This window comes from Anoplophora glabripennis, unplaced genomic scaffold (genome assembly GCF_000390285.2).
Source record: "Anoplophora glabripennis isolate ALB-LARVAE unplaced genomic scaffold, Agla_2.0 scaffold204, whole genome shotgun sequence".
In the NCBI taxonomy this organism is placed as follows: domain Eukaryota; kingdom Metazoa; phylum Arthropoda; class Insecta; order Coleoptera; family Cerambycidae; genus Anoplophora; species Anoplophora glabripennis.
Window position 1 is genome coordinate 3835 of NW_019416349.1, and position 72089 is coordinate 75923.

Below are 72089 nucleotides of genomic sequence, written 5' to 3' on the forward strand. Positions count from 1 at the left end.
CCGATCTCAATAAAATTTGGTACAAATAATGTACGATAGTAGGCTTTGTATTCCCTAAAATATAAGCTCTAAAGGTTTAACCAGTGGTGTACAACTGGACAGGGGTCACCCCCTTTTTATAAAAAAAAACCTACGCCACTGTATTTTTACAAGTTATTGTAACGGATTTATATTCTAATGTACTAAATACGTAAAAAAGGTAACCTGAATTTTTTCCCTAATGTTCACCATTTTCAAGTTATTCATACAAATACAATCCCCTTGTGGCAGACACTTTAAACTTTAAATCATATTACAAAAATATTTATGTTTATGCTTAAAAGTAAGTGTAATTTGTAAGCACATCAACAAAATTCTGTGCACATTAACAAAATTCTGTCCACATCACTTGTGAGGTAGTGTTCCTGGTGTGTTTTAGTTTTCCCTGGAGGCATTATCTTTACAAATAAGAACAATTTAAATTAAAATAATAATAAAAATACATTTACCAAGCAACAACAACTAAACAAGAAACAAAATTAACGTTACGTATTTACAGCAATTGTTTAAAATGCGAACCACCCACATCAATACATTTCTGACATCTTCTATTAATGGAACTAATTGAAGCTAATATCATGTGGTGGTTTTCTTTTAATTCATTATACCCGTCGTCTATTCGCTGCAGTAGTTGTGGTCTAGTATCTATTGGAGTAGAGTAAACTTTTCAGGTAGGTCACCCCAAACATAGAAGTCCAGGGAGTTTAGATCTGGCGATCTGGCTGGCCAAGACACTGGACCCTCTGCACCATTATGGTTGACATTGGCATTTGGTCTTCTACCTATCCATCATCTCATATAATTTTCATTAAGCCATTCTTGTATTATTCTCCTAAAATGCGCAGGAGCACCATCCATTTGTATCCAGCTATTTTGTCGTATATTTAATGGAACATCCTCTAATAATTCAAATAGATGGTTTTCTAGAAAGTTTAGAAATGACTCCGAATTTCATGAGGATTTTCTTGTGACCAAATATCCAGATTGTGAAAATTCACTACCCCTCGCCTTGTGAACGTAGCCTCATCGGTCCAAAGTATTTCTAGTAAGAATTCAAACAACCACTGATAAAAATTCAGGCGTCTCTCTGCATCTCCCGGAAGTAAATTTTGCACAGGTTGTAAATGGTACGGATTTCTGCCATCCTTACGTAGAACTTTTCAAATTTTCAATTTACTCACCCCAAGTTGCCGAGACGTTCTTCGTGTACTTAGCCGAGGATCGTCGTCAAATACTTTTAAAATTTCATTTCTGTGCCTTTCATTCCTTTGTCGTGATTTTCCAAATATTGTTTTAATCCAAAAAGATGAAAGCGATGAGTGTAAAGAATTTTGTTGATGTGCTTACAAATTGCACTTACTTTTAAGCATAAACATAAATATTCTTGTAATATTATGGTTTGAAGTGTCTGCCACAAGGGGTTTGTATTTGTATGAATAACTTGAGAACGGTGAATCTTAGGGAAAAATTTCAAGTTACCTTTTTTACGTATTTAGTGCATTAGAATATAAATCCGTTACAATAACTAGTAAAAAATACAGTGGCGTAGATTTTTTTTATAAAAAAAGGGGGTGACCCTGTTCAGTTGTACACCACTGGTTGAATCTATAGAGCTCATATTTCAGGGAATACAAGGCCTACTATCATACATTAACTGTACTAAATTTTATTGAAATCGGTCGATGGATTCCGGAGATATAAACAAAAAATATATTTTTTTTAACAACTTCAACACCCTGTATCTCTAAAACGAGGCCGTTCCAGACCTATGTTTATAAGGCAAACACCTACTATTTTAAAAAAATCTATCTGCCCTCGAAGTTTGCTGCATAAAATTCGGACCACCCTGTATAAATTCAACTTGCCGAAACAAAAGCCGCGAAATGGTCATTTATTTTTCTGGCCTAAATAATTTTGTCATTTATAACAGTAAGTTAACAAAAGTAATTGAAAAATGTTGAATGAAAAAAATAAAATAAACAGTGTACCTGAACATAAATATTCCTTACTTTTTGAAAAATATATTATATAAATTTATTGTAAATGCACGGTTTCAATCATTCAATGTGCATTTCAACGCCAATGCAGTCAATTTAAATTTCTAGTCAAACTTAATTTTGTGTGAGATACCATGTTTTTTCTTAAAGATCTGAGCTAGAATGTTTTCCAAGCTAAATTTGAGATAAATTGTTTTCATAGTAACGCGGCGATATGTAGTATATTTTAATTTAATTTGATATATTTTTATGTTATGACACGAAAAATATGTTTTTGATAATTCTTTTAAAAATTGTAATGCCTCTGCCTTTGTCCTTGAGGCCTTTGCAGGGAGAGAAGTGGTGGGACAGGGGAGTCAATCTGCTATTACTTAAAATGTCAACTTTCATATATTTGAACTGTAGTTTTCTCAAGTGGATACAGTAAAACAAATCTTTTAAAACTAGTTAGACAAGGAGAGAACCTCGCATTCGTGGGAGAAATTTTCCCACTCGATTTTTTTGCATATTCAGATTCGTGAGATGTTCCTTAACACGAATCAAGATGATGCCGGCCGGAAATCTGGTGCCCATTTGTTTAAACAAACTTTTTTTAAACAAATTGTAAACATTGGTTTCTTCACTCTGGAAAATTTTTTTTTAGGTTTTTTCGCACTATGCCTCTAAAATTGATAGTTTTAAAGTTATAAACAATTTAAGTTGCTAAAAATGCGAAAATGACGATTTTTAACGGCCGATTTTCGGGTTAAAAATTGTTATTTTTGATGTTGCCACGTACCTAAATTAAAGTTTAAACATCCCCCTATAAGATGCTGAAGAGTTTTTGGCACTCGCATTATTCTAAAGCCTTGTTTTTTAAATTGTTAATAAAGCGCTATGAGCCGCGCGCGCGCCTCTCTCATAAGCGGATTCGCTATTTCGTCTAGCGGCTTCAGCTTATGTTCTTTGAATTTAAGTACTAAGTACATTCTAAGTACTATTACTACTCATTAAATAATATAAAAATTGATTATTTAAATTTCATAATTCATAATAATTTCATTTAATTAATTCAAAGTTGTACGAATAGAGTGCAGAAAAAAAATAAAAGGGCAATATGTAGTATCAAATACGTTTGATTTTATTAAAGAACATTTATTTAATACTGCATATTATTATTATCACACATTTATTCAATCGTAAGAATTCTCATACTGTTTTATGTTACAACCACATAAAGGTACACAAGTGACATAGTTTTTCCTACAAGAACAAGCTGTAGTCTTACAGTTTTTTCTATACATTTACATTGTTTTACTAAGTCTTTGGGTAATGGATCTTTGGTAATAAATTTAGATAATAATTCACCTGTTTCATTTTGATAACCAAAAGCTGTGAAATCCAAATATTGATATTGAGGAAAAATGGAACTTGTCCATATGTACGTTTGTAAAGAAGCTTATAGCACATTATTCACAATTAAAAAACAAGGCTTTAAAATAATGAAAGGTCCAAAAACTCTTCAGCATCTTGTAGGGGGATGTTTAAACTTTAATTTAGGCACCTGGCAACATCAAAAATAACAATTTTTAACCCGGAAATCGGCTGTTGAAAATCGTCATTTTCGCATTTTTAGCAACTTAAATTGTTTATAACTTTAAAACTATCAATTTTAGAGGCATAGTGCATAGGGACTTTTTTATTTATAATATGCCAAAAAACCTAAAAAAAAAATTTCGGTGTGAAAAAACCAATTTTTACAATTTGTTTAAAAAAAGTTTCTTTAAACAAATAGGCACCAGATTTCCGGCCGGCATCATCTTGATTCATGTTAAGGAACATCTCACGAATCTGAATATGCAAAAAAATTGAGTCGCAAAATTTCTCCCACGAATGCGAGGTTTTCACCTTGTCTAAGTTTTAAAACAGAAAAAGGAAAAAACAAATTCAAAATTAAAAAATCATTAAAATTTAAATAAAAAAATATGCATTTTATATACAGGATCTGCTAATACAAGTGTTAGTGATGGCCCTGCAAGTCCAACAACAAATCAGGAAAGTGTATTTGAACATGAACAAGATAATGTGGAGTCGTTGAGAAGTCTTCTGTTAGAGGTAATATTTGAGAATTGACTATATTATTTTTGTGGGCTTGCATATATGTGTTGTGTAATTAGGCACTTTGATCCCTTGATGTTTTTAATTTATCATTTCTACAGTCTCTGATGGAATGTCTGAAGTTAAAATATTTTTTTCACTTTTGTATTATCTGCTCCAAACTTTGACAGTGATTAAAATTTGTATTCATAGAAAACATTTTTCTCCCTGGAGTTTTTTATATCTAAAAAATTTAGAACAAACCAAATTGAATGAAATTTTATTTTACCTAGATATTTTAAAAGTTGAGCCTGCCCCGAGAATTTAAAACAAATAACATTTTAATTAAATACATTGAAATGGAAAAATAAAAATCACTTTTTGTAAAATACCTCTGAAGTTGCAGGTGGATGAAATTTGATCTCATAATTTATCTAGCGATATTCACTGAATATGAATTCCGAATGTAAGTAGTGGAGATATCAGCAGTCACTACTAAAAACCCCAGAAATTTTATGCTGCTAATATTTGCTAAAATTCGATCACTGCTTGTTAATTCCTAGTGGTGTTTTCAAGAAAAAAGATTTCTTTCATTTTATTCACAAAACAGATCATTTTCAATTATTACTTTTTTTGTCTTAGTCAACTAGTGGCAGAGATACTGTAACAAAGGATCCAATAATTTTGATATTGCTGAATAAATATAGCCTGGTTTTAATAATGGGTTATTTTAATATTTATGTGTTGCTCACTAAAAATGATTAGCATTAGAATTTACTTATTCATTTGTTAAGTTCTTGTAATATAAGAATGATAATCAGCCTACAAGCGTAACAAAATTCTTAGATATTCGTCGGCTTTATTGTTATACCATATTGTTGCATCAAAAACTGGAAAATAATAAAAATGTTATTGGTCATTGCCAGGTAAACCACATACAAATAGTATGCTGTGAAAATATCCAAGGCATTGGCAACTCGCCAGGTGATACAAGTGACGCACTGCTTCACCTAAAATTTCCGTTTGGTTGTGCAATTTAAAATTATTTTTAATTTTATATAAATTTTATAACTTAGGTATAATTCTATTGTTAATAAATGAGAGGGACGCGCTCGCGGCTCATAGCGCTTTATTGACAATTAAAAAATAAGGCTTTAGAATAATACGAGTCCCAAAAACTCTTCAGTATCTTGTAGGGGAATATTTAAACTTTAATTTAGGTACATCAACATCAAAAATAACAATTTTTAATCCGAAAATCGGCTGTTGAAAATCGTCATTTTCACATTTTTAGCAACTTAAATTGTTTATAACTTTAAAACTATAAATTTTAGAGGCATAGTGCATAGGAACTTTTTTGTTTATAATGTGCCAAAAAACCTAAAAAAAAAAATTTTCCGGGAACGAAAAAACCAATTTTTACAATTTGTTTAAAAAAAGTTTGTTTAAACAAATGGGCACCAGATTTCCAGCGGGCATCATCTTGATTCATGTTAAGGAACATCTCACGAATCTGAATATGCAAAAAAATCGAGTCGGAAAATTTCTCCCACGAATGCGAGGTTTTTGCCTTGTCTAATTGGAAATGTATTGTGTTTGTTTGTTTTATACACAGAAATAAACAGCATAGTTGAGCAGTGAACGCCTTCTAAAAAAATATTGCCTTTTTTGAGCGTGAACATCAACCTCGTACCATACAACGTATAGTATATGCAAGTGACGTGCATCGAAATCATTTTGTATATTGTTTCACTTCGTATAGTTGTTTACAGCAGTTGTCATGGCAACGAGGCAGTCAACATGTTAGTAAACTGCGGCATGAGGGAACGAGTGACGGGGAAATTGAAGCATCATCGCCACAGACTTCTAATATATACTTAGAAGTCTGTGAGCATCGCCATCACCCATCGCCTGCCTTTAAACAGTTTATACGATATGTCGCCCAGTGCACGAATATTCCAATAAAGATGTTATTTTATAAAAAAAATTCCAAACAGGATGATTTTTTCAGGGTTGCTTGGGAACTGCCTCCTGAATATCCAACAAAGATCACACTTGAACTCCTGGTACAACTTGCGCTATGAGCGTGGTTTCCTAAACATTTTTTTAAAGCGAAATGACTAATAAAAGTTGTAGAGGATCAAATTTGGAACATCTTTTCCTTATACAATTTTTTTGTATATCTAATCCTTAACGAGTTACTGCACATTATGTGACAAAAATTGGGCAGGACGCAGGGGTGGTCTTGTAAACATGTTGTATGTTGAATACTTGAAAACTGTGATCGAATGCAAATCGTGATTCGCCGTTATTCTCAAAAACATTGCGTTTTACGAGAAAAATATCAGGAGACAAAAAAGTTCCTAAATTCAATGGCTTTCTAGGGAACTAATAATTTTTAAGAAATTCAAATATGCGACCAAATTTTTTTTGGTTCCAAATAGCTCCGTTTAGGGGCCGCTTTCAAGGGGAAAGAGGGGGCTACTTGGCAAAAATAAAAAATACGGGCCCTAAATTTGTTTTAAAAATCTACGAACAAATTTTGTTGCATTAATTTTGGAGCACCCTTATACAGGGTGTCTCATAATTAGCTGCCAACCCTGAACAGGCCGATTCTATGATCAAAACTAAGTAAAAAAGTTCATATGAACATGGGTCCGGAAATGCTTCCTAAGGGCACAGGGACCCATTGAAGAGGGAGGAATGGAAATCATTTTTTTGCAATATCTCTCAATCGCGTTGTGATAAATGAATGAAATTTGGTATACACAGCTAAATTTTGATGAGCAATTTGATGGACTAATCCATTTATTTCCACAAGGTCCATTGGGGTGGGTACGGGGGGGCCCTTGGTACTTTGCGTGTGTAACTTTTTCATCTTTGACTTTTTAACAAATTGGACAGCAAATTCCGTTTTCCCGAACTGTTTTACGTTAAAAAGGTACTCTTGTTTCAAATCGTTATCTTTAACGGTTTCTGAGAAAATCGCTCTTGAATTAATCCCACTTTGGTCAATTTCATAGTAATTTAAACAAAAAATAATAATAATAATTTAATACGTAATCAGTAATACACATTATTGATGTAGAACAATTATGATATGATGATTTGTTTATGGCTTTTGCGATGGTAATGCTGCGCGGCAGAACGCGAGTACGGCAGAAGGTTTCCAAACAGAAGGCTGACATCAAGGAGGACATTCCTCACTGTATTCCGCAATTTAGCTGCAACCGTCACTTTTCGAAGGGATCATAAGATGGAAACTTAATTTTGATAACAGACAACAAGCTATTTTAAAAACTGTTCAAAAAACCCTCCACCTTCTCTGATACAAAGTCTTGCCCTACGTGTAACACTTCTCGAAGCTATTAAGATGCTAAAACGGTTTTGACGAATTTCATTGGCTGCATCATTGATACGCTGCAGCAATTCCTCACGGGTATCGACTTCGGTGGCGTAAACTTTTTGATTTAGATATCCCCAGAAAAAGAAGTCCAGCGGGGTTAGGTCGGGAGAACGCGGCGGCCAAGCTACCGGTCCGTGCCTCCCTATCCACCGTCCAGCGAAATTTTCGTTTAGGAAATTTAGAACATTGCGACCACTATGTGCCGGGGCTCCATCGTGTTGAAAAAACATGTTACGTCGTAAATTTAGAGGCAGATCATCGAGAATTTGGGGAAGATTTTCTTGAAGTAAGTTTAAATAAAGATTTGAATTGAGACGTTGTGGAATTTCAATAGGTCCAATCAGAGTGTCGTGAATTATTCCCGCCCATAAATTTATGGAAAACCGTTGCTGGAAGTTTGTTCTCCGAACAACATGTGGGTTCTCTTCTTCCCAATAATGAGAATTATGAAAATTTAATTTTCCATTTCGGGTAAAAGTAGCTTCGTCACACCACAAAATTTTGGAAGCTTGCTCGTTGTCCAGCGACAAAATCCAGCGACAAAATTGCATACGTGGCGCAAAATCTTCTGGTATCAAGCCATGTACACGTCGATAGTGATAGGCATGTAGACCTTGTCGCTTTAATATTCTTCCAACCTGAAATGTTAGTAGCACATCTAATCAATTCTGTTAAGGAAATCTTTAAGATATGTAGTACCGTTGGCCGAGGAACATTTATTTGCCTTGAAATGTTCCGTATGCTAGTCGTAGGATCTTGTTCAATAGCGTCAAGGACCTCCGCTTCCCTATTAATCCTGGGACGTCCTTGACCCGGTGCCTTTCGAAAAGTGGCGGTTGCAGCTAAGTTGCGGAATACCGTAGGGAATGTCCTCCTTGATGGCAGCCTTCGGTTTGGAAACCTTCTCCCGTACTCGCGTTCTGCCGCTGCAGCATTACCATCGCAAAAGCCATAAATAAATATCATATCAACTAACTCTTGTCCCGTAAACTCTTCCATTTTTTTCGCTTAGAACTATTAAATTGGCAATCGGGTTGACAATACTTTGACATAAGAATACCTTGATAATTTTGTTTAAATTACTATGAAATTGACCAAAGTGGGATTAATTCAAGAGCGATTTTCTCAGAAACCGTTAAAGATAACGATTTGAAACAAGAGTACCTTTTTAACGTAAAACAGTTCGGGAAAACGGAATTTGCTGTCCAATTTGTTAAAAAGTCAAAGATGAAAAAGTTACACACGCAAAGTACCAAGGGCCCCCCCGTACCCACCCCAATGGACCTTATGGAAATAAACGGATTAGTCCATCAAATTGCTCATCAAACTTTAACTGTGTATACCATATTTCATTCATTTATCACAACGCGATTGAGAGATTGCAAAAAAATGATTTCCATTCTTCCCTCTTCAATGGGTCCCTGTGCCCTTAGGAAGCATTTCCGGACCCATGATCATATGAACTTTTTTACTTAGAATCATAGAATCGGCCTGTTCAGGGTTGGCAGCTAATTATGAGACTCCCTGTATACAGTAGGTGCTCGCTAATCGGACATGTCTTAGACCATTAAGTTCGATTACTGGAAGTGTCCGACTATTGGAAGTAATCCAAAATATCAGAGTCTTGCATTTAAAAACACATTATTTTATTAGGCTATAGAGTTTAATATAAAGTAAAGTACGTTTATTGAAAATAATATGTATTATTTATATGTACTGTTCTCACAATGCAATGAACTTGCTTTTGTTGGATTACCGAGTGGTCACCCATCAAAACCGTCCGACTATAGAGCTGACCATTCCCACACGAAAAGCGTTCAAAATGTCCGATTACTGGAAATGTCAGACTATTGAACGTCTGATTAGCGAGCGCCTACTGTATATTTTTTTGTGAATTAAATAGTTTTAAAGTTATTTTAACTGTAAGTTGATGACTTTAAATTTAAAAAATAACTCAAACATGGTTCATTTTTCGAATAGAATGGAGGACTACTTTTTTTCTTAGAAATGGCATTGTCAATTAAATTCACTTATTGAATTTCCAAAATTTCCATTGATATTGAAATTGTTACTTAATGACACCGTCCCTCAGTGTCTTTGCCACCAATCGATGTATTTGTAAACCAATTCAATACATTTTTAACTTTAATTACATAAATTATTTGCCAGTTTCATGTATTTACATCAAACTCTTCAGAGATATTTAAGTAGATGTGGATTTTTTCTTAAACTTTAGTTAGCACCCTGTTTATCGGAAATTAGTGGATTTAGATTCTATTCACTTGCTTAGGATTTTTGGTCTGTTTGTGACATAGACTTAAAAATACTTTTTAAAGTCGTTCTTTTGCGAGTTTTAGGAAAAAAAATGAAAAAAATTGGTTTTGAGTATGTCCTTGGAAATAAGGAGAACAGGAATAAGAAGATAATAAATAAACATTAGTTTAACAATTTTTTAAATCCTCATGTCATACAAAAATAGTGTTTAAAAGATATTGTATGTAGTTAATTATCTTTGTGAAAATGAAGTTTAACCTAAGAAAAACTAGTAATACTGTAGAGTCCCTGGATGCAAATCCAAAGGCATTTAAAAAAAGTTGATTTATAAATCAATTACTAATATCAGATTGGCATTTAAGACTTCTTTTATATTTCCTGCTGTAATAAACTAAATAAAAAAAGGAAGGTAGGTAATTCAAATTTATTTCCCGGTTTTAAAATACTACATCTTAAGCCACAGTTTTAAGAATTCTGCTGGCGTTCATTGCTGGTGGAAAATGTTAGCACTATTTCTCTGATTATTGAAGCAATGGACATTTTTATGTGTTATTTTGATGACATTGTAAGTTAGTGTTTTCTGCCGGCAATTAATCCTAGCATAATGTCTTAAAAACTGCAGCTTTAGAGTGTGTTTTTGCACTACTCACAAATAGCACTAACTCAATTTTATATTTTTATTTTTATCACAAATAAGCTATAACAAACATAAAAATAAGTTAAGTAAAATCTGTCAATAACTTGATAATAACCAATAAAGTAAATAATGAATTCAAAAAAATTGTGGAGTTATGCTTTATTTTCTGAAAACGGTGGGAAGTCAGCGTCCAAATTCTTTACCTGAATTACCGTTAATGTTATCCAATTAAAACAAGAATACTTCCTTGTTCCTTGGAATATTTTTTAATGATTTTTGTTCTGCTTAATTTATAAAAACCAAGTATACAAATTTCCTAATCAATAAGAGCCCTTTAGGTCTTCACAATTTTGTTGATTTCATAGATGTAGTTTGATATTAATAGCTAGTGTATTAAATCATCTGGAGTTGTATTATTATTATTAATACTAATAGAATTAAATGTTAAATTGAACTAATTTCTGAAACACTGAATAATGACTGGTACTTCGAAGTATCATTCTGATGTATGATGATACATAAATAAAATACCAGATTCTTCTGTAAATTGTAATTGTATTTCAAATTTGAATCTCTGTAGTTTTTTTTATTTAAAAACATTAAGAATATAAGTTCAGAAAATAACTGAACTTTATTATTTTTTTGCAACTTTATTATTCATTTTATACATTATTGGCCCTTGTCTCCTTCAAAGTACTCCCCTCCCCTATTCACACATTTTTCTCAGGGGTGTTTCGATTTCGCAAAGCAGTGGTGGATAGCTTCATTTGAAATTTGCTTTGTTGTGATTTCAATACGGGTTTTAATTTCGGAAATAGGGAAAACTTACAAGGAGTTAGGTCTGGCGACTAAGGAGGGTGAACAAGGACTGTAATCTGATTTTTGGCATAAAACTGATCAATTGACAAAGCTGACTGTGCGGGCGCATTGTCATTGTGCAAGAACCATAAGTTGTCTCTCCACAACTCTGGTCTGTTTTTGCCATATTTTTTACGTACTTGTAAATGTTGTAACTTCCCGTGATAGTACAAACGGTTCATGTTTTACCAAGAATTCAAAATGCACAATTCCATTAAACAGAACAGTGAGCATCACTTTGATATTCCATCGAGACTGATGTGTTTTCTTGGGGCACACTATCGGTCAAACAACATTTTTTTATGTCAAAATCAAATATCTCGAAGAAGAATTAACGCATCGTTTTATATATATTTTTTTAAAATAAAGCTTATTTGATGCAGATTTAGGGAAAATTATTGCGAATGTCATGATCCCCTATTTTTGGGGTGGAAATGAAGGGTGAATGGGTGAAAAAAAGTGAAAATTAATTTTCTTCGTTTAAAAATCTTATATCTTCGATAAATACAGTGAAATTAAGACACATTTTGGTGGAATCAATGCTCAATTGAAACAAGTTAAGGAAAAATTAATGAAAATATTTTCATCCCTATTTTATTATTATAAAATTATTTATGAATAATTATATTTGATTTCAAAAGTTTAAGAGCCTTTAATAAAGTTATGTTATACTGTCCAACATATCATTCAAAAGTTCTTTTTTTTTGCAAACGAAAAAACCTTCGTATATTTCTAGTACTTTTCCATTTTTTAACCCTCAACCATAATTTGTACTCTTAAGGAGGACGTGATGAAAAACCTCCAGAAAGTAAGAGAGGATTAAAAACAGTGATCATATTTATATTCATCTAACCCCTTCCAATGACAAATTTTTGATTTTTGCCAAGTGATGAAAATCTCTCCACCCCTTATTCCTACCCTTAAAGCACGGGCTAATAAAAAGCTACACTTAAAATTTGACGACGAAAAAATAAACTTTTACATATCTAGGGACCACAAAAATCCCTAACAAATATCTTCTTTGACTTTTTACATTCCACCCCTAACCTAAAATGCCATTTCCCTTAAGTAAGGGATAATGAAAAATCACCCTGAAAATTTACAGATAAGAATCTACCATGTTATTTAAGATCAGTGAATTGAAAGACTCTGGTAATATTTCAGATGAATTTTATTATTCAATCTCCCACCCCTCAGTTCCTTCCCCTAAATCAGGGGATGATAAAAACAGCTCCTGAAAAGGGGTTTTTTGTTTTAGTGATGCTTTTAGTCGTGTTCAGCGACAACAAAAACCTTTTATGCATATTTTCTTTAATTTTCATTTTTCCACACCTCACCCCTCACTTCCACCCCTAAAATAGAGATGAAAATATTTCATTAATTTTTCCGTAACTTGTTTCAATTGAGCATTGATTCCACCAAAATGTGTCTTAATTTCACTGTATCGGATATAACATTTTTTGAAGAAAATCGATTTTCACTTTTTTCACCTCGCGCGCCATTATTCCATGGCTAGAAATTGGCCTCAATGATTTGGGATCGAGGGGGATTGTCCCTCTTTATCCTGCCTCATCTCGTGTAGGCCTGGACAGCCTTCGTAGGTGGGCCCCATCCGTCGTCTACCCCGACCGCAAATGCGGCCGGTGTAGGCGCTTTGTGGGACCTCCTTTTGTCCTGGCTGGGCCCCGCCGGCTAGGGCNTGCCTCATCTCGTGTAGGCCTGGACAGCCTTCGTAGGTGGGCCCCATCCGTCGTCTACCCCGACCGCAAATGCGGCCGGTGTAGGCGCTTTGTGGGACCTCCTTTTGTCCTGGCTGGGCCCCGCCGGCTAGGGCCCTTTCTTCTGGCGCTCTTCTTGCTTCGCCGGCTTGTCTGTGTAAACTCCGAGGATGGTTTCATGTTTATGTGTGGCATGGTTGGGTAGGGTAGTGCGGCTATGCAGCCTGGGATGCGCTTTGCTAAGGTGGCCCTTAGGCTAGCGCAGGAGGGGAAGGGTAAGGAGGGTATGGGGGGGTACTTTTTTCACCTATTCACCCTTCATTTCCACCCTCAAAATAGGGGAAGATGACATTCACAATAATTTTGCCTAAATCTGCATCAAATAAGCTTTAATTAAAAAAAGAAAATGTAATACGATTCGTTAATTCTTCTTCGAGATATTTGATTTTGACATAAAAAAATGCCGTTTGACTGATAGGGGGCATAGAGGTCCTTTGCTAATCCATTATGATGATTAAACTTTTGTCTCAATGTCGTAGCCATAAACTCAACTTTCGTCTCCCGTTATGATCCTTTGAATGAATGTTTCATTGTCACTGGATTTTCAAGGAGTTGCTGATGTACTGCAACTCGATGCATGTTCAATTTTTCAGTCAAAATTTCATGACATGACTGAATTGAGTTACTAACTTCTTCTGCAATTACTCAACGAATTTGCACACATCAGTTATTTGACTTTCTGAACGTGGGAGTCATCAATTGAAGTTGAAGGCCTGCTTGGTTAAGGATGAATCTTCGATTGACTGAAGACCACTTCTAAACCCTGAAAATCATTTGTAACATTGCGTACGACTCAAAGCATCATATCTTCGTAAGCATGAAAGTTTTCCTCAGTTTTTGTAAAATTTTACAGAACGCACCTCGTATTGATACTCCAATAATTACTGTTCCAATAATTTTTTGTGTCAAAGCAATTTGTTTCAAATTTTTTAAATGTGATTAATTAAGACAACTATAGAATACAAAAAAGTTGACAAGAGAAAACATTATGATGAAATAAGAAATGAGGTTGTACATAAGAATTTGAGGAGTATGTTTTTCAATTCTATAAATGGAATTATTTTGTTTGTCAAACAGTAATTTTTCTACACAAATATTAACTTATCAGATGTATTTAAGGAGGTTTGATACCGAAAAAAAAATGGTAAAAAACTTTTCAAAGCAATTGAAATCTGTTAATAAACATGCAAACTGCCTTGTGTAAAAATATCAGATCGATTGAATTTTTTGAAAAATATTAAAAATTATGCTCTTTTACACAGGCTCTTAAGGGAGTTGGGAAAAAACTTTAATCAAACGTGAATATTACTCTTAAAAATGGTTAGGATTGGGAAAATAAAATTGTAATTAAAGAATTAAATATTACTAAACATTTTAAAATAATAAAAATATGCCCTTCATCTTCTTCATCTTCATCTTCATCTAGTGGTTGGTCCTTTAAAAGTCCCATAGCACTGCGGCCTAATTAGGCCTATTGTGCGTCCCACTACTAGTCCTATTCAGCAAGTAGATTTGTCCTTTTTACAAAGTCCAAAAGCTTCCTTGCTGACACTTCTCTCAGTTCCTTGGGTTCCAAATAGGGTCTCCCAAGGAGCGCCATTCTGCTACGTGCAAATCCCGGGCACTCGCCCAGGATATGCAGAGAAGTTTCATCCGCCGATTCACATCCTCGGCAGACCGGACTGTCTACAAGCTTTAGCTTATGTAGATGTTTCCTAAAGTGACAGTGTCCCGTTATGAGTCCTGTCACTCTCCTGAGCCGGATTCTATTCAAGCTCAGTAGCTCATTCGCTCTTCCCTTCGAAGGATACTCCATAAGCTCCTTAGAATGGCTATGTCCTGGCCTTGAAGTCCAGTATTTCCTATGTTCTGTCTCTGTCCATTTGCCCAGAGCCCGCCTGACCACACTGGGAGATGTGCCACAGAAGGGCTCCGGGCCAATGAACACTGTCTCGGATCCCTTCCTAGCAAGTTCATCCGCTTTCTCATTTCCACAAATGCCTTTGTGCCCTGGCACCCAACACAGTCTGACTGTATTGTTGGTGGCCAGTTCAGTCAGCATTTGTAAACAGTCCCACACCAGTTTTGAACTTACCTTGTGTGCGGCTAAAGCTTTAATTGCAGCTTGACTATCAGAGAATATATATATGAGTTTACGTCTATAACCTCTACGTACATTCTCTGCCAGACACGCCATTATCGCGAAGATTTCTGCTTGGAATACAGTAGGGAACTCCCCCAGACTGTAGCTTGCACTCCATCTGGGTCTGAGTCCATATATTCCTGCACCCGTCCCTCTGGTCATTTTGGAGCCATCTGTAAACCATACTAGGCTCCACCTTTCCAGGGTATTAAACCTTTCCTCCCACTCGCTTTGATCCTCTATTCGAGTCTCAAATGGCTTGTGGAAGTGAAACTTTGGAACCATCTTGTCGGATACCATCCCAAGAATTGGTTCCGACATAGATGTATCTTTGATCCTGGAGTGGGAACCACCCCTCCAGTCATTATTATTCCTGAGTCGATATGCTGCTAGCCGCGCTTCTCTCTCCACCACTATATGCAGCGGTGGCAGATTTAGCATGACTTCTAGTGCAGCTGTCGGGGTCGATGCCATCGCCCCCGTTATACCTAAACAGGCCAATCTCTGAATTCTATTCAGTTTTTCCTTCGCTGTGGTCTGTTGTGTTTTCTGCCACCATACCACAGCGCCGTAAAGAATCCTGGGTCTTACTATCGACGTATACAACCAGTGTGACATCTTTGGTTTCAGTCCCCAGGTTTTCCCAATAAGGCGGCGGCATACACACAGTGTCTGCTTCGCCTTACTCACCACTTTTTCCAAGTGCGCATTCCAGGTAAGCTTATTATCCAGTATCACTCCTAGATATTTTACTTCCCTGGAAAATGTAATGCCCCTCTCCCCTATTATAGGTTCAGAGAGTCCAGTTAAATTTCTTCTCCTAGTGAAGGGTACTACGACCGTTTTGTCAGGGTTTACTGACAGTGCCTGCCCCTTACACCAGTCATCTATCCATTTCAAAGCCTCTTTCATGAGTTCTGAAACGATAATATTATGTTTCCCGACTATGAGAACGACCAAGTCATCCGCATAGCCTTGTGTATAAAACCCCTTTCGATTAAGGCCCTCCAGTGCGCCGTCCACCACTAATCCCCATAACAAGGGAGACAGTACGCCTCCCTGGGGGCAGCCCCGGCCTACCTTACACCTGGATGTCTCTCCCGAAAGGGTAGCTGTTACTGTCCGGTTTCTCAACATGGTATCTATCCAACGACACAAAGTGTCTTCAAGGCCCCTGTTGCGAACTGCCGAATTAATAGATTCGAAAGGTGTATTGTCAAATGCCCCTTCAATATCTAAAAAAGCTGCCAAAGCTAGATCTTTGTCGTCCATTGCCCTCTCTATCCTAGAGACTAGGCTATGAAGGGCTGTGTCGACTGATCTGCCTGCCTGATAGGCGTATTGGTACCTGTGCAGAGGATTTGCCCTCAATACCCCGTCCCTTATATGCCTGTCAACTATTCTCTCCAACGTTTTCAGGAGGAAAGATGTTAAACTTATCGGGCGATATGCCTTTGCCTGGGCATACGATGGACGCCCTGGTTTAGGAATAAACGCCACGTTCGTCGATCTCCATGCCAGCGGTATATAACCAAGTGCAATGCTGGCTCTGAAGACGTGAATTAAGACCGGAGCTAGACAGTCCACCCCCTGCTGTAGCAGTACAGGTAGGATTCCATCGGCTCCTGGTGATTTAAATGGGTCAAAAGAACTTATTGCCCATCTTATTCGTGACTGACTCACCACCGTCTTGGCAACCTCCCAGTTCTGTCGAGACCCGGTCGTTACCCTCTGCTGGTGATTCCAGTCATATTCATCTCCATGATTTAATAACCTGGAGCCTGGAAAGTGAGTATTTAGAAGTAATTCCAATGTCTCCCTTCCAGTTTTGGTATATTCCCCACTCGGTGCTTTGAGAGACCCGAGTTTCGTATGTCCGTTCTTAGAGAGAAGTCTCTGGAGTTTAGCACACTGTGGGACACTATCAATATCCTCACAGAACTTCCTCCATGAGTCTCTCTTCGCTTTTCTAATTTCTTTATTATACTCAGTGAGGGTTGCTCTATAAGTCTCCCACTCTCCTGTCCGCTTTGCTCTATTAAATAGTTTTCTTGTCTGTCCCCTCAACTGCGTGAGTTCCTTGCTCCACCAGGGTACGGTGTGCTTATCGGACCTCACTTTGATAGGACAGCTGTATTCATATGATCTTGTGACGGCGTTTTGGAGTTCCTCCACGGCCCTCTCAAGATCATATGTGTTCCTTAGTTTTGTACAGATTTCCCTAGTCCTGGCCTGTAACTCCGTTCTATAGGAGTCCCAGTCAGTTCTTTTTGGGTCTCTGTAGGTTCTTACTTGCGGATTATAATCCGTTATAATTTCAAAGTGGATATGTCTATGATCCGACATTGACGGCTCATTCGACACATGCCACCTCGCAATATTATTACATATCGGTCCCGATCCCACTGTTATATCGATGACTTCACTTCTATTTTTTATAACAAAGGTGGGCTCGTTCCCGACATTCAAAATCTCTAGATTATAACTAAAAAGAAAATCTAGTAAAGACTCACCTCGATCGTTGACATCGCTGCTTCCCCACACCGTATGGTGTGAGTTAGCATCACATCCCACGATGAGTTGTTTCTTCTCCTTCTCGCACCAGGCCACCAGGTCCCTCAGTTCCCTGGTTGGAGGAGATTCTTTCTTATCGTAAGGGAGGTACGCTGAGCAAACTACCAGTTGTCTCTGCGTTCCCTCCGATACATAAGTCACTTCGGCCGCCACCAGGTCATCCGTGCAGAACCCTGGAAGAGGAAAAATATTAATACTACTCTTGTAATAAATACAAGCTCTAGGTCTAGTTTGGTGGCCACAATACAGTAAGCCACCATTACTTACCTGCAATCCTCTGATCCGGGATCCATGTACCCAAGGCTCCTGGATCAAAGCTAAATCCGCATTTGCGCGCGCCACACTGGCACAGAGAGCAGCAGATGCCGCTCTACTGTGCTGAATGTTCGCTTGTATTACCTGGAATTTGACCAGATAATACAGATTTTGGTCCCTCCTGATCTTCATCAGAAGGTCCCAAATCTACCCTGCCCTTCTCCAGGTTCCTAAAAAGGACCCTGGTGAAGTTCAGAAATGGTCTGAAGCCCTCCTTCTGAAGTACCTTCACACTCATCTCATCTACTGAGAGGACTAGGGTCTGGCCCTTCTCCTCAACCTTGCGGTTGATTAGCCTCCAGGCCCCCGTCCTCAATTCCCCGTTCTGGTTTTCCAGACGGCGCATGATGGTTTCCGGTTCATCAGGATGACCCGGAATCCACACGATGAACTTAGTGAACTTAGGTAGGTCCCTAGGCTCAACAGCGCTGAGTCTAGCCCCCTCCCAAGGCACCAAGCTCGCCGTGGTCGTCTTCAGCCATTGCAGGCTCTCCTCGTTGAAGGCGGTGATCGCTAGCGTTCCCCCCCTTCGACGACACTCCAGGAAGCGCGGTCGTGTACCCTCGCCCGCGATCCCATCAATGGCCCCCAGAAGCGCCGACTGGACAAGTCCCATCTGGTCCTCATCCATTCGGACCTCCGGGTATCCATGGGGGACCACCACTGCTTGGATCCCCGACAGCGCCTCCCCGTAAGTCTTGCCACGCTGTCCCGTGGCCTTAGGCCTCTTGGAAACAGGCCGGTCGGAAATCGGCTCACTACCGTCCGACCGTCCACGTTTCTTCCCGAGTCCACTTGGCCCCGGTTCAGCAGCCTGCGGAGTTAGAGTGGTACTTGAGCCAGGTTCCGTCACCGGCCCCTGTCCTTTTCCCGCCTCTGCCTTCCGCAGTTTTTTAAGTTTGCGCTTTTGCGCACCAGACAATTTCTTCCTACCTTCCAGGTTCAGTCTGTCGACTCCCCTAGAGATAGTAGTCACTGGTGTTTGCTTCCCAGTGGCTGTTTTATTTTCCGCCTGGTCAGCAATTACTGCTTCCCCGGCGGATGTTGACGGCCCCCTTTCGGGTTCCCGTTTTTTTGATTTATGGTCCATAAAGGTCCCACGAGTCTGGAGGAAATAAAAGTCACCGCCAGGTAGTGCCCCATGCCTGACGGAAGGCTAAATACGATGGGGTGCGCCAGGTTCCCCAAAGAGATCGTTTGCGATGCGACATTTTTACCTACCCCCGCACCATTCAGCCCTCGGCACGATGCGTTTCCACCTTGGCTTGGGTAGCTGAGCTGTTTCTTAGTTTTCACTACTCTCCCTCGACCTTTCCGGCTTGGGTGACCCTGCCAGGAGTATAAAACTCCCGCCGGTTTAGCTCTTGGGTTCACTGTAGCTACTTAAGCCCCTCCACCAGCGACAAGGTCATACAGCCCCCAGGAGGGGAATATGCCCTTACAATGTAATTATTGAGATAATGGAATGAATAGATAATGTTTTAACTACAAAATTATTCCAATCGAAAACATATGTAGTAATAATTAGTTGTTTAGGATTTATCAATGAATTGAATAATATTCCCAAAGGAAAGAAAATTAACGCGGAAAATGAATGTTGAATAATCGACAGGCAAAACTCACATGGAAGCGATTCTTGGAGCGACGTGCCGGCCGGCTTCTTCCCAGATATTGCACAATAATGCACCAGAATTAACTTTCTTCACAACACTTGAAGGAAAAATTAAGTTTTTAGAGCGTAGTTTCGCAAGATGTCTAGTACCGAAAAGCACCCATCTCCTGTTTCATTTTCAAAAAAAAGAGTGATATTTTGCCACACAAAAACGCGCAATGATAAGGAATAACTACAAAATAAAATATGTGTACATTTCTTCCTATTCCATAGGCAACCCATAATATTTAAAATAAAGTAAAATTAACTTAAATTCTAAACATTAGTATTAAATAAACTTTTTGTGATCTAATAGCAACTTGAAACAAAAATCATAGATAGGCCCGTGATATATAATAAGTTTTCAGATATATAGGCCAGTAATGCAGGATAATTCAACTGAAAAATGGAATATTCGATTCTTTAAAGTTCTTACTTGCTGTTCTCGAATACCTATAATATTTCAAATACTAAAAGTATTTGGATTTGGTTATAATATCATGATTATTGATTTAGTATATTGAATGAATCAGAAGAATTTGAATACTTTTAATTCTTAATGGTTACTAAATATTTCTCAGGCATCCATTTGAATAAATTAAATTAGTCGGTGAAAGCAGAAAGATTTTCATATATCCTCTTTATTATTGTGTAATTGTGTATATTGGAAATAAAGAACTGAAAAAAATAAATTTTTTTATAAAATATATTTAAAAGCTAAAACAAATTCAAATAATTGCACAAAACTTTATAGAGGAAAAATTTAAGTCCACAACTGTGCCGCAATTACAATGTCCATCATTCAATGTTCAGTTCCCAGTTGTCAATTATTTAAGTAATCATTCAATTCTTAAAAGTATCCAAGAACCAATTATTCAGTTCTTATTTATTTGATTGTGTCTAACAATAGTAATGAGGAGAAAGACTTAAACTAGTCTAAATCAATTTAAATTAAATTGATATAAATTGCAGTACCTAGATGATTCGAAATAAAAATAATATTTCGATAAATCATGTAGTAATTTTTCAATAATATTTTTAATTTCAAAGTGTTATTCTGTCAAGTATGTAGAAAATTTGTGGAATACTAAACATATTGTTAAATATCATTACTATAGTAATGGGTGTGTTATCTATATTGTTAATACGTAGTAGAAAAAAAAATTATATTAACCCTTGTGCAATCTGTTTTGTCTTTTATATTCCATGAAAGTAGCATTTCTCACACCAGGTCCACAAATAACTATATCTTTTAATAAAGAAAGTTGCCAATTAGGTAAATTATTGCACATTTTTTAGTGTCTACTATTTATTTACTTTTTTAGTTAAAAATCTATACTTTGTCGAGTCGTTTTTCACAAGTTTTGTTACTCACTTGTTGAACTACTTAACCATTATGTTTTGCTTTCTTTTTAATGAAATATATTGGATTTGGTTTGACAACAAATTTATCAAAAATAATTTCCTCCAAAAATGAATCTATTTTTTTCATTATAATCAATAGTTGGCTAGCTGTTCTGTCCTAGACATTTATTATTTACATATTAATACAGGGCGTTCAATTTTATTTTTGTTTTATTTATTTATTTTTTAACTAAATAACCGCTGACAAAAAAATCATCATGTTGCGGCGAAAGACTTAGTATTTGAGGGCAAATAATTTGACACAGAAAATCATCGCATATTAGTTCCAGTGGTGGAGATAGAGGGGTCTCTATGCATATTTTTATAAAAAAAAGTATAGCCGATTTGATATTTTGCAAATGTTTTCGAAAAATATGAAAGAGCATTCAATTTTACCCAGAAAAGGCCCTCTTGTCCAAAGTCGATAGGAGGTGGCGTTTTCAAGAAAAACCGAAAATACTGTTTAGAAGTCAAATAATAATTTTTAAACATTGTGTTACAACTAAATTAAATATGTAGTTCAAAAATTCGGTTAAAATTGTTTTTAATTAATTAAATGAAAATAAATACAAAAATAAATAACGAAAACCATATTACATCAAAGCAAATGTTCGAAATGTAAACCATTTTCTTCGATACATAACTGACACCGACGCTGAATAGAACGTCTCATTTGAATTAAGTTATTGTCTCTGATTTCACTGCATGCGTTCCGAATCCGACGAATAAGTTCATCCCTTGTGTCCACAGTAGTGGTATAAACTCTCTCTTTAATAAAACCCCAGAGGAAAAAATCTAGGGGTGTCAGATCAGGGGATCGGGGAGGCCATGCAACGATACCCCCGCGGCCAATCCATTTTTCGGGAAAGTGGGTGTTCAACCAGTTCCTGACATTTCGGCCAAAATGAGCTGGACAGCCATCAAGTTGAAACCATGCTCGCATTCTTAAATTCAGAGGAATTTCCTCCCACATGTTGGCACTCTCGGTCTCTAAGAACTCTAAGAAATTCGCAGAATTCAGTCGTTGAGGTAAGATGTAAGGGCCGAAAAGACAATTGTTATAAACGCCGAGCCAAATATTAACACTAAATTCGTGCTGAAAATTTCGTGGTCTGATTGCATGCGGGTTTTCATGTGCCCACTCATGCTGATTGTGTAAATTTGTCACACCTCGACGAGTAAAACATGACTCGTCGGTCCATAATATGTGTGATAAAAAATTTCCGTCGTTTTCAATTGAGTTAAGAATCCACCGAGAAAAAGCTATTCTATGTTCCTCGTCACCCGGACGTAAACCCTGAACAGGTTGTAAGTGGTAGGGATGTCTATGATCTCGTCTTAATGTTCTAGAAATAGTGCACCTGGAAACACCAATAATCCTGGAAATTTTTCTGGTACTCGTCGTGGGATCTCTGTCAAATTCGTGCAAGATTCGCTGATTCCTCCTATTTCTGCCAATATTAACGTTAATTATGTTGCGATCCCTATGGACCAGATTCAATCCGTCATTAGCGAAACGTTGATGAACATTAATAAAAACGTGTGGATGCGGCTGTCTTCTATTAGGAAATCGTCTCCGATATTCCCTAGCAGCTTCTGCCGAGTTCCCATTGGCAAACCCGTATATGAAGTGAATATCTGCGTATTCTTGGTTCGTAAACTTAAACGGCATTTTGAATTTGTTGCAATTTTTTTTAATACTCTACACACAATTAGAAACTATAATAAAATAAGCGCAAATGTCAATATTAGAATGACATTTCAAGTCTGATTTGATTTCTAAACAGTATTTTCGGTTTTTCTTAATTTGACTTCTAAACAGTATTTTCGGTTTTTCTTGAAAACGCCACCTCCTATCGACTTTGGACAAGAGGGCCTTTTCTGGGTAAAATTGAATGCTCTTTCATATTTTTCGAAAACATTTGCAAAATATCAAATCGGCTATACTTTTTTTTATAAAAATATGCATAGAGACCCCTCTATCTCCACCACTGGAACTAATATGCGATGATTTTCTGTGTCAAATTATTTGCCCTCAAATACTAAGTCTTTCGCCGCAACATGATGATTTTTTTTGTCAGCGGTTATTTAGTTAAAAAATAAATAAATAAAACAAAAATAAAATTGAACGCCCTGTATCTCAGAAACTAAGCGTTTTAGGACCCATATATATAGGAACTTTTAGACTCAAAATGAGGTCTTCTACTGATTCCTGAAGTCCTGCTATTTAAATGTGAGACACCCTGTATATCATATCAACAAACTTATTTTTGTAGCTTGTTACCTATTATTTTAATTATTTGTATTATTTTTTCTTGCATTAGTGTAAATTTGTTATCTATACATACAGGGTGTTATTTAAGTGCGTAATCAAACTTCAAGGGGTGATTCTGACGAACACTTTATATAAACATGGATCCGATAATGCATCACTTTCAAGATACAGAGTGTCAAACTTGTTTTAAAGAATCGTTTTTTCGTAAATATCTTAATAATCCTTTATCCGATTTTGTTGAAATTTGGCAGTGTTATTTATGGTAGAATGAGGATAATTTATCCTTAACTAGATTAAAATTATTAACTTTAATGACGTCCCGGGGGCACCTTAATCAATATTTTTCACAAAAAAAAAAACGTGCGCCACTGACTTTTTTAAAACTTTAATAAAATTTATTTTTTTTTTTTGTATTAAGCAACTAAAAATAACTTTTTTGTCTCTTCAATTTTTTTCGTATCTTGCTTCCTTTTTGAAGAAAAGAAAATTAAACTCACTTTATTGCATGTCCCTGGGTCGACATAATAAAAAATTTAAAAAATACCAAACTATCAAAAACTGGGGTGTACTTACTATTTTTTTCTATATCAATTCTAGTCTTAGGAATTGTTATAAAAATTAGTGCTAGCTAAAAAAAATTTATGTTTTATTATTAAAAAATGTTTTTTTCGTTCATGGACATGCAATAAAGTGATTTTTATTTTTCTCCAAAAAGGAAGCAAGATATGAGGAAAATTCAAGAGATAAAAAAGTTGTATTTTTAGTTGCTTAATGCGAAAAAAATTACAAGTTTTAAAAAAGTCAGGGGCGCACATTTTTTTTTTTGTTAAAAATATTGGTTAAGGTGCCCCCCAGGATGCAACTGATATTAATAATTTTAATCTATTTAGCTCCTTTCTACACTGCCAAATTTCAACAAAATCGGCTAAAGGATTATTAAGATTTTTACGAAAAAACAATTTTTTAAAAAGTTTGACACCCTGTATCTTGAAAATGAAGCATTACCAGACTTATGTTTTCGTTTTAGAAATCACTCAAAGAATCACCCCTTAATGTTTTGGCACGTACTTAAGTAACTCCCTGCATATACGTATGTATATCGGATGTCCAGTGAAAAGTTGTAATGTTTTTATGTTTGTTATGCAGACCCAACACAAATTTAACATGTCTGAGCTTGAGGTTGCACGTCTGAAAAATAAGGTATGTCTCATAAAAGTTTATATGCATGCAGGTAGTTAGAACTATAAAATTTTTATTATAATTGACTGCCTAGATGTATTTGTATTGAAATTTGTATGCAAGACGCAAAGTTTTTTTGTGAGAATGATTTATTTATTTAGAAATACAGTTGTTTTCAGGGCTATCATGTTTATCGTGTTGTTTATAAAATTTGTTTTAATATATGTCTGTAACTTTTATTATTGAGGTCTCTACCTATCTAGACCTAATTTTGTATTACAAGAAAGATCCTCATTCTTCAGTCAATTTTTATAGGTGGGCTTTCAGACTTGGCACAAAGCAATTAGGTATTATTTACGAAACTGATTCTTCTTCCAAAGTGGAACAGATGTGATCTTTCCAATTAGGCTGTCTTTGGGCTATGTGTTTTCACTGTTCCTTCAAAATTGATCCTATTTGATGAGACATTTTAACAAATCGTATGTATTCCGCCACATCCTGTAGCAAAGGATGGTGATTCATTTTCTCTCCCAATTAAGTTAATAGGCACAAACTTTGTGTTGTTATTAAGATTAAGTATGAATGTTTTTTAATAATAAATTGAGAACTGTACTTATATGTATTTGTGACAATTGAGTTTCAGAGATATGATAATTTTGAATACGAAACAAAGGTTAATTAAAAAAAAATATATAAACTATCACCTGGAATATTATTTGTTTATTAAAGTAGGGTCTTAAATCCGACAAAAAATTAAAAAATGTATATTCAGAGTAATTCTTTGAAAAATTAGGTAAGCTAGGAATAAAAGACGTATTCTGTATGAGAGAAAATAATTTTAAAATATGGAGAAATTGATTTGGTGCAACATTTATTTGAGACTTTCTTTGTTTTGTTAGTGCTTACTGATACTTTTAAAGACAAAACAAAAGTCAATTTAATAAAAAAAATAATAATATTGAGGATATTTTTGGCAAATTATGTAAGCTCGGAATAAATGGTGCACCCTGTAGAATAAAAAATAATTTTAAAATCTTAGAAATGAATTTGGTGCAACTTTTATTTATGGCATTTTTTTGTATTATACCGAGTGTCCCAAAAATAGTTGACAGGCATATAGGGAGGGATAGAAAGAAGGTAGAATTCTGAGTAGAAAAGTCCTTTGGCGTTTTTTGTCTGACGCACCTTTAATTAGTTAGAAATTGAATAAGGTACCCAATCAGGAGTACGCTTTAAGGGAATGCTGAGCGGCAGGAGAAGCATGGTACGGTTAGTAAAGAGGCGAGGGGGGTATAGTGGCAATGGGTTTGCCCCACCACCGCGTTAAGGACGTTAAGGCCGCCGAAATACGGATTAGTTTCAATTATTCATTGTTATTGTTATTTATTAGTAAAACAAATTTTCTAAATTTCTATTGTCATTAAATAAAAATTAAAAATTGCGAATTTTGTTCATTGTAAATTTTCAAGCTCTCATCTGAAGTCCGGGCTTCTGAATTTTTTTTATTAGTAAAAAAATAAAAATTTCAGGGAATTTATATTATTTTTTATTTATAAAAAATCCCCTCTTTTAACTTGAAGTTACTGTTTCTGAATTTTTTTATATGTGAAAATAAAAAACAAACACTTTTAACACTTATGAACTTTTTTTACTTGAAAAATAAATAATAAATAAATAGATAACAATTTGGCGTATTTTTACTAATTCTATTTCATTGAATATTTTACTTGAGGATGGTGGGACAAGCCTGCTGCCGTGATACCTCGCTCGCCTCTTTTCGTATCGCTCGGCATTCCCATTAAAGGGTGCTCCTGATTGGATACCTTATTTAATTTCTACCTAACTAAGGGTGTGTCAAACATAAACACCAGAGGACTTCGTCCAAGAATTCCAACTTTTTTTCTACCCCTATGTGCCTGTCAACTATTTTTGGGACACCCTGTATATTTTGCTAGAGTTATGGAGGAATCCGTATTAACCATGTTATATCATTGTCAAAATGGATTATTAGTCAAGGATTCTAATTTTAGCAGCAACTATCTTTTGTTAAGAGATCTTACATTATTTTAAAATTTCACAGTTAATGGAACAAAATGGTCTGAAGCCAGATGAATCTGAAAAATTTGAACAAGTCAATTATAAACTGAGAGAGGCGGAGCGGAATTTAATGACGACAAAGAAAGAAGTTCACACCTATCAAAATATGTTAGAACAGTCGCAAACCCAATATTTGGTCTTAGAAAAAAAGTATAGTAAGGCCAAACAATTAGTAAGGGAATTTCAACAACGCGAACTCGATATGCTTCATAGGGAAGACTTTTACCAACAGCTTCTTCAAGAGAAAGATACTGAATATAACGCTCTGGTTAAAAATTTAAAAGATAGAATCATAGCTCTGGAGCAAGAGTTGTTGGATACTCAGCGAAAAGCTGGATTGCCTATGATTCTACCATATGATAGTATTGGTTCAAAACAACTTACGCCTCAAATATCTAGAAGACAACCACCTAAACCTCTTTATCAAGCATTAGATCCAGATTTTTCAGACACTGAAATATCAGATGCTAGTCCAGACGATGATAAAACAGCAACTGTTGAACGAAAATTGCCTATAAAAGAAGAATTCGATAGAGCAGTGCCTCCTCACGAATTGTTGGATATTTCTGCCAGCAAGAGTAAAGCGGAACTTGCAAATAGAGGAGCTCTAGCTAATAGGTAAGTGAATGAATTAATATTTATTGCATGAAATTTGGGATAACCGATATGTATCAAATTTGTGTATATTTTAATATAAACACTCTATATATTTTTACGTACACTATTAGAATGCTTTCTTAGGATTATGATATATAGGGTGAGTCATTAATAATGGTATACAGCTTAATGGCATATTATTAACGTCAAAATATAGTGATTGAGCCAAACATGCCTTAATCAATTATTGCTCCTTTTCGTTTTACAGGGTGTTAAAGTTGAAAAAATATTTTCCTTTTTTATCTATATTTTGAGTATGTATGGACCGATTGTTTTGAAAATTTGTAGTTTTACTTTTTTTGAGGAGGGAAATACGAATATGCAAACAGTGTTAGGGTCACATCTAGAGGGCGCTAGTTATACTGTCATATCAATGTAAAAATCTGTCTTAACTTTTTGTATTTTACAATTTTGAATTTTTTAACTACAAATTATTAAATTACGTTCAATTATAAATAAAAAACGGTGTACTAGTTACAAATCGATAAACTAAATCGTTTTCGAGATACAGACATTTTAAGTTTTTGAGATTCGGCGGGAATTAAATTTTTGGATATGATATGGGTGTAGTAGATTACGTCTGATCACTCGGTGCACAGAAGATTGTGATATACCAGTTTCTCGAGATAGAATTCTAGTACTTAGGAGACTGTTGTTTGTGTGTTTTTTTTCTCTTTTTTGTTTGTATACTTTTTAGGATTCCTCTTTATCAAATTTGTAATTTAATTATATTGTCCGCGACTGTTCTTTAAAGCTTATTATACTTGTGTTTTCTGAATGATATGATATATTATTACTTTACTATTTTCATATGATTTTTTCCCTTCCCTTCATCAGCAGGAGTACCACTTTATAACTATTTCACTGATTTGGTTAATTTGGGCACTTTGTAAAATATCACAATTTTAGATTATGCCAAAAGATAATTTTTTTATATCCCATTTAAATATTCGCTCACTTGTAAATAAACTTCACGCTATTAGGGATATCCTAAACAAATATAATTATCATATTCTAGCAGTTTCAGAGACTTGGCTTAATTCTGACATTCAAGCGTATAACATAAGCATAGCTGGGTACAATTTCATAAGACAGGATCGTTCGACGAGAGGAGGTGGTGTGGGTATGTTTGTTAGAAATGATTTAAAATTTAAAGTTTTGTCGACATCCCGCAGTATAGAGCAACTCTGGGTAAACCTTACTGTTTCGAATAAAGCATATTGTATTGGTGTTGTGTATCGTCCTCCTGATTTAAGTTACAATCTATTTTTAACTGAGTTGGAAAATACTTTTGTATGTGATTTACTTCAAACTGATGCCAGTTGTTTGCTTTGTCTTCGTGATTTTAATATAGACATGTTGGAGTTTGAGAACAAACCTGCCATAGCCATGAATGACTTCTTGGAAATACTTGAATTGAGTCAGATCATTGAACATCCTACTAGATCTACTTCACTAATTGATCATATTGTAATATCAGATAAGTCCTTGGTCTCAGATAAAGGCGTAATTAAAATAAACCGACGTATATCAGATCATGACCTTGTTTACGTTAAGTTGGCGACACAGATAAAGTCAGTACCCAAGCAAATAATATATAGAGATTATAAAAATTTGGATTATGAATTATTTATGTTGGATTTAACGACGCTCCCTCTCTTTTACTTAATTGAAATTGATAATATTGATGAAAAATTAGTTTTTTTAAATGACAATTTAAATACCTTGTTTAATAAACATATTCCAACTAAAACATGTACGCTACGTAAACCATACGCCCCGTGGCTGACCGACAATTTGAAGCTACTCATGTCGATTAGGGACAAAAAATTGAAAAAGTTTAAATTGAATAAGAATGCCATTTATTGGCAGGAGTATGGCGTAATTATACTAATACAGCAATAAAAAATGAAAAGAAGGCTTACTTCGGATACAAATTTTGCACTTCCAATTTAAAAGACACCTGGAGAGAATTGAGACGTATGAATGTTATTAATAAAGTAATACCAACTATCCCTGATGAGTTAGCAGATCCAAACTCTATCAATAATTTTCTTGTAACCTCGATTCAGCAAGTTGATAACAACACTAAACACGAATGGATTAGCTTTTATAATTCTAATACGAAGAATAATATACCCAATAGTTTTGCTTTTTCTAGAGTTAATAAAGAAGAAGTTAGTAAAATAATTAATAATGTATCCACCAAGGCGACTGGATCCGACGGTATTAACATAACCTTTATAAAATTATGCTGTCCATATATAGTTCCGTTAGTTACACATATAATTAATTATTGTTTAGAAAATAGTGTGTATCCTTCTTGCTGGAAAGAATCTCTAATAAAACCAATCCCAAAGATTTCTAACCCAACTTAATTATTGTTTAGAAAATAGTGTGTATCCTTCTTGCTGGAAAGAATCTCTAATAAAACCAATCCCAAAGATTTCTAACCCAACTGAATTCAAAGACCTCAGGCCTATAGCAATTCTCCCAGTTTTGTCTAAGGTGCTAGAAAAAATAATTGAAAACCAACTGCGGAACTATCTCAACAACAATCAGTTAATGCTTCTACATCAATCAGGTTTCCGTAAACAACACAGTTGCTTATCTGCCCTTTTAAACGTTACAGATGATATTATTGGCTAAGCTGACATTGGTAAAATCAGTGCATTGGTTCTGCTAGACTTTAGTAAGGCCTTCGACATACTCGACCATGATATATTATTAGCCATATTACACTTCGTGGGCCTCGCGGAACAGTCTATACTGCTCTTTAGAAATTACTTGAGTGATCGTGTACTTGAAACCTTTATCAACCATTGTAAATATCATTTCTATGCAGAGGATACCCAGCTGTATTACTCTTTTATACCGTCTGAGGCTATTAATTGTTGCCAGAAAATTAGTAGTGACTTAACAGCTCTGTCCACTATTGTGACAGGTCACTCTTTAAAACTAAATGGCTCTAAGTCTTCCGTTTTACTTTTTGGTCGAAATACTGTCTTGGATGAAGTTATTCACTCAATACATATTTGTATAAACAATAAACCTCTTTTTGTTACTAGAGAAGCTAAAAGCCTGGGTGTAATATTAGACTCTGGTTTGAGATTTAAATCATTTGTAAATTCAATGTTGAGAAAATCGTTTGCAAATCTAAAACTTCTATACGGTAGTCGGCATATATTAAGTAAGCAAATCAAGATGCTACTATGTGAGTCTATGGTCTTGTCTCAATTTAACTACTGTGATGTTCTTTATAATCCTTGTATAGACAGTACTGATACATCCAGAATCCAGAGAATGTAAAATGCTTGTGTCTGATTTATATGCGGCATTAAAAAATATAATCATATATCCCCCGCTTTCAAGAGTCTGAAGTGGTTGCCAATGAAAACTAGACGAAATTATCATGCAATCTGTTTTTATCATAAGTTGATTTCTACAAAAACTCCTCCGTATCTCTATAATAAAATAACATTTAGGACGGACGTGCATAATGTTAATATACGAAATAAAGGTTTATTATCTATGCCCAGACATAGAACCGCTTTCTTTGAACGGTCCTTCTCCCATAATATAGTCAAACTATATAATGATCTAAGTAATACCTCAGCAGCAATGTCAATGCCAATGTCGCTTTACAAATTTAGGATATCTCTCAAATCTTACTTTTTAAATAGTCAAGTTTAAGATACTTCTCTATTATTTGTTGATTTTTTATATGCTATATATTTTCTTTTTAGTCCCCACATCTATTTTAAAATATATATTTTTTTAGAATCGTTTATTCTCTTTAGGATGCGCGGAAGAACAGTACCCTGCTGATGCAGCGAACTGAGCGTTATTCCTATTTGTCTATATGTAATATGTACCTGTAATAAATAGTAAACATTATTGTACTATATAGATAAATAAAATTATTATTATTAATATGTGGGTCATCTTCAATTGTATTCAAAATATGTTCTTCATCTTGTGCCCAGATTGCAATACCACGTTCTCGAGTGTTACTGAAACAACATTGGAAAATGTTTCTCTGTGGGGGAATACACGATTTGGAAATCTCCGATATTTTTCAACACTTTTTCTGTAGTTTCCTTCACATATCAACTTGTTCACTAAGGGAAAACTTCCCAGCCATTTTTAAAACACTCAGCAAACAATTACTAAAATTAAATGACTTTTTTCCTAATCGTCAAGTTTGACGTTTAAATTCATAGCCAACTTTTGAATTTTCTATGATTTTAAATAACTCCGCTACAATACGTATTATTAGTTATTCATGTTTCTGTTGAAAACGACAAAGGTTTTGGAAAACTAACAAGAGTAAGAAATGTTTTAAAATTAAATTCCCCATAAATAAAGTAATATTCTTTAAGTCTGCCAACGGGTTAAAAATTCTGTCAATTTTTGATGGTGCATCATCCCTTATCAATCTTGTAAGACACTTCAATTGAACTCTACTTACAATCGATTAAAGCTATCGTGCACCAAATCTGGTTAAATTCAAGTATAACTAAGATTGATTTTTTTCGAAATTTAAAACCCCACTTTTAAGGCCTATATAACTTCTCAGGGGTGCAGCTTAGTATAAAGGTAAGTTACGTTAAATCACTATATTTTGGGTTCCCCTACATGCCCCTGGTCTGTGTCGGTTCTTATGCGAAATACCCTATATTTATTTATTTTTTTTTTATAATTTATGAAATAGTGAAGTTATATTATAAATTAAATATTTGACTTCTACAAAGTGTTTCTTGTCCAAAATTAACACAAAAAATTCTAATAAATCAGGGGTCAATTGACTGTTTATATAGAGCTTGAAGATGACCTGTTGAAAATAATTGTTTTTTTAATTACTTTATTACCTGTAATTCTTACATTAAAGTGATATGCATCGTTTAATATATGACATAATTTTAATTAATTGAAATAATTATGGTAAAATTTATATATTTTAATAATAATAATGGTAATGCAGCCACTTATTTTGTGATGATTTTCTTGTAAATGGTAGTTGATTTCATCTGGAAGGAAATATGTATTAAAACAAATTTTATTACTGACTAATGGGTTATTGATGCTATTGTTTTGTAATATTAATTGTTAAAATTTTACTGGGATTATATACCTTGAATCGATTACATATTTAAAAATGTTCATCCATACAAACGTTTTTTTGTTTTTTAGGCAACTTCCAAGTGTGAAAAAGGGATCTTTAAGCAATAGTAGTTCAGATTATGGTTTAGATGAAAGTTATAATTCAGCAGATGAGGTTACCGATTCTGCATTTTCTCAAGCCAGTGAATTTAAGCCAAAATCAAATAGCACCACTATAAGTAGTTCAAGACCCACAACACTTAATACCAAGCCACAATATACTCAAGTACAATATCCTGCACAACAAATGCAACATAACGTTCAAAATTCACAATATATCGTACAATATACTCAGGTGCAAAAGTCATGCCAGTATTCTTCAAATCAAAGTTCTAGTGTAGTTTATTCAAAGATACAAAAGGAAGGGAGTATTGTCCAACAACCAAGTCCGGATCCATGGGGTGAAAATACGAATAGATCTATTAATTTAGCCACTGGCCCACCACCTTCATTAGCTGAACAACTGAAGCAGGTAAGTTAAGCAACGTTTCTGATAATTCTATCATGTTTTTTATACAGTAGTTACGTGTTACAACTTTGACAGTGTTGGACGTGTGTTGGTTAATATGGAATATAGTTTAATTCAGCCGATGCTTTTAACTGATAGCTGTTTGTAAAACAACAATAATATTGCTTTTCCAAATATACAGGATGTTACAAATTCGCTTCCCACTACATGGATCTCGAAAACGGTTAGAGATACAAAGTAACTTAAATGGGGGCAAGGTTGCATAATCAGGGGACCAACATAATGCCTCTAAAAAATCAAGGCTAACATGATTAATTTTTGAAACATTAAATTTGAAAATAAACGAAATTTTGGGAATACGTTTTTGTTTGTAACAGCCTGTATAGGGTGTAACTAAAATGTTTGGTCAAACAAATCACGGATTTTATGTTGGAAATTAATTAAAACTGTTCCAAAATCAGTATTGATGCAATGTTTATTTTTTAATTTCTTGCATAATAGATTTTGGTATTGATAAACAATTGAAATATTTGATGTGAACATCTTGTTAGACAATGGCATATCTATATTACCTTCGTATTTTATGTAAAGATATTTTCAAGTCTCCTTCATATTTATTCATATTTTATAGGATTACTTAATAAATTAAGTATTTTTTATAAATTCCAGTATTTTGTAATATTTTTTAATTGATATGGTGATAAAGTGTAACATTAATAGTCCACAGTACAGGCCCCCTCTGGAAAGTTGATTACCACATACTTTATAACTCCTGAGGAGCTTCGTTTTGACAAGTCTATCACATTTTTCCTCTGCGACTTTTCTCGATTCCTCCGCTTTTCCACTCGGAAAACTCCAAAAACATAGCAATTTCCCGGGGTCTTGAAAACTCAAGACCACATCTTTTATTTTTAGCTTAAGTAACTGGAAATTTTGTTGCAAATGCCGATTTAAATTTGTCCGACAGAAATTCCTCAGACATTGACGTGTCTACCGGTCGAAACATGCCAAAATAGCAGGGTATTGAAAATCAATTACCACATAGGTAATTTTTAGTAAAATTAATTGTAAATAATTAATTCAGTCAAAAGGTATTGTTGTCCGACAAATTTCAAGCCGCGTTTTTTCAGTCCGACAGCTGGAAATTGGAATTCTCACAGGGTATGAAAAATCGATTACCACATGTCGGACAAAAATAACACACGATAGAAAAGTGTTTTTTATAAGCAAAAATTGTAATGTCCGACAAAAATATATCCGCAAATCGTCAGTCCTACAAAAAAAGATGAAAAAAATTTCGTAAAAAATGTACACTTGTATTTATAATTTCTAATAAAGTATTTTCATATATTAAGCTAAATTCCATAGAAACATATATATATTTTTCGTTTTATTCCTGTAATTGTAAATCTCTTAAGCTCAATTTATTCAAATAAATATCGAGAAAAGAATTAAACGATTTCAAAAAAGTATGTATGGTGTAAAATTATGCACAAAAGTTTTGGGATTTTCTTTTAGAAAAATAGGAAAATATTTGTAAAGAAAAATAACAAACGAGAATGAAGACTTCAAAGAGAAAAAAGGATTTTTATATCAAGTATAATATTAATTTATTTAGAAATACCTAGTGCACGATGCACTAATATAGTATGTAAGTTAATTACTTTAAACTGCCTGAAACAGTTTATAGTCATAATCCTTTTTTTCCTATGGATCCTCAAATACATAATATGTTGATGTGACAATTTTATTACAGAAAATATATAAAAATACAATTTTATGTAGAGAAAATGTCATTGCAATTTTAGCCATTTAATTATCCTTCTTTGCTTGAAGAATCGTTTTCATCAGAGTCATAATTATCATCGCAATCATCTTCATCACTTTGATCTGACTCTGAAATGAGATGCACAAATTTATTTATAGAATATTTTTTATTAATAAAATAAATACGAGATATACGAGTAAATAGAATAAATACCTTGAATATCGGTTAATAATTGACCTATTGACGGACTTTCTGGTCCATCGAACCAATAAAACTGGTATTTGTTGTCAATCAATTCCCAACCGCACTCTATGGGTTCTTTTTCTGTCGGTGTCCTTAAATACGCTTTGCACCAAATACTGCTAATGTACATTGTTCTTTTTATGTGCTGCAGTAGCTCTTGTTTTGTTGGCGGTAAACACGATGCATCATATCCAACAATTTTTTTTTTTAGAATATTCTCATTATCACTTCGAGATTTATATCCTTTTTCGAACAGTTCATAACGTCCTTTATTTACGTCTCTTGATTTTAATGAATATATTTTACATACAAATTCTTCAATAGTTTTGAATACTTCACTTGAAGAATCTATTTGTGATGGAGAAATCTGAATTAGTGTGATGAAAGCTTCTTGAAATTTAATATTTTTTCTTAAAAGGTTAAAAGGCATCTTTTTGCCTTTACGATAAAAAGATGGATTGTAATCATTTCCAGTGAAGATATGGCACACTGCAAGTGATCTCGAAATTTGTGGACCAAGGCTATTATAAATTTTATTGATATCAAGATATAAACTTTTTTTGCTTGTACTCATGTCGATGACTATTTCAGTATCACCTTTCCGAAATTGAAAATTTGTTAACATAATCACTGGAATGTCGGAGTCTGTGCAGTGAACGCGTATGCGTTGATTAGAGTTTAGGCTGCAAATATGGTACACAATATTTGTATCAGCTTCTTCGTGATCACACGTTAGATCGTAATTGATGGTTCTTCTCATTTCATTATTTGATGATACCTCAAAAACGTAGCATCGATCATAATTCAACATTACTTTTTTATTTTGGCATAATACAACAAACTCATGGTTGGTCCAATCTTGAATTAAAAATTCCACAAATTTTTCTTTGAAATTTGTGCTTCTTAATAGTTTATTAAAATCTGTGGAACGCTTGTTTTCTCTTTGAATGTCAAAGTACGCTTCTATTTCGCCTCTAAGTTGGTGTTCGTAATCTTTTATGCTGGGCAGATTATATTTGTCAAAAATTATGTGGACCTCTTTTCTATTATTCGTGATGCGTTGAAAAATACGCTGCGAAATTTTGCTATAACTGGTTGGAACATTTTTCATAGTATGCAGCAAATAAAACCCATCTACAATATGCAGGTCTGCTTATGGAGGATTAATATTTTTTTCTTGGTGTGACAATAATTCTTGAATGACTACTGACTTTTGTGTCTTGCAGATTGAACCATCTACGTGACAGAAGGCAAAAGAAATAGGAGCGAGAGGATATGTTAAAGCCTTTTCTATGTCTATTTGATTTTCCATTGATGCATATAATAGTCTGCCGAAAACATCCCGCTGAATTTTTACTTCCTTTACAGTTCCACAGATTTTAATTTTTTTTGTATTTTTGTAGTCAAAATTTATAATTTTGTTTTTTGAGAGAGCTCGATCGAATCTCTCTGGATCAGCATTTGCTTCAGATACAAATTGGTTCCGTTTCTTCTCTCCTTCAATTTCAACAGATGATAAAAATTCATAAATTTCGTTAGGTACTGATTGTCCGGATGATATGTTGTATAAACGATCTTCTTGTAAATTTGAAGAAAAACGGTTTGTACACTGTCTGACAAAATCTAATAAGGTATTCAAATTTTTACTCCAATGTGTTATCGCTGATTTCTTTAAATCTTTCGAGATATCGTCTTTTTTTCGCATATTACAAAAGTCCAACAAATTTGTTGTTAAACTTGTTCGTAAAGAATGCGTAACTAACCATTTTCGTCGAGCAGAAAACGAATTGGTAATGTTGATAATTCCCGATGACCTGGAAGCTGCATCTGCATTGATCGTCTGTTCTAAGGTCAAATCAATTGGGATTCGCGAAAAAGGTTTTGGCGTTCTTCGAACACCAAAGAAACAATCTTTATAATCGTTGAGTAATCCTGGATGTGTTTCTTCTATAGTGGATAATTTATCGATATAAATGGTCAGATATCTAGCGTAATTTTGATGATTCATAATAAAGAATATATTAGCCATTTTTGTTAATACAAATTTGAACATATCAAAATCTGCTGTACGAATGCTATATTCCATCATCAAATAATAATCTACAAGTTGCACGTACATTAAATAAATCTGTGGCGTTTTGCCATGTTTACCTTGTAAAGTGTTATTTTTAAAATGATCATATCTTGCGAATAATGATTTAGTGGTATCATCAGTTATCTGTGGATGATCATTCTTTTGAGCATTAAATTGCAATAAATAAGTTTTAATGTCTTCGAAATATGAATCATTCAAATGTGAGTATTGTATAAAACTCTCAAAGTGGAGGATCTGCAGAGCTAGAGATAGCAGAGGATGAATTTTCTTGCACCTATTAAAATGCTTGCCTATCAAAAATGTATTTACTAACCCACTTGCTAAAATATCGCTATCTACAAGTATATTCGTCAAACCAGATCCACTTATGAACTTTCCTATAGCTTTATGATACGACATCATTATATGAAAAGGTCCTAAGTGAATAAATAGTTTAGAGAATCCATCATCTGCACTTTGAATTCTTAAAGCTATTTTAGCCATAGCTAAGTCATAAGTGACATTGTAGTAAATCTTTCCACATTCTTCTGCGATTTGTAAACTTCTTCGCAAAGTTTCCTTGACTACAGCAGGATCCGTGGGGTATTATTAATTTGAGTTAAATACTCAATTTTTTGCATACCACTTATATCTTTTAATATTTTCGCATGATATCCCACCCACATAGGCGTGCTGTCGATTTTATTCATATGCGACAATAACCACATAAAATTGAAATGGTGAAAAACAACTACATTTTGAGGATGTTCTATCGATTGATACTACTTTGCCAAAATAGTGGACGAACTTGCTTCGCTTGGCCAAAATCTCCAAATTCTTCAGCGTCGAAAGCTCGTTTTCTTCGTCCGTATAAATCGCGCAGATTCAACGAAGATGAAATGATTTCACTTCTGAAGTATTCATCATTCCTTTGAATAATATTCAGTTGTTCTTCTGTAGGTATAGTTAGATATATTATACCTACTGTATCATGCAGAGTATCTTTTCCCATAGTTGACTTTCCTGAAGTCTCTACAAATCGATCGAAATTATCCCATGCTATTCCCGAAGATAATGTGACACATTTCTCAATCTCCAATTGTGTATACACACTAGTTAGTACATGTAGAATTATATTATCTACTTTTTGAAATTTGGTCAATAACCTTATTCTTTTGGGACAAGACTTGGTTTAATGTTTAATTTTACATATTAGGCAAAATGTAAACGTACATAAATCGAGGAAGTGTAAACTATATGCATAGATCAAACTTTACATAGTAATAGAAAAAACAGCACCATCTTGCTGAAACCACAAATCATTTATGATTGGAAACAGTCGTTTTAGTTTAGGGAGCAAATCGTCTCGCAGAAATTAAAAATATCTGGGACTTGTTAAAGTTCTTTCAAAAAATTATGCTCGTGTGATATTACTTTCTCTGGGTACTGAGTGTGATACTACTGCATCCAATGTGGATTTTCAATTGCCCAATACCGATAAGGTTGACTGTTTACAGGATCATTTACAAGGAATGTAGTTTCATCAGAAAAAAAGTCTTTTTAGAAACATCGGATTTCAATTGTTTTTTTTTCCATTAAAATTTTACAAAATTTGACCCGTTTATCAAAATCGTCTTCCAAAAGCTCCTGAATTAAGGTAACTTGGTAAGAGTGCCATTTTTCCTTTTTTAGTTGTTTTCTACTACCTTTAGGGACGTGATTTACATGACCCATTTATCTAAACTTTTCAATTTTGCTTACTGTGGAATGATAAATAGCTACTCAGTTGGGGTATTTATTACTAATAAAGTCCAAACTTTTCTCTTTTGTTTCTGATAGTAGCGCAACGGTGCAGTAAAACTTAATTTGGCTAAATTGATACAAAAACGGGTGAAGGCTTAAGGAAAGAAAAAATACACGAAAGTATAGTCTTTGCGATATCAATTGAAGAACTAAGTCGTTGACGGTATGTACCAGGTTCGGTCGCTGACGCAGCAACTCGGCATTGAAATATTTGAAAAACTTGTTCCCATATTTATTTAACCATACCCATATACAGGTCTGGTCGAACTACATGTGGAGATGGTAGAAATGTATACGCCCATTTGAAGAATGCAAGCGCGGGCAAATGAAATCTGACACAACTGTATTGGCCTACTGGGCAATAAATCTCAGCTTTTGACAAGTGATTGACAAATTGCTCAGCAGTGCAGTGCAGCAATGCGGAATTTGGTGTGATTTAGGCAATTTTAATTTTTTATAGGCACCTTCTATTAATCATTTATATTACAATTGCGAAAGGGAGAAATAATATTACAGCATGGCATTTTGGAGACCTTTTGAAATGGAACAAAACGAAATTTACTGTCAATAAAATAAAATTGTTTGAGAACACAAATAATTAAAGTATGTTGTTGGACAAATGGACATATAATAGAAATTTTCTACACATTATATACAATTATAATTTTTTACCTTTAGCAGAAAACTTTTTTAGGGATGCCTATGAAACTCATTAAATTTGATTGCTCGGTTTTTTTATACATGTTCAACTGACTTCGGAAAGACTACGAATTTCTCTAAAATAATTATTATTTTAAATTAATGGTAAATTAATCAAGTGATTTGGTGTAATGGAATGTGTTAAACTGAAAGCTCCAAACAAACGCACTTAGTTATAATGGCAATAGTATTACAAAAATAGCTAAAAAGTGACGTTAAAATGGTGCTGAAACAAAATGAATATTTTTGTTAGAATCATGTTAAAATTCTGTTTAATCCAAAATTAAATTAAATATTTTAAATTCATACAGAAGGACTTGACGTTATGAATTGTTCACTTAGTTAACTAACATAAATATAAATATATAATATAAAAATAGTCAATGCATGCTCACTAATTGAAATTCCGCCAGCAGCTTTAAACTAATAGAGGTGTTTCATTTATTATAATAAAGCAAAGTGGTATTTCAAGATATATTATTGTACCATATGAATAAATGTATTTACTTTACTGATTATGTTGTTATAGTGATTTGTAAAAAACTGTACGTAATACAAAAAAAACTAACAGCAAATTTGTAATTAGTATCATTTAGTTATTTATGATCAATTATGTATATCTACATTTTATAAGGTATTAAAATGTAGGCCTGTGTATTCCTTCTCATACTTTAATTAAGGACGAGAATGGCAGCGTCAATTTTACAAATTCAATTTAATATTTAATGTATATAGTATGTCTGCGGATTGAGTTTACATGATGAGAAATGGACCAAAAAGTAAAATAGGAAAAAAGGCATTCTTAATAAAAGGTTTGCTTGTTTAAAAAATACGAATCACTATGACGAACTTCAATTTTGTTGTTCAGGATCAAAAACACAAAAATGTTATTTTGCGTAAGAGTAAACATACCTTATTTTACAAGATATGAAAAATTTTTACTTGAAAAATGAATAAGTCACGTTATCACAAAATGAATTTTTTGTATAGGTAACAAAGCACATAACTAAAATACGCTTTATTCAAGTGTAATTTTTAAATAATAATAAATATAAATTGTAGGAAATTAGTTTACCTTACAAGGTAACATAAACACAAAGTTTTTTCCTCATCTAACAAAAACTTATTATATTAATCAAATTTATAATAAATGTTCAAAATGACCTTCATTTTCTAAACACAAATTTACTCTGCATTTCATACACGCGTACAAGTTCATTTGGTGTTATAATGTTTATTTCATGTTCAATTGTTGCTTCCAGCTTTTAAAGTGTGTGTGGAAAGGTCTGCCTGTGGACTTGCCCTTGCAAATGCAATGTTTTTTCCTCATATCTTTTAATAAGGATTAACTTGTTTTTAAACTCATCATATACATTATTAGTATCATCAGTTGTTCCACACAGGACTGCAAAAAGTAAGATCAACTCCCATTTGCATTGCTTGTACCACTGCGAAATATGCCATCAAAATAAATGCATCTTGTTCCAATGTAAACGATATTTTTTACCCAAATCTATAAGAAATAAGGAAGCAACAAATGAAACATAACCTTAAAATGTTCGGAGAGAAACGTCGAATTTTCGGAGTTCTGAAAAGAAAAATTTTTTTTCTACTCAACACACAAAAAGTAATTTGTAGAAGAGCACAGAAATACTGATAAACACTGTTAAATTGTACAAACAACAGGCATAAAAACACGAAAGTTTGGTAATTTCTGAAACACATCTAAAAAAATCAAATTTACTGAGCGCCAAAACAAATCTGGCCACGTGGGACTCGGGGCATTTATGAAGGCACTGTAGAAATATGAAAGAAAGTTTTGTTTTAGTTGTTACTTGTTAGTATTGTATTATTAAATATTTTTTTCTATTTTGTTAATTTCTACATAAAAACAGAAAGCTTTTATTAAAGTATTAATGTCTGTAGGTTTTAGCTGAAAGAGAAAAGCGTCTTGGTACTGACAGTATTAATAGCTCCATAGATGAATTGAATGACAAATCAAAAAGTGATCCTGCTCACCATTTGCTTGAGGAAATTAGGCAAGCAGTGAATGAAGCAAATGCCAAAGGTATGTTCAACTTATTTTTAGTATAGATGAATAAAATAGACATTTGTGTTGTAGTAAAGAAAGTTGTTCCTGTTACATTATCACCCCCAGGTAGTACGCCTTGGCAGCACCAAGGTAGCACTTCACCAACGCCACCATCCCCTTCAAGCTTATCTTCTGGTTCTGTATCCCCTTCGAGGCATGACGCGTCATGGGCAACTACTGATCTCAGTTTATCTTCTTGCAGTATAAGTAGTGATAAGAGGAGCTCGCACTTCTGGCAGTCAGCGCCTGTTTCAGAGTGGAGTAAAGAACAAGTATGTATCTTTTATTTATAAATAAGATACTTATATCAAATTCTAGAAGAGTCTACGTATTTGATTTTCTATTAGTAAGAAAACAATGACTAGTAATCTCATAATAGTATCCATACATTACTTCTGGTGCAAATATTTAGTAGGGACATAAACTATTTTAAAAACTTAAAATTTTTCATACATTTACTACATTTCCATTAAAAAATTCTTAGTTGTACATAAAAAATGTAACGATAAATATTAATATAAAAATTATATCAATTAGATAATATTTAATATGTTGCATGAAACTTTTATAAAAATTAAAATTATATGAAAAAACAATTAACAACTGTTTATATTAACATGAGAAGCTTCCCTTTACCTAAATATAACCATTTTTGAGATAATCGACATTATGTAGCAGGGGTCGGCAAGAATTTTAGGTGGGGTCCTGATACTTTTGAAAATTTTTAACGAGGTCCAGAAATTATTACGAGGTTACAGAAAATTAAAAAGTACATATATGCATAAGGTAATTATGAGATTTGAGTATTACAAATATTTTACAAAAAGTGACAAGTTAATACCATTCCTGTTTGCACTATGAGCTCTAACCTTCGTATGCGCAGTGACAATACTCTGCCGCCTATGGAAAAGAGATCAAGTGGTCTTATAAGTAGTATAACTAAAGAAATAATTAACCAGTCCGAAGTACAGTGGCTTCTCGTTCCGTTGACTGTCGCTGTTAACTCGTGTCAATAAGATCGTTCTGTTGTTGAGACGTCGTGTTTATGGACTTAGATTGTGTTGTATTGTTGTTTTAAGTAACAGAAGTGCAGTATTAGTCGTAATGTAAATGTAAAAAGTAAGAAACATGCAATTGCTATTTTATTAAAATTATTCCTTATTTTTTATTGTGCTTTTGCCAAGTCCTTGCTTAAACTAATTCTTCAATGGATAACGAAAATGGTAATGCGTTTTCTACTGTCGAGCGTGCAGATATGGTGCGGCAGAAAAAAATGCTCTCAGGGCAAATTGGTTATACCGGAAACAATATCGTCATCCACACGCAATTACTATTTTACATTGTGTTCAACGGTTGCAAGAGGCAGGAAGTGTTAACACTTGAGCAGAAGGAGGCGGCTTTCAAGTTAAACCGCATTGTTGAGGATGCCATAATAGCTACTGTTGGCGAACAACCTGGGAATAGTGTTCGTTGCATTGCACAATGAATAGGAAACTCGCCATTGCATCCATTAAATCTGCCGTTAAATGTTAAATCTGTATCATCTACAACCTGTCCAGCAGATTTTCTCAGTAGATTGTCTGCAACAAATGTGTTTCTGCCGATGGTTTTTGAGGCAATGCATATGAGAAGTAGATTTTGCAACAATCGTGTGTGTAACAGACATATCAAAGTTTACTCTTGATGGAATTGTAAACTTTCATACCTCATGCACATTCAGGCTCATGAAAATCATCACAGTATTCGAGAAATTCATTTTCAGGACTACACATTACTATACATACCAGCATGAATGTGGTATTTCCAAGATAGACCTCCTCCACACAGCACTTAAATGGTTTGAATTATCCTCAATCGTAAATTCCCTCGGCGATGGATAGGACGATTTGGTACTGTGATGTGGCCACTTCGAGCACCAGATCTTACCCCTATGGATTTTTATCTTTAGTGTACAGTGAACCATTTAATAAGGAGTAAGAATTACATACCATATTATTGTAGGGGAACGTACCCATACTACGTGACTAATTTTTTACAATTTTTTTTTGTATTTTGTTATTTAGTTATTACAAGTATTGTATTTTTCTGTATTTGCATCGAAAACCTGTTTTTTCCTTTTTGTTCATTTCATGCATTTACATATGGCAATACTCATCTGCTCAGATTTTCGATTAGTTTAGTTCGGCAAATGTCCGCAGGTTGAGCTATCGAATATTTTTTGCCAGGGCCATACTAAGATTTATTTTTTCACTACAAAATTGATGTTCCATTTTCTTGACAAAACTACTTGACATTAACCTTTTTTTTTATGTATATTCCTAGGTATTTAATTTTTTCTGCATTAAAGACACCACATCCTGTATACTCAAGAATATTGCATTAAAAATACCACCAAATGTGTAATATTTTTAATTTAGCATGATTCAAAATTATGAGCTGCATTGTTTTGGCTTTTACAACTGAAAACAAAACAATTAATAAAACAATTTTGGTTACAATTTTGCATTTAGATGTTTCAATTAATGTCATTGTCAAGACTAATAGTTAAAATCTGTTGTAATAAAATAATATCTAATTGCAAATTAGAAATAATGGATAAAATTATGATTAAAAATTCCATATACATATTAATAGTTAGTAGACAAAAACATAAAATATTAAGTTCTTTGTTATCAAAATGTTCAAATAAAATGGTTTTAATTGATAAATCACTTTTACAAGTATGTTTTGCAAATTCAAAATTATCTAATTTGCGACAAATTGCTCAATATGGCTGACACTTTCCTTCCAGTTCCTTCAGATATCAAATGGACTGTAGCAACCTCTAGCATAAGATGCAAGATCTTTGGATTTAGTTTTACTTAAAAAATCGGTACAGAAATGGTTAACAGTTAAGCCAACAGATATTTAGTAATTTTCCTAATTTTTCGTTTACTTCATACAAGTAAAATTGTAAATTGAAATAAGAAAAATAACTACCGATTTAAATTAACTAACTCTTTCACCAAAAACATTAAAAAATAATAAAAATATACATATTTAAGAAATGAACATTTCAATTTTCTTTGCAGTTGAAGGTTACTGTCCCGTTGGGACAAAATGTATATGTGTATGTGGGACCAAAATACAATCAACAATTCAACACCACACAATTTAAAAACATATGATTGAAACATTAATTTTTCCAGAAAAACATATTTTGATATGAAAGTGATGTTAGAAAAATTTCCTTGATAATCATTTGTTATTTTTTGGTTTAACTAATTTCTCAATATTCTCCAGATGCAGTTTTTTAGTTTAAGTTAATGTTCTTTTTTTATTTGCAACTGCAGGACAACAGTTATTCACTACGAGGGTTGCTTTTTATATTTAGGGAATAGAGAATAAAAAAGAAATTAATCCTCGTATGTCGGCTGTATGGTTTTTCAAAATATTCACCATGAAGATCAATACACTTTTGCTTGCCCTTGAACCATTTCCGAAGCACTTTTCATTCCTATTAAGGGTACCTCCAAAACATGCTTTTTGAACATATCAACCACTTGATAACTAAAAACATTGACCTCATAATTCATTTTTGATATGCGGGAATAAAAAAAAAAGATATCGGGTGCCATATCAGGGGATGAATCATCAATTCGACATTTTCATTTCTCAAAAAGCCTCTTCAACGGTTGGTGTGCCTTATTTTTCCAAAGACTGCTGTCAAACAAATGATTGTGTGCCATTGACCATCCAATATTGCACTAATGGTACAGTTACCACATGTCCAGTTTTTCCCAAAAGGGACAGGTGACCATCTGTTGGATTTGGCTCATCTTGAAAGACCCATACAGTCGACTGCTGGGCTCATATGCATAGATCCATGTTACGATGTCATAGAGGTGTTCTGAAGTACCACAATTGTATTTCTTGAGAATATCTTTCGACCAATCGACATGCCTTTTTTGAGCATTTGTCAAATTATGTGGGATCCAACATGAACAACCAAATGTTCCTGCAATATTAAATGTATGCTGATCCCACTAATGCCCAAGAATGCCTCAATCTTACGATAAGTCACATGAACAGTATCCGAATTTGGTCGACCTTCACAAAATTCGGTAATGAGCGAACCATGGTTATATTGAATTCCATATACTGCCTATATACAGTGGTTTTTGATGGTGCTGCATCGCCAAAAGTCGAATTATGTTGATCAATGCACTATTGTTGAGATAGTCCAGATCGAAAATTGTTGTCGCACGGAAATGTTCACGATTTAATTTATATTTTATGTCCGAGATGAATTTTTAAGTCAGTGTAAACAACACAAATAACACCTGTACGTCAAAATGTTCTGAATAAGTTTACTGATAAAAAGTCAAACTTTACGCTAGGGACGTTGATTGTTAGATGGCAGCACCAGCATCCATTTCCAAAATATAAAAGACAACCCTCGTATTACTAGTTATTGTTGAGTACTAAAATGTTTAATACATAAATCTCTTTCCTTCAATACTGAAGACAAAATTATTATTTGACAAACCATGTAAAGTTTTATTATTATCAGCCAATAATTCACTGTCATCTGTTTTAGGTGTGCCAATGGTTATTAGCAATAGGAATGGAACAGCATGTTTCGAAGTTTGCTGAATTGCAAGTGAATGGTAGTGCACTGTTGTTATTGACCTCAGCGGACTTTAAAATATTAGGTATAACAAGTGATGATAAGAGCCGCCTTAAACGTAAAATTAAAGAATTAAAAGTGCAAGCTGAAAAAGAAAGAAAGCAAATGGAAAAAGATCGGAAAGAAAAAGAGAAACAACACCGAAAAGCAGAAAAAGCCAGTAAGAAAAAATAATTGGCTGTCTGTCATTAAGAAATTTTTCAGTCGGCCTACAAGGTTTGATTATATACATACTTGATACTTGAGTATCAAGTATGGCCATACAAAAATTAAGCTCAATGGTTTAAGTGTAAATTTGTAGTTGTGGTTAAGATTGATGTTTGTAATTTTAGAAAGAATTGTGCAACCACAATAATGTTGCCATCATTTGTGAATAATATACTTTAAAATGTGCTCGTGCTAGTTAGAAGAACTACCTATGTATATATTTTATAGAAATGTGACGATAAGATAAATTAGTTACATTTTCGTGTACTTATGTGGAAAATGTAATATTTCTGAGTTCCTTATATCAGACCAGGTCTTTAATTTTTTTTTTAATACTGAAGCTGTTACATATCAGCTTTTTAAAATAAAATATTTTAATTTTAGTTGTAATCGTCATTTTAATATATTAATTTTATCGAGTTATTTTATAATTTATATAAATTTTTAAACTAATTTTGTGATAAATATTGAAAATCTGTAGTAATTTATGGAAATATTTTTTGTTTTATAGTGATGTGATTGTAAAATATAAAATATATATTTTTTTGTTTTAACAAATTGTGTTGGATGTTGACTCACATGTAATTTATTATACATGTTTACACAGTATTTAAGTATTTATATTTATTTCTAGACTTCAATATTGTATGTCTTATATAATTAATTTATTTTTTTATAAATCGTAGTACAAACACAAATCAAAGTTTTCTCATTTTTGTTATCGTTAATTTGTTTTGTGGGACCAATCCTGTTTTATTCCCCATTTTAAATGAATAGCTGCTTGTTTTAGTTGTTTCAATTTTCAGTCTCTTTATTACCACATTGTAAAAACAAATCAAGGCAGCTACTTTATAACTGTTTGTGATTTTCTTGGAACTTTTGTAACTGATATATAAATTGTAGATCATTCAATAAATGATGTATTTCCAAAAATTTTATTATAATTATTTATGTTTTACCTGTTTCAGTCCAGTGGTGGCTCGCCAGGTGATGCAAGTAATGCACCGATTCACTTAAAATTTCCGTTTGGTTGTGCAATTCAAAATTATTTTGTAATTTAGGTATAATTCTGTATTGAAAATGTATTGTGTTTGTTTTGTTTTATACGCAGAAGTAAACAGAATAGTGTGAATAGTGTGAACAGAAGGCGGTGAATGCCTTCTAAAAAAACATTGCCTTCGTTGAGCATGAACGTTAACCTCGTACAACACAACGTAGAGCATAAGCAAGTGACGTGGATCGAAATCATTTTGTATTTCGCTTCACTTCATAGCGTTGTTTACGGCGTTTGTCTTGGCAATGAGGCGGCCAACACGAGAGTCAATTGCGGCATGGGGGAACGAGTAACGTAAAAATTGAAGCAGCATTGCCATTGCCCATCGCCTGATTTTATTTCAAATACCATTTTCCAGATGGAAAATCGAGGACAAAAAGGATTTTTTAAATTGCAAGAGACCTGTGCCTTCTCTCGATGTGGAAAAAAGGGGAAAGTCAAAAGACAAAGTGTACATTCGGAATGAATGGTATTCGGAGTATAAGTGGTTCTGTGGAAATGTTTATTTAAAAAAACTTTTATGTATGCCGTGTTTAATTGTGGGTGTAAAGTCGAGTGGGTGGAATAAGGAGGGATTTAACAATTTTGGGAACGTCACATGAGGCTGTCGTAAACATGAAGCTTCTTTGGAACATATATGGTGTGTTAATGTTCGTAGAAGTCCTTGAGCCGAACTAATATTTCAGTTTTATAAAATCTAAATGATAATCCTTCTCGTGAACGTCAGTTTTTCGGTACTATTGCAAATGCAACTAAAAATTTCCAGATTCATTTAAAGCCCGCGGCGCTTTTTTTTTTTCTTTTTGCTCGATGAATATGCTTCACCCATTCTCAATGTCACGAGTCGACACTCTTTCGGTCATCGGTGTTTAAGAAAGCGTATAACACTGCACCTTTTAACTAAATGCTTGGCCAGTGACGAATCATACTCGGGGCAACCATCTAACAGTATTGCACCTAGAGATTGCACTCCAGTGTCATTTTTTCTAGGGTTCACTCTTTAAAAAGTATGTTTTACAAGGGTTGCCTTTTATATTTCGGGAATAATAGAGAACAGAAAAAGAAATTAATCATCTTATATGGCTTTATTGTTTTTCAAAATATTCTCCACGGACATCAGCATACAGTTTGAAACATTTGAAACAGGGACATCCTCATAAAATTTACAGGGCGATTTTGATCAAATTTATTTTGAATTGTAGAGAGGGGAAACGTGTACTTTTGGACCAAGTGTCATCCTCTTTATACAAAAACCAAGGCCTGCCAGATCATTTTCAGGACAGTAAAAATTGGAGAAACCATATTAGCGATTTTTTTTAGAAAAAATTTGAGTTCACCACTGGATGAAGCGACCCTTAAAATGGGCCTATCCCAAATTTCATAAAAAAATATTGCATATTAATAATTCTGTGTAAAATTAAAAATCACATGAATTTTTTTTGTCTGACGAAGCAAGTCATGGAAAAAATGTCAAAAATAAATGACAATAACAATTTTTATTCATAATAATATTCAACAAAATTATTCAAGTTTCAAAAGAGAAGAGCTAATTAAATTCTTGTTATTACCTCCACCAATCCGCCGTTTATGTCAAGGCATTTATCATACCTTTTTTGTATTGTAACGTACTTTATTTTGATGGACGGTTCTGTTCTAACGTTACTTGTGGACGCCCCGGTAGACTACCAACTCTAAACGGAATTTTAATTCGCAATTTCAAATTCTAATTTACAATATTCATAAGCGTCACTGACGTCCTTGTTTGGACGCCTAATTTTGTGACGTTCCTCGACTATTGTTTTATCGGCAGCGGTGGTCGGCAGCCGGCGGAGGTGAGTGACGTCACAGGAACATACTCCGGATTATAATCTTTTTGTTCCATTAGTCTCGGGCGCCAGTTTCCCTATCTTTTACGTGGGGTACACTCCATGTGAACCCTATCCTCGGTGTAGATTAAGTACTCGGGAAAGCTACAGTGAAGAAATTTTAAATCCAGGGGTCTGTTATATTTCTCTTACTTTTAATCAAAGTAGTTCTCTGAGTGTTATTTTACTTTTAAAATAAACGGACTTATTAGTGTAGGTCACAGGAAGATATTATGACTTTGCTGATCGGAATTTATCAATGTTATCGGTGTTAAGTATGACGACAACTGGAAATATATTTACTAGATATATTTTATATTAATAAAACCTACGGAAATTGAAACAAACAAAAGTAAAGTAGATTCTAATTACAATTATTATAACCAACTAAAATCAGAAATATACAAATAATTTACAAGCGGTGGGAATAAAATAAAATGGGTTAGAGCAATTATTTATGACGGATTTAAAATGCCTATTCGGTTTTCCGGTGCTGTAAATAAATACAAAATTAGCAAATGGTCAAATATCAGGACACAAAATCGGTATGGTAGAAAAACGGAGTATTAGGTGTTTTGGTTTATTTTTACAATAAACAATCTAATACGTTAAGAAACGGTAAGTACGCCAAAATAGTTATTCGGTTTTAGTTGCGGTCGGTGCTAGAAAGGAAAAAAAATAAGGTTAATAAATTAGAGTAATAGCATTGTATAAGTAAATATAGTATTATATTTCTTATGGCCGAATAGTTGAACAAATTTTAGTTCTCGAATTCGTTACAAGGAGGAGGGAGGAGCCATATGTATGTAAACTTGATATTTAATCGTTCACGTTCAATTTTACACTTTCGATACTGCGCCATCTTATGTTCAATAGTTAAATGATCCATTNATTATTGAATAAAATTACAAAACTGTATAGTAAAATTACTAATCAAATTTTTTGTAACCGCTTGGTAAATTTCCAAAAATATTTTGTAATTTTATCAAACTCAATTCAAGTGAATTAAGTGGTATAGTTACAAAACTGCACAGTAAATTTACTAAGCATTTTTATGATAAATTATTGAGTAAAATTACAAAACTGTGTAATAAATTACTATTCAAATTTTGCGGAACTGCTTGGTAAATTTCCGAAAATATTTTGTAATTTTCTCAAATTGAGTTGAAGCATTCTGTTTAGTAAATTTACTAAATTGTTTTGCGTTAAAACTTCCTACACATTTTTAGTAAAATTACCAAAGAAATTTTTAACAGTGTACCTTGATTGTTTATTTGAAAAGGAATATTGGGCGGCACAGACCGAGAAAAACTAGTGCATTTACCAAAGAGCGCGTTAAAAAGTTTTCAAATGAGACACAAGATGAATAATTTCTAATTATATATGACTACGAATGACATAGAAGATCAATAATACCTCGTTGTAAATAATCCAAATGCGTATACAACGGTCCTTTACCGTAACAGATTAAGTAAATTAACAATTCCACTGCTTTTTTAGAAAATACACTGAGCTCTGAGCAACTCATATGAAAAGCGAACATTTATTTTTAAATTATTGATACAGAAAATACAGAACGCAGGTGGTCAGGTAGTGGGGAGGGGAACTATTGGAAGTTGGTAGTTAAAAATTGTTAAATAACTAGAGTACCTTGAAAATTATAACGGCCATTCATTTAGAAGGACCTTGAAAGTGAAATATTGGTGCTAATATTTAAGTTATAGTACGATTACCACACTCAATCATATCCAAGGCCTCAATCTGCTTGCTCCTTGGAGAAATCTGGTTAGTGGTTGCGATACTTGACTATTTATTTGTCTGTTCCAAATAGTACGCAGATTAAGGCCCAGTAATTTTACTGCAACTTAAATATTCACACCTACATTTTACCTTCACTTTCACCCTTTCTAGAGCAGATCGAGGCTCTCTCATATACCTCTAACAGGCTCCCTAGAGATCCCAGACAGTTCAATCCGTGGAATAGGCAGATTGAGACCTCTATACCGTTTGGTAATTCCTTCCCATTATTTTACCTTAACCTTTCACCCCTCTAAGGAGTAGGCATATCGAGGTTCTCAGTGACTTTCTAACAGACTCCTTAGAGATCGCCAACAGTTCGATCATCGCTTCCCATCCTTTTTCCTTCAAAATCTAACCAAATTTAAATTCTTGAAAATGCCTCCAAACTGGAGCCGAAACGTCGAAACTTAAACAATTTCAGATCCGAGAGCATTCCTCACATTAACAACATCGGAAACCTTCATATCTTTGGAATTAGAAAAATAACCATTCGATGGTTCCATTCCCGAACAATTCAAATACAATTATAATATATGAACAAAAGGACAATCATTCTAAATAAATGAGTCAGCTGAAACTAGTAGCTTAGATAAAAAATGTGGTGGTAATATATCCAAAAAATTTAAGGCACACTCTAAAAAAACGACTTTTTTGAACACACAATCATATTGCATATTTTTAAGATAAATCTTTTTCGTATAGCACATTGGCACATTGCAAAATTAATACCGTACTTTGCTTAAGATTTCATTCACATTTTAAGAGAATAGGAATTTCACATTTAAGAGAAACCGGGATATTTGCAGAATTATAATAAAATGAGTAGGTGTCTTGCGGAAAATTCTATAAGTGTAACATGAGCACGTCTACCTACGTTTAAATTTAGGATATAGGATATGTAATTTTACTGTGTAAATAAGAAGATACAATTTAAATCTTGTTTGCAAATCAAATACAGAATCAGTTTCAGGTTTGCATGGTATAGAAATCAATTACCATTTCAATTCAAAATATTGAATTAAGATTTGTAAATACCATCTATATATTTATACTTGACATAATTAGACAAATAAAGGTACCTAATAACAATAACATACATTTTTTAAATCAATTTAAAAATAGTCAAAAGGCGACAAAATTGCTGTTGCTTGGGAAATTATGTTATCAGGAATTAGTACTTCTTTGAAAGTGTTGCAACAGAGTTTTTGTTCTTTATTTAAGGACCTCGCACGGTCTTTATGAAAATGTAGGCTCGGTTAAATTGGCTGAAATTGTGGTAAGTTGTTTTTTTGTCACTGACCAATAGTCTCCACAGTTCTTGGGTCCTAAAATCAATTATTTTCTACTTAGGGTGGTCTCAGTTAGTTCTGCTGATGATGGTTGTAAAGTAGTATGAGTAGAATATTGCAATAAAAACGGTAACTTTTGTGAAATAACCTTCCCAACTAATCCACCAGCACCAGGTGTTGATTGATGAAAGGCAAACTCGTAATGCACCCCACCTAATGACCGTGACAAACACACCACAAGACTCACACAAAATTATTGTCCATGGATCTCTACACTGTCAGTAATAACGAGCAAACCAGTAAAGTGTCTCAAATACGTAGACAACTTATTCACATCAAGTGTTATTAAACTTACTGGTAACTAGCTGGCCAATCAATTTTGCAGATTAGCACCTTAATACATAATACCAATTCATCAGCAGTTAGTAACACAAATAATTGTTTCTGTAACAATCCTTATTGTTACTCAAATGACATTTTACTGCGCTGGGTATATCTCAAAATATGACTTTACTAATCCATGCAAAGGACACTTAATTATTTCTTCAAAAGATTATGCCAATTATGAGTGATGCTCGTCAAATCAAATAGTTAACTTCTAAATAAAAGTGACAATGTAAATTTATAGAACAATTATTTTCAAGGCCATATAGCAATCAATATTCAATATACTCGATGATAAAACACTTAATTATTTCAGTATGACACTGTTAATACTAGATGTGAATACCCAGTAAGGAAACTCACGAGTTATATCATTGTATAAGTAAATATAGTATTATATTCCTTATGGCCGAATAGTTGATCAAATTTTATTTCTCGAATTCGTTACAAGGAGGAGCCATACGTATGTAAACTTGATATTTAATCGTTCACGTTCAATTTTACACTTTCGATACTGCGCCATCTTATGTTCAATAGTTAAATGATCCATTACACAGATATTTGGAAATACAGTTTTCTTGAGATGAAATGACAGGGTAACGGAATAAATTCATATCACGTGACATGGAAATTAGTAAAATACCAGCTACCGGCAAATACGACAAAAAAGCTTCAGTTAATGCGGTTTGAGGTTTGAGTTTTTATCTAGGGTTTGAGAAATTATTTAAATAAGATAACATTAGTTAAATCAATATGTGTGTAATTTAAGCAAGATATTTATTTTAAATTCATTAATTTCAGTATAGCAATAACAGGGCCGGCTGCAAAATAAATTGCAGCCGCTTCATAAATACATAAAAAACAATTATGAACGAATATGATATCAAGGAGTTATATAAAAAACAATTGAATGTTGCGTTTTAAAGATATAAACAAAATTAAATTCCTCTACTTTTTCTGATTACAGGAATATATACATAAGAATATGTCATATGTTTGCTTAGACACATTGCATAATATTTTGTTAATGAAAAGTAAGAGATTTTTTTTTTATTTTTAATTTTAATTTTTACACGTAACCCGTTCATTAAATTTTGACAGCTATCTGTGTTCAATTTAGTCTTGAAATACTTTCAAGAGTTGGACGAGCTTCCCCCACCACTACGCCGCCGGCCGCCGGACAGTTTACTTAGCGAGTAACTTCTCTTTAAAGGGCTCGTGAGTCGTTAATTTTCCACATTTTTCAATGCAATTCATGGGAAATCGTAGTTTACGTCGTAAACTTTATTTTGCGAAAAATTCAAGTTTTAATATTTATAAACAATTGCGCTACGATTTAAAAAAAAATTCGTATCTTGGCTCCTGTTGGTCGTAGACTTTTTTTATTTTAAAACTGTATTTTTTTGCCAGCTATCCATTGCATCTATTTTCGGTGAGATAGCATAAATAGCAACAATGGTATTCAAATTGTTTATAAGCGAAAAACGCACGGTTTCTTAATGCACAATTTGAGAATGTTAATGTCAAAAAAACCGTGATATTTTTTAATAGGTCGCTTAATTGCGTCTTTAAGATTACAATGACGCTTTCAGAATCATGTTTGATTGAAAATTAACGTTTGTACAGAGGCTTAAAGTTCATAACTTTTGGAGCCTCCGCTATAAACAAATAGAATTGTGCGAAAACTATTGCACCTACAGCGCCCACTTTTGGCACACTTTTATAGTATGACAAAACCCTCAAATTGTCATAGGTTTTATAAAATTTTAACAACAAATCCGATAGTTATTGATGCTTTTCCCTGCAAAGTGAAAAAACTGTTTTCCTCACTTATTTGTTTAAATAAAAAAGTTAGCTAAAGAAAGTGATTCACGAGACGAGAGATGTCTTGTATTATGTTCCTTTAGACAATTTTACAATAATCTCGCGGATAAGACTTTTTTCGAGTTTCTCTTTTATTTTCGCTAATTTTCCTGGTGTAGTAGATCTGCCACCGTGTATAGTGTATACAATATGATGTTATGATGCCCATCGAGATGCGTATTTTAAACGGAGCGAATATACCCCCCGGCGACGACACATGCGACCCTTTTATAGAATGATACATTAATTCCCCAACCATCTGGAATGGTCAATTACAAAATTTTTTGGTAGACCTAATATGTTTTATTTCAATAAATATAAATAAAAATAAATTTGTCAAAATTACATTTTTTTATTTTTTCGCATATACCTCTTATATTTCCAGAACTAATTTAGATAGAGACATCATCATGCATTCATTTAAGAACATTGAAAGAAAACTTACAGCGATAAAATTAGTCAAGTCTTTATATACTAGATACTAGACAATGCCAAGACCTACCTACGTCAATTTCTAGTACTACTTTTTTTTTGGAATGACGAAAACTTGAAATTAGTAGGTATAAAATTATTAGATATAAGTATATACATTCTTGATAATATTTTTGACATACCGACGTTACTCTGGCAGCTTTTTACAAACCTACGAAAATCATTTTCACCGACACTTTGGCTTTTTATTGATAATTAGTAATCACAATGACCGAGCCGTAAGAAATAGGACCCCGATCATGGACCACGAAAATGTTCTAGTACAATTTTCCGTGGGACACTTTGTATAACTTTAATATTATATCATGTCGTTCAGCCAAAATACATTTAGTTTTATCTCATTCTTACACATCGCTTTTGACTGTGCTGTCTTTATGTATCGTACCTTGGTATTTATTCAACACCTACGCTTATATTTACATCGATTATTATCGGTAATATATATCTAATTCAGCTGAAGGCACATTTAGTTGACATCTTGATGTAATCTTCGTGTGAATTAAGCTAAGTATCAAGTTAAGCTTCCAGGTTTTTAAATTTTTTATTGTTATAAAGCCATAAAGAATACTACAATATTCACCATAATAAAATCATCAGAGAATATAAAGTATTCAAAATGTTGCAAGCATGCCTTATATATTCGTATCAAATTATTAACGGTTTAGAAAAAATTGTACTTAGCAGTACCTTAAAATTATGCAAAAAATATTTTTTTCTTTGTCACACATTTCATCTGTACTTATCATTATGATCATATACACGCCATATTTTTTATACAATTTTACGATTAAAAATTAATTCACTATCTTTCTAATCAGTTTTATATCACGGAAAATAAATTGAGCTGTACTTTACTTTACTTACACAAATTTTAACAGAACATAACAGCCATTTTTAATTTTAAAGTTTCAAAAGTAATTTATTAAAAATATATAAAAAATTAGGTATAATAATAACTAACAACATTGTCATAAAAAAAACGTTTTTTTTTAAATGATATTGTTTTAACTTTTAGTCTTTTACAATATCACATATAAGAATAAGTAAGTGTTAAGTTTCAGTGGCCAAATGAATAATCAAATAGACTGATATTCATTTACTGAAGAGATAGAATATTTATAATTAAAAAATATAGTTTGATTGACATTCCCGTAATTTCTTGATGTAACAAAGTGTTATTTGTTTTATACTCTTAATACCATTTTTACTAAATTACATGAAGCATTTACCTTAATAAACAAAACAGTCATCTCCTGCTTAAAAGTATCTAAGAATTTAGAACATATTATGTTTTTGTTGTGGACGCCTTTATTATTTTGTATATGTAGTTGTTTTGTGATTGAGTATGAATTATGAGACTCTCTCAGTGTGTGGGTTCCTTTGTTTTGTTTTATTTTTTTATTTTTTTTTTTTAAAATATCAATATATTACTAGATTTAGCAGGTTATAGGTTTTGTTACAATTTACAATAATTGTTGTAATCCTTAAACTAGATGAATGAACAATACACCCCCCCCCTAAATTTCTACTATAACAGTGCATAAATGTGTTTATACTGCCAGTAGTTGAATTGGTTAAAATCGTGCATTAGTTACATATAAATATGCAGTGAGAATTTTGATGTAAAGATTTATATAGCGCTTTGTATTTCAAATTTGCAAATTTGTTTAATAAGTGTCGACACTCACAATGACAGATTTCTTGCTGTTTGTTAAATCCGCATGTAATCACGCTGTATTGCGAAATCTCCTATACGTAGTCGCGCTGTTCGGACGTTCTCTCGTTGAACTGGCGTCTCGCCGCGAGGTTTGCCGAAGTATTCTTTATGTTGCTGTTACAGGAATTCCTTCAGGTGAAACTACACTGCACTATATGTTTTATAGATTCTACTTTTCACTTTTTTATTTATGCAAATTCATCTTATTTCAATTTGTTGTTTTACCAGTTGCTTGTGTTGAGACTGTTGAATGTTTTTTCAGACTAATGTCACTTCCACTAATGTAACATTCTGAGTTTTGACTGTTGAATTTTGTCACGACATTAGATCACCAAGATGGCTGTATACAAATTTTTACTGACTTGTTGACTATAACTGATAGTAACTGTTTTTCTAGGATCAAACTAACTATGTTACTGCTACAGGTAAACATGGAAGACTGGCTACCTCGAGCCCATATAGGTTTTATCAAACGTGAAAAACAAGTGAAGTCTCTATAGCAACATAACAATCATTTTTTTGAAATTTTATTTATGCAAATACTGACTTTTGGATTGACTTGCATGCATGAACTTTCCATTTTTAGCTTCCTTGCATTTTTCTGCGTTTTTTGACACCAATTACACATTTCTAGGTTACGTTAAAAGTTATGCCAAATTTTTACTTATTTTTACAAAATTTACCTTAATTTTGATGAATAGACTAATTCTCAGCATGTATGTCCTTTCTATGTCTTTAGTACTACGTATTAAACACCGTTTACACAGTCTTTATTCGTTTTTTCAGATGTAAACGAAAGAAAGTTTTAAAATACTCCGTTCCGACAAGCATTATAAAGTCTACACAACAAATTGACTTTTGGTTGGAGTTTAAACACATTTTATGGAGTTATGAGTGTCTTTTAGATTCTACACTTATGATTTTGCAGTCTTGATGCACTTTTACAACTAACAATTTACAAAATTTTAACGGAACAACAACTGTCAAGATTTATATGCTACAAAAAGTTTTCACAGATGCATAGCTTCGTTTACATACCAGTTTTATTGAATGAATCGGAATTATATGTGAAATACCTTCATCTTACGTCAATGACTTGTCAAAATTTCACTATGATGATTAAATGTGCTCATGCCAGAACTTATAATTGACTTATAATATTGTAACTTTGTTCTTGTACAACATGAGTGCATTAGCATAGTTTAATGAATATGCAAATTCAAATTTAGTTATAACTTTGACAGTCGATACGTTTTGTCGTGAAAATTTCATTAATTACAAATTTTTAACTTATATTATCTATAAACATCTTTCATTTAAATCCATTATAGTAATTCACATCCAGTTAGTGACTATTTTAAATAAATTTACTATGAAAATTTGTGATAATTCGCTACTTTTGTGTCTCAATGCCGATAAATGAATTGATTTAAAATTTCCAAATTAATAAAACATAAAAATATCATGACATTAAAATTATTATCACTGACATAAAAGTTACAGGGAGAAACAAATTAGAAATCTTGCATATCCATAACACTAAATTATTTTTAAATCGTAAACTTTTATAAAAAAATGTGATTTAATGAGATTATTAAAAAATTAATTCTTCGTTTCAGAGCTGTCGCCAAAAAATATTTTTTTTTTCCAAATTCAATGCTCTGTTATTTCTAAACTGTTAATAAGACAAACTTAAAGCTTTATCTTCTTCCGATTTTTTTTTACACATCTCGTTACCCTGAACATTATACCAGTGAATAGTTTTTCACAAATAAATTTTTCATTATTTATATGTTACTAAAACATACCGGGGCTTTAAATAAACAATTAAATTGTTCTAGAAAATAAAAACGAAATGTTATCTTATCCTTTACATAACAAATCGGAAATTTGTCGTAAAATTCTCGGGCTTATAAGTCACACGGTTTAACTTTTCTCTGAAATAATGGCTTTAGTGTTGAATTTAAATGAGTTTTGTTGACTTCAATGCGTTTTGTGGCTGGCTCTACAAATACTAATCTGCTGAATAGTTTTCTCTGACAGGTGAACCCTAAAGTTTGAAGAAGCCATTCTGATCCGAAAACAAAAAAATTTGGTGAATTATAGTATAGTTAAAATAAATTAATTGGTAGGACAGTCACATGAATGTATTAAACTCCATTGAAACCGAATCGAAAAAAAACAAATTTTCACACTCTAATTAAAATTCTTTTTCAGTTTTTCTTGCTAATCTTTTTTATAAAGGGCAACATGTGATCCCATGTTATCTTGCTGGAAAATCCACTTTTCAACGATGTGATTGCTGTAATCTAGACCGGATTTAGAACTCCGTTAATATAATGTTGAACAATGAGAGGCTACTACAAAGATTCCTAGCGCAGACATACTATGAAATGAAATATCCTTCAATCCTCCCTATTTATAGATTATTTTTAAATTTCCTTTTAAAATTAAAACATTTATTATATATATTTTCTATGTAAATATATACTATGTTCTACCAAAAAACTATTGATCGATTCTAACGAACTTTTTACTACTAATACAGTGAGTTTCAAATAATTATGATGCAGTAACATATTTTTAAAGAATAAACATAGTTTTTGAACGTTTTTGATATAACCGTTGAGAAATACTTACTCACTCAACGGTATAACTAAGAATAAAAAAAATACAATTTTTTTGGTGTTAGTATTAACGTATCGCTAAAAATGTGTTGTGAGCGGTAGTTAATTTTTGTTTTTCTTATGGACGCCATTTGAAGAAAAGGGAAATTCTCTTTATAACGATGTATAATTTATGGAGTTTTCGTAAATAAATAACCAGGATGTTGAATATAATTATCATTTTAATAAAAAAGTCAAGTAGCCATGTGAGACATTTGATTTTTTTCTATAAATTATTTTAATATTTCTTATCTATAATACTTTTACCAACCTTTATTTACATAAGAATAACAAAAGCAGCGAACAAAACAACATAGATAAAACAATAAGTGGTAGATTTAAATTCTATTACAATTGGTTAGAAACACAGCTAGAGTTCTAAGTGGCAAAGGGCTGGTTAAAGATGTGTGCCCAACTGAGCTGAAGTCCTTATGCCCATTCGCATAACGATTATGTGCGCCCAACTAAGCCGAAATGCTTTTAATCATTCACGTAACGATTATATTGATCACCATGGGATACTGCTCCCTTCTAGACCCCATATCTTGTGACTGAAGTACCAGAAAATTAAATGGTGCATAATTTTTGCGTGTCGCTCTGATGATTCCGGTATTTTAGTAGTATGGGCCTGTAAAAACAGATAAAAACAGATAAAGACAGTGTTTGCAAAGACCTATAATATGTAATAAAAAGTTTTCATGTAACATGGAATTCTAGAACATTTCCAGATACTCATTTGTTTGGCACAAATCTACATATAAATGACAAAAATTTTTCGAGTTGAAATTTGAGCTTCTGGGCTTCATCTCTGCTTGGCCTTAAACTAAGAAGTTGAAAAAATTAATCCAATGCACAGGGTGTTTTTACGATGAATTTAGAAAAATTGACAAGAGTAAAGTACATTTGTTTTTAAAAATATCAAAAATATTTACTTAAGAAAGTTATTGAGAACTAAAAGTTACGAGTCTGTCAGTTTTCAATTTTATCTTTTTTTCTCATATGAAATCCTGTGTTTCTTTTGTGTAGTATAAGAGAAAGTAAACGATCGTGAATCTAATGAACCTACTACTTTAAATTAAGGTTCTCAGGCAAAACCACATGAATTCGAGTCACATGGTAATAAGTTAAGCTCGTGCATGAAATTGGAGTTGCATCATCAATGTTAAAGCGCTCGTATTTCTGTAATTCAACACTCGGTGGCATCACAACCACGGCAGGTCTAATTATAGCGCCAATGTTCATTTATTAAATTATTTCCACTCGCTGTTTAAAGTCTATTTGAATTAAATCAGTCCAGTAGACCAGCCCTAATCATTAAATCGATAATTTTCCACCCCCTGGATTTCAAAATTAAACCTGATATATCTCTGCTGACATCGCTATTATTACATAAGTAGGGGACACAATCACGAGGGCAGCTTATAGTTTAAGAGGTTTAGAAATTTGAATATGAATATCATTCTAAGTACTATCTGCATACCGAGTCAAACGTGTTTAATAACAAATTATCTGGGCCTTTATTAATTTCGATAAATTCGAAATTACGAAAATGGAATTAATTCGATTATACATGGTGTTTTCTTTCGGTCATAATTCAGGGGTTGTCTTAAGCTGTATTTTCAAGACCCACGTGCCGTTGAAAATTGATAAAAATTGTACATTTATTGAGATATTCCATTCAAAATTCAAATAATGATAGAATTAATTAATGATAAAAATTGAATTGGTAGGTACACAAATGTGTCAACCGGTAGCAGTGATATTGGCAGGCACTGTTGCTTATAACGTAGGTACATTTAATTCACAATGAAAATTTGAAGAAAAACGGTATAATTTAATTTATACAAAAATGGGTGATTTTCAAGTGTTAATTTTTTATCTTAAAGTGTGCGAATTATACCGCTCAATAAGTATAAAATATCTCTAAAATTACTCTCATTATAAAAAATATACAAGGTGTCCGAAAATTATGCGTCAAGACTTCAGGAGGTCACTTCACAAAAATTAGGGTCACAAAGTCCTATAACAATTTTTCGAAAACTCAATATTAACGGAGATACAGGGTGATAAAAAATTTTTTTTTAGTTTTTCTTAGATAACTTTTTTATTTGTGATTTGATTTTTTCCAAGTCTTTCCTATGTATTACTAGTGTCCTTGTAGATTTATGTTCCAAATATGATGCAAATACTCCAGTGCCAAACGGCCTAACCTGACCTAAATCTTCGATCTATGGCCCACAACTTTTTTGTTTTCACCGCTTTATAAATTTGAACAGCACCAGCAGCACCATGTTAAAGAGTATCAAAAATTATTTAAAAAAGTATCTCTTGTTGCGATACAATAAAATGAACCGTTTCTAAGAAAACGACTTCAAACATTTTCATGTGTTGACGCTGTTTTAAACTGATATTCACAGTTTCAACTCATCAATACAAAATTTATTCACTAACTACATTATTAAGTAACATTTTTATTTAGTCTATGCTCTTATAATAAGTTCTCGAAATGTTGTCCTTCCATTTCGACACACAAATTCATTCTTCTCAGAAAGTTGCGACGAACCCTGAAGAATATGCCCTCTTTTGCTCTTATTATTGCAAAACTGCCAATAATTCGTTGCCTCAGCTCTTCCACGTTATTCACAGGCCTTCTGTATACCAGTGACTTAACATAGCCCCAAAGGAAAAAGTCGTTCGGGTTCAAGTCGGGCGATCTGGCAGCCCACTCTCTGAATCCACCACGCCCTATCCACCTCTCAGAGAAAATTTCATTGAAGTGCTCTCTCACCGTTAAACTGTAATGAGGCGGTGCACCGTCATGCAGTAGCCACATTGCACGTCGCACTCCAGTAGGAACGTTTTCCAACAAAACTGGCAGATCATTTTGTAGAAAGTGTAGGTAAACCTCACCACCAAGCCTTTGAGGAAAGAAATGTGGTCCAACTAAATGATCTCCCACGATGCCAGCCCATACATTCACAGAAAATTTATTCTGGAACCCACGTTCTTCCACCACTAAATGAGGATTCTCGTGACATCAATAATGTTTATTATGTAGATTTATTACACCATCATGCCCGAATCTAGCTTCATCCATGAAAATAATTGAATTGATGAAATTTATGTTGCCATCATGCAGATTTATTATTGTCCTGCAAAAATTCAGTCGTGCAATCGGATCTCTAGGGAGTAGGGTTTGAACCTTTTGATAGTGGAATGGGTGCAGGAGTTGTTCCTGTAAAATTTCATGGACTGAGCTTTTGGGAATATTTTCCTGCGGTGCAATTAACCTGACGTTTATATTAGGATTATTATCAACCACATCCAAAACATGAACTTCAGCCCCACGAGTTCGAGTTCATCGTGGGCGACCGACATCAAACCGTCTCGTCTTAAAAGAGCCAAACTCACCTAATCTCTGATGGACAGTACTGAACAACTGCGGTAGTGGAATTCTTCTATTTGGAAATGGATTATGTATTTGAATAAAAAAAATCGTATCTATACACTTTTTGTTTTGTTAATTGAGTAGCTTTTGTATAGTTATTTTAGATTTATTCAACCGTGTTAAAGGCAATAAGCCTTTAAAGAATAATAACTTGGTAATGGCTCATCTTACGAAACAGGTACAGTATAGCTTTAACCTTAGAAATAATGATAGGAATTAAATGAATCAATTTTCAAAAATCTTCTCTGTATCCGCCATTTCTAATATTTCCGCCACTGTCTGAACAGACATATTTTTGTGTACCAATTCAGTAAATTCCTGATGTTTTGACATGGATTTAAAAAACATTCTGTGTATTTCTTAACCTACTCCTTAAGCTTTTTATTCATGCAAAACCTTTTCTTGAAAGTATATCTAAGAACAGATATTTTTCCGCATAGAATGTTATGACTACTAAAACCATTATAACATCAGTGAACAAATCTAGATCTTCAATTGATACATATCAAAATAAAAATATTGAGTTCATGTCAATTTTGTATTCTAATTTCATTATTTATTTACTATCCAAACCACTGTGTAACATTTTATATGGTTTACTTTTTGGCCACATCTGCTTTGCTGTATAGAGAGAAACTCAACGATCCTTATACACAAGGTATTTGAAAAACAGGAAAAAAAATGAGTGATTTACTTATAAAATTAATGGTATGGTTAAGTTCCTGTGACACATCTCACAAGCAATATTAACATAGTTACACTACCTCAATTATTTTTTTATTAATATTTTGCCATAACTTTCTTTTCGGTTAATTGATTTTTTTTCAAAATTGGAATATCACAAAGAAGAAAGTTAACAATTTTTTAGTCAATAAGGGCGTACTGTTTAAGGGCGCCATATTCTTTAAATAGTGTTTTCCACAAAGACAAATAATTCCAAACATTTAATAACTGAATAATCTGAAGCTTATCAAATAATAGGAATGTTATGTCATGCCATCTGAGTATTTTCAAAGACGCTGCAGTAAAACGAATAAACAGGTGCAAAAAACGATCAAACCATCAAGGTTTTAGGTACTGAAATCTACGAAAATACTAAACTTTTTTAAAAATATAACTCCACATGTAAATATTATTATAACATTTACTTGCTTAGTCCTACATATAAAATGGTTTACTTTTATTTATAAGTACGTGAAAATAATTCTTAAAATGTGGGGTTAGGATAACAGAAACGCATGTTTTACAAACGCTTTCTTTAGTTATTATTATATTTGAGTAAATTTAAATAGTAACAATGAATAAACAGAACATCAAGGATTTTTGACTATTTCTCGGCCAGGGATATGGCCACCTTAAGCAAGTCCTTTAAACTTTTACAATTGTAATATTTTTGTTCCTTGGAACAGTTTACTATCAACAACAAGTGTACCAAATTTAAGAAAAAACCGTTTTACTGAAAAAAAACATTTAATTTTAATTAGCGGAGAAATAACTTTATACACCGAATTTTCGAAATAGTAATTATATCTAGCAACACGTGTCATTATTTTTAGGTGTAATATCATCCCCAAATTTTTTGTTGATAGTTTCCAAACACTCTGCTTATTTAACACAAACCTTCAAACAAACGAGCTACAGTGTGAATAGTGAAAATTACTAAGTATATAGGTTGTTTCAAAATAACGTACAATCCCTACTACTCAACTTAAAGTTAACACGTTCAGCTGTATAAGTGGATAGCTAACAGGGTGTTTCTAAATAACGTACCACCATCCTAGAGGTAAACATCGATAAGAGATCTTATGAAAAAAAAATATTTCCGCGATACATACATATTCAAAAGTAAACTTACCTATATTTGAAATTATTATAGAATAATTTCATGAAACTATTTCCCATTTGCTTGCTCTTATTGTTTGGAGACACTCTTAAGTGATACTTACTACCCTGTTACATATCCTAGGAATGTAAATATATTTGCCTCCAAGGTTTTCCTTTGGGAGGTTTCCCTCTAGGTATCGCTTTCTGTTAGAATTGAGTTAGCAAATAAATTAGATTGGGGTGGATATCACCATTCCATTTGATTAAACTACTCACGGTATGTTGTACAGCCAGCACGTGCTTAACTATATTTGACTGTATTTTAACATTTAACTGAAATTTGTTTTTGGAATACTCTGTATCTGCATGTGTTACATTCAACCATAAAATTATTTAATACTTAATAACTAAATTTGTAAGTTTAGCAAATTGATACAGTAAATGGAGCACATGCGATAGTTGATGGGAACATATTGCCTAAGATTAAATATCTAAATAACTTTGAAGCGTAAAGGATATGGAAGTTTACGGTTTCATGATTAATTAATCATGATTTGCTGTGGTATTGTAAGATTGTTCATGTCAATTAATAAACGAAAATTTGATGAACATTGTGTCTTTTAAGTATTCATTGCATATTACGACTTTCCTATAAAATGTTATAACTTGTTTTAGATGAACTATAATTAAAATGTTCAATAAATTTAATCAAAAATAAAAAGGAAAAATATATATATTTCATTGTTCTTAATTCGATCGCTTCTAATATAGTTTTGATTAAAATTAATTCAAAATGTTTGGCTATTGATGCCATATTTATACAGTTTTCGAAGAAAGAAAAACGTGTACCAATATTGATATAGATATTTATATTATAATACAGTTGGCTTTTGCACAAAAGAATATTGCAATATTAGTTTCCTTAGTTTCATTGGGTTTTATTTAAAGAAAGGAACAGAAAAACTAATAACAACACATTGGTTTTTTTGGTTTATTGTAAAACACCTGCGCATTTGCTAAAGTATCAGGTGAATTCATTGATGGCAAGGGAAACCAATATACAAGGTCTTTAAGAATAATTAAAACCCATGTGACTATGACTGTTAGGCAACCAAACTTATACTAAAGGCAATGATTAAATAATGTTAGTATAAGATATTTTCAAAACTAAATTAAACATTTTTTTGTTTGAAAAAGGTTGGCCTTTTTTAAAAATACAATTAATCTGTATTTCATGCACTCAAAAATGTGTTCAATTTTTGATACGACCAAACAGTTAAAAAATGATAAAAATCTATAGGTATGAGATCAGGGCTTCGAGCAGGCTACACATTCTAGTAATCGAGGTATCACCATAAAATGCCTACAGATATATTATAGCTTCTGCTGCAGTATATGTTGTGGCTCCATCTTGTTGAAAGTGCTCAATCCGCATTTCAGCCTCATGCCAGGGCGTGCTTTGCTATCCAATGTTTCGCTATCATCCTCTATTTATTATATCTCGGAAAAAATTGAACCTGTTATCTATCTTCTTGAAATTGCCACACAGATATTTATCTGAGGATGTAACGATGTTCCAATAAAGTTATATGGATTTTCTGCAACCCAAGTTCTATAATTCTGACTATCTATTTATGTACATAACCAGATAAATGTATCCATACCCCATCGGAACAAAACGTCGGGTCTAATAAATTATTGTCGTTTAAAGCAGCGTAAAGCTGCAAGGTTGTATATATTGACTATATGCTGGAGAATATTTTCCACAATATTTTCAAAATGGTAGGTCCACCTAGACTTGGCAAATGCAGTCTTTTTCTTTGTATTTTTTAATAAGGATTTATTTGTGATTTTTTTAAATTTCAAACATTTACAAGCGATATTAGCTCCTAAAAATGTTTGAAAAAATTGTTGCAAAAACCGACTTTCATCTGTGTTTCATGTAGGTACCACTTAAAAACTGTAATTTTTACACAAAAATAAATAAATATAATACATAAATATAATAACACATAATCTTAAAATATTCGTTTAACTTACTTAAAAACCGTCACGACATTTTGGTGTACTGAAAATAATTTTTTTAACGCAATAGACAGATTAATTTATAGATGAGAAGAAAAATACTGATAAACATTGCTAAATTCTACAAATTACAGGCATAAATACACGAAAAAATACTTGGATTTACATTTCATTTAGACTCTCATTTGGTGATTTTTCTTTGGCTATTTCTTAAACAAGAACCCAGGAAAATCAAATTTATTTAACGCCAAATAAATCTGATCACGTGGGAATTGGGCATTTATGCAGGCTCTGTACTACATACAACAGTAAAGTAGTACGTTAATTGAAAATGACGTAATATGTTTTCTTCTCTGGGAGCGTCGTATTGATTACTATGCAGCTACTGAAGTAATTTTGTCAAATAATTCATTTTGACATGATACCGATCATACTACGAGACCCTTATTTATATTGACAGCAACGTTATATATTTTGCAAAGTTTTTAGTGATTTCTTTTAACGCAGCAATTTATTTGTAAATATCTGTACCTAATACCCAAAGACGAGTTTCCGACAGTCTATGTTTATGAATATTTTTTTTATGATTCCTTGAAATCGAATACATATTGATCGTGAGAACACTAATACTATACAATACGCGCCTAAAGTATGGAATAAATTCAGTAAAAACGAAACAAATTTTTTTTGAGAAAATGATAGAAAACGTAAATTTTATTCATTAAAAAAATAACAATTCCTATATCAAGCAAATACAATTCATTAAGTTTTCTACCTAAATTAAGTGTGTTCGAATTGCCACCCACCGACTTCTTGACAATACGCAAGTCTGTGTAGAAATTCTTGCACATTATGAATTATTTCTGGGGTAACTGTGTATTTCATCTATAATACAATTTTGGAGTTCTGCTAAATTATGTGATCTATTAACGTACACTTTGGACTTTAAGTAGCCCCATAAGAAATAATCCAGAGGTGTAAGATCTGGGGATCTCGCGGGCCATTCCATCGGTCCTCGTCTGCCGATCCACCTCCTAGGAAAACAATTGTCCAGAAAATCTCGAACAGGGCGCGCATAGTGCGGAGATGCACCGTCTTGCTGAAACCATATGGTGTCATCAGGAATATCAGGGTCATTATCGTTAGGAAAAATTACTGCAAGCACTGGTCATTTTGTAAAAACTCTAAATATCTTTCTAGCGTAAGGGTTCCTTCAAAGAAGAAAGGTCCCTACTATTCTGTTGTCAACTATTCCAGCCCATACATTTAATTTCTTTGGGTGTTGGGTATGTGTCTCTGCCATCCAGTGAGGATTTTCCCGACTCCAATACCTGCAAGTTTGATGGTTCACTGTACCATTGAGACAAAACGTGGCCTCGTCTGAAAAAAGTATTTGCCGGTGTANGTTTCCGACAGTCTATGTTTATGAATATTTTTTTATGATTCCTTGAAATCGAATACATATTGATCGTGAGAACACTAATACTATACAGTACGCGCCTAAAGTATGGAATAAATTCAGTAAAAACGAAACAATTTTTTTTTGGGAAAATGATAGAAAACGTAAATTTTATTCATTAAAAAAATTACAATTCCTATGTCAAGCAAATACAATTCATTGTCAAGTTTTCTACCTAAATTAAGTGTGTTCGAATTGCCACCCACCGAGTTCTTGACAATACGCAAGTCTGTGTAGAAATTCTGGCACATTATGAATTATTTCTGGGGTAACTGTGTATTTCATCTATAATACAATTTTGGAGTTCTGCTAAATTATGTGATCTATAACGTACACTTTGGACTTTAAGTAGCCCCATAAGAAATAGTCCAGAGGTGTAAGATCTGGGGATCTCGTGGGCCATTCCATCGGTCCTCGTCTGCCGATCCACCTCCTAGGAAAACAATTGTCCAGAAAATCTCGAACAAGGCACGCATAGCGCGGAGGTGCAACGTCTTGCTGAAACCATATGGTGTCATCAGGAATATCAGGGTCATTATCGTTAGGAAAAATTACTGCAAGCGCTGGTCATTTTGTAAAAACTCTAAATATCTTTCTCCCGTAAGGGTTCCTCCAAAGAAGAAAGGTCCCTACTATTCTGTCGTCAACTATTCCAGCCCACACATTTAATTTCTGTGGGTGTTTGATAAGTGTCTCTGCCATCCAATGAGGATTTTCCCGACTCCAATACCTGCAAGTTTGACGGTTCACTGTACCATTGAGACAAAACGTGGCCTCGTCTGAAAAAAGTATTTGCCGGTGTAAATCTCTATTTACTTGACATAAATCCATCATAATTTCACAAAAGTGTAAGCGGCGGTCGGGATCGTCTTCATTGAGTTCCTGCACAAGTTGAATTTTGTAGGGATGATATTTTTCCTGCCTCAGGATACGTAGCACTGTGGTCTGACTAATTTCATTGTTTAATGCAACCAATCGTGAAGTATTATGAGGATTATCTACCATACTTATCAAAATGTTCTGTTTGTGATCTTCACTAACGCTTGGACGTCCAGGTTTTGGAATATCTACAACATTGCCAGTTTCTCTAAATTTAGATTCTATCTTACTGACTGTTGATTGGCTGATACGGCGATCTGGATGTTTTTCATTAAATAAATCGCAAACTTCCTGCTGCGTTCTAGTCTTATCCCCGCATCCGATAAGAATTAAAATTTCAATTCTTTGTGTGACAGTTAAATGTGCCATAATACTTTAAATTCAACAATAATTTTTATATCGCTTACAATACTTAGAAAGTCGGTATGACAGTGACACTTTGTAAAGATTTACACCTACGTGATCCATAAAAAACTTCAGGCATTTCGAAAAACTAAATTTGATAACGTTTTTGCTTTATTTTAATTGATTTGGGTTTTCTAACATTCAATCGTCATTTACTCGAAAACTTTCCTATGTAAGATGGCAACATTTTAATACTGTCGGATCGACAATGAAACGATCTTTCAGAATCAAGAAAAAAAATAGGGGTTGCTATTAAAAAAAAATGTCGATGACGTCATTACTGGAAAACAATTGACGGTTGAAAATCGCCTATTACGCTAAAATATGTATTTTTTAAATTAAAAATCGACCTGTTCGAGGATTTTTCCCAAAAAAAAAATTTGTTTCGTTTTTACTGAATGTATTCCATACTTTACTTGTGTGTAAAATTACGCATTCGGGGATTACGAAAACTGGTATTTTTTTGAAACGAAAAATTAATTGCTTGGATAATAGACCTAAGTTTGTTTTTTTCTTTTTTTCCTAACTTTTTACACAGCGCATACGTCAATATTATCTTATAAATTGTACAGATTCATCACTCGAGATAAGTAATTTTAAAGTACATTTCCTACACCGTTAGTTGAAATTTCAATTCCTTTACGTCATTGAACATGTAATTTTAAAATTTTTCAAAAGAATTTCTTTCGATTGTGTAGTTATATCATAAAAGACATGAGGAATGAAAATGTTCAGGGAATGCCTATATCTACAGGGTGCCAAAAAATTAGTGTAATCATTACTGAAATTGAATAGAATTTTGAAACAAAATAACAATACCTCCCCTGGAATACACGACACAACTTATTCAACATATTACCATCTACCAAAGAATAGCAAAATATGCTTATATTTAATGGCCTAATGAAGAACCTATACCACCAGATTGGCGTGATTAAGCACATATTTTATTATGTTCTTAATAATGAGTTTCAATTTAGTCTTATTTAAATATTCTGTATCACTACTTGCTAACATGTTTCTTATTCATGAAGAATTTAATATATTAGGCAGACGACTTTTCCTGTGTTAATAGTATGTGAATATTAGGATTTGAATTTATCTTGTGTAGTCGTTCACATGAAACCTTGCATGTATCTATCTATATTTCTACATTTATTAAATTTTGGATTAGATTTTGGATGTTTTGATTTGTCGTCTTAACTAACTGTTGTTGAATTTGTTACTTGTTATAGAAAACACGTATTTTACATTTTACTATAGCTCTTACATTTTTTACTATATTTTAAAGCTAATTTAAACAAATTCAACATTTTTAAGGAATACTAAGATACCTACTAAACAGGTATGATGATGCGCCCAAATATAATTATAATTAATTTATAATTTAGTCAGTGGTTATTTTGTTGTGGTGTAGTTTTCCGGAGTATCAACAGTTAGGGGCCTTGTTTGCAGGATTACTTATCTTTTGATTTCTGGCATAGATGAACATTGTTTGACTTCATTTGATTCTTTACTTACTTTGACTTCATTTATTTGAATTAGCTTAATACCTTTGTTAATTGTTAATATCTTTTTTAAATATTCCCACACACCACTGAAAAATTTAAAATCAAATAAATAATTCTTTCTGCAAGGGTTAATGTGTTGGGATTAATAAATTTGTTATCGTGCTTTGTATGGAAAAATAGTCATTGTAAGAGATTGTTATCAGTCTGAGTTTGAATATCCCCTTAATAAATCAGGTTTTTTAAGTTTCATTCTCGAATTAATTACCAACTAAATTGTAATATCCCTTACCTAGCATAAGTGCTCGACTTTGTAGGTTAATCACTTGACAATTTTCTGTACTTTTTATACGTACATTAATATATTTCTCATATTTACTAATATACTAATACAGTGTATCCCAAAATAATGAAACAAAATTCATATTTTTTTTCCAGTTCAGATTTAAAAAAATCGGTGAAACAGGTCAATTAGTAAATAGAAATTGTCACTTTTCTGAATTATTTTCTACTTCTTGAGCCATGATTGATAGACCTATAACATTACAGACATTTTTTTTAAATAGGACGCTCTATATCTTATAGTACAAATAGACAGCCCTTCTAAAGTCAAATTCAGCGATATAAGTTTATACCTAGTTTTTTGTCATAGTTGTCAAAAAGAATGTAAAAAATTGTCTCTTATGTCGTACTGACCACTATTTCAAACAATCATAGTCGCCGACGTACGTTCAAAAACGTACCTACTCTTTATTAATCTTTTCTACTTACTTTAAAACTTTGTTTCTCAAAAAAAAAATAACATTGATAAACACCGAGTACCTTAGGTATAACGCGAATCGTTTTAGATCCAATTCATTCGTA

The 72089-nt window shown here is 33.2% G+C and overlaps 2 protein-coding genes across 2 annotated transcripts; one reads left to right on the forward strand and one right to left on the reverse strand.

Annotated features, from left to right (window-relative positions):
• Nucleotides 1-4017: 4017 nt before the first annotated feature.
• LOC108907548 (neurabin-1) lies at nt 4018-46936 on the forward strand (the record flags this gene model as incomplete). The annotated part of the gene is made up of 7 exons (XM_018711285.2): nt 4018-4130; nt 24574-24627; nt 26687-27321; nt 32554-32995; nt 41506-41647; nt 41702-41943; nt 46251-46936. Coding segments are annotated over 7 exons (1892 nt in total), but the record flags the coding sequence as incomplete, so codon positions are not given.
• Nucleotides 17873-19507, reverse strand: LOC111691416. The gene is made up of 2 exons (XM_023454196.1): nt 18050-19507; nt 17873-17955 (listed from the first exon to the last, which is right to left on the reverse strand). The coding sequence occupies exon 1, from the start codon at nt 19185-19187 to the stop codon at nt 18153-18155; it is 1035 nt and encodes a 344-aa protein (XP_023309964.1). The 5' UTR covers nt 19188-19507; the 3' UTR covers nt 17873-17955; nt 18050-18152.
• Nucleotides 46937-72089: the final 25153 nt, after the last annotated feature.

Excerpts from the sequence above, each read along its gene's own strand:
- LOC111691416 (XM_023454196.1), bottom strand. The coding sequence starts at position 19,187 with ATGGACCATAAATCAAAAAAACGGGAACCCGAAAGGGGGCCGTCAACA.